The sequence below is a fragment of the Drosophila suzukii genome, chromosome 3, assembly GCF_043229965.1.
Source record: "Drosophila suzukii chromosome 3, CBGP_Dsuzu_IsoJpt1.0, whole genome shotgun sequence".
NCBI lineage: Eukaryota > Metazoa > Arthropoda > Insecta > Diptera > Drosophilidae > Drosophila > Drosophila suzukii.
In genome coordinates, this window is record NC_092082.1 from 58,508,265 (window position 1) to 58,580,353 (window position 72,089).

The window sequence follows — 72,089 nt, forward strand, 5'->3', positions numbered from 1 at the left end:
CTATCTTTGATAGTTTCCGAGATATCCACGTTCATGTTTACGATTTTTTGAAGTTTGTGGGCGGTTTATGGGCGTTAGGGTGGGCGTGTCAAACTTTTTTTTGGGTCAATCAATAGGTATTGATGAGAACAATACATTTCAGTTACAATTTTTATTCTAGCATCAAAACTGTAGGAGCCACAGTTTTGGGCGGTTTGTGGGCGTTAGAGTGGACGTTGCACTCTACTGAAACAAACTTGCGCTGCGTAAGAAGCTCAGGAATCGGCACGCCAAATCTCAATAGCCTAGCTCCCATAGTTTCCGAGATCTCAGCGTTCATCCGGACAGACAGATGGACAGACGGACATGGCTAGATCGACTCGGCTAGTGATCCTGATCAAGAATATATATACTTTATGGGGTCGAAAACGCTTCCCTCTGCCTGTTACATACTTTCCGACGAATCTAGTATACCCTTTTACTCTACGAGTAACGGGTATAATAAGGCTGTAAAGAATGATATAAAGTAGAGAATGTGGTTTGAAAAAACTTGGCAAAAAGATCGGCTATCGCCTGATCAGTTGTTGCAATAATATTTTCAAAAGAGAACGAGGAAGGATAATTGTTGGAGTTACGCTTAGTGTTAAAAAAATTATAAAACTTTCTCGGATTCTGAGAGAATTGAACTTTACAACGACTTAAATAGTTTTTGTAACACAGAGAGTTAAGCACGGTAAAACTAGACCGAGCACTTAAGTATCTAGAATAAATAGATTGAGAACCGATATCTTTGAATTTCCTATAAAGTCTGGACATCTTATTTCTTAGGTGAGTCAACTCTTTACTGAACCCAAGTTGCTTGTTGAAACCTGACGGATAGTATAACGGAGCACAAGAATTGAAAAACGAATTTTTTGTACTATAGAAAATATTTATAGCATCATCCATAAGTACGACTTATATAAAACTACCAGGAATTAGAATTCAGTGTTATTGAATTCCTCATCACATTTCTCTTCCGACTTGAGGATAGAGTCCACGGCAATTAAGACTCCACCTCCTCGCTTGGACGGTCGATCATACCTATAAATTGTGTACTTACAAGGAAAAATGTAGGAGCTTGAGATATCCTGTTTTAGCCAGGGTCAGTGAATACAATAATGTGAGAAGCAAAAGAAAGACTATCCGAATACAATTCAGTTACCTCTGATATTCTGATTGGAAAGAGAAAAGCTAGTTTTTAGTTGTTTGAAGGAGGGGAGTCTTGTTTCTACAGGTGTTTTTCTTTTACTTGAATTACTATTCCTAGTTTTGAAGTCCTTTACCTCCATAAGTGCAGGTCAGAGATCTGCAGAACATATGATTGAAAAAAACTTGTTTGTAACAGAGATCTGAACAGACGAAGTGTCTCTGAACAGACGAAGTGTCTCTGGCAAAGGTAAAATTAAATTTTTCCACGGTTATATTTTTGGCCTTCATTTTATGTTGAACATATATAGTCCAACACCTAGGAGGCCGTTTGGTCAGGGAAAAGCCGAGAAACAAATAATTGTGTGTCTCTGGCAAAGGTAAAATTAAATTTTTCCACGGTTATATTTTTGGCCTTCATTTTATGTTGTACATATATAGTCCAACACCTAGGAGGCCGTTTGGTCAGGGAAAAGCCGAGAAACAAATAATTGTTTTTTTGGCAGAACCACTGATAGGGGACTTGGTGCGGCAGATTGTGTTTCTGCAGAGCCAACTTGTGCCGGTAGAATAAGCTCAATATTAACTGACGGTGTCATGATATTAGTGAAGATGGAACTGGTGAGTCGATTGCAGACGATCACGATTGCAGTTGATCTATATCTTTTTTAGCTGCTGATCTTAGCAACATTTGTGGTCGAACGCTGTTCCGTGATGGAGCTCTGATCGTAACTTTCCGGGAGTTGTGGGGTGTTCTCCGTAGCCAAGTCATCACTAGTTCACTAGTTCACACTTGGTATGAGCCATTTTTTCACACAGCCAACACGTCAATTTTAACTGGTCAGCTCTGATTAGTTGATGCCCATTTTTCATAGAGACAAAAGGATAGTTTGTGTCATTCGGACCTCTGCACCAGAGGAATATAAAGTTCGAAAAATTTAAGCAAACAGTTAAAACTGCGGGAAGAGAACTAGCTCTGAACGCTTAAGGCTCCGATTAAGGGAATTAGGTAAAAACAATTAAGAGAGGAAGTGCGAGAGAGCGGAAACGTAATGCAGCTGACACGTATGCAAAAACAACAACAAAAACAGCACTGTAGATACGACGAACAACGTACAAAAGAAAACAATGGATATCACAGAAACAAAATTTACAGAAATAGTATGCGGAAGAGTGGGAACGTAATGCAGTTAATGTGCATGCAGATAACCACAACGCAAAATGGCACTGCAGTTTCAACGGAAAACGCACAAGGCAATAAAAAACACAAAACCAAAAAACAACGCACAAAGCAAAAGAGATCAGAAAAACAAAAAACAGAACATTAAATTAATATTAAAAATGAATTTAATAAGAATTTCACTCGGGAAGCGAACGAAATAATGATCCTGTTGCTGAAGAAAATAAATTTGGAATTTAACCGCCCTAACTTGAATGCGTTACACTGTTATTAACTGTATTCCTGTATTAAAAGACTGAAAGAGTAGACTGCTTAAACTTTACAGCCAGAATTCGAATTCTTCAACAAATTAACTATAAATTATGTTGTTGATATTTAAAAGAAAGTTGACAAGGAAAGAGGTATGTTTGAGCTTACCAAAAAATACAGTATTTAAATTTCCTCTCGACTTACTCTTGTATTGAATACGTTACTCAAGACTCAAAAAAAGGAGGTACTGTTGAACCCATCTAACTAGTGCAAATCTCGACTCCTCTGCTCTTGATCTTAAATGGATTTTATTTCTTCAGAGAATAATTCTTCTATACGTAAATTCGTCTTCTGGTCTAGTTCTGACCTATACTAGATACACAGCAGTTCATAGTAAATTTTAAAGCGTTGATTCTGAAACAAATATACCTATGGTGCCAGATGGCTGTTGAAGTGCAAATATGGTTGGGAATCATAGGGTAAACAAAATGTCTTCCTATCTATCAAGACTATTTAATAATGACTCCAGTACCTTTTATATTTAACCCGATTTTACTTGGGTGCCCATTTTATTTTAATTTACTTTATTTCAGTGGATTTCACATAAATAAACGGTAAATACTAGTACTTCACCCTACAATCGGTGGTAGATCTCAAAATTACGCGAGTCCCAAGAATGCTGATATCCTAGACAAATAGCCGATAGATTGATTAATTCGATCTGGACCCGTCAGCAAGTAAGTAATAGCCTAAGTGGGGTTCATATGCTATCTTACCGTTAGGTGAATTACTGAAGACAATATAAAGATAAAGGGCAATGAGTTTACTCACGACTAACGCCTCGAAGTCCGCAGGTCGGTTGACTGTAGTGCTAGGATGACTTGACGTGCGAACAAATTTAAAATTACGGTGGTGTCTTCAAATATGTGTGTACTGTAATTCAACGAATGAGATAGGCAACAATATGAGAAGAGGGTCAAATCGAAATTACCAAAAGAGATTACTCTAAAATCACTTAAAACTAACCGGGCGGCAGCATGTGCGGGGTTTCTTGCGGCCGTGATTGTTGAATATAACTTAATCCTACGTCGTCGAAATATGCCGAGATGGCTGTTGCACCACTGTAAAGTCCTGTCGGTTGCCACGAGGGTTGTCAATGCACGAGTGTTGTCAATGTGAGGTTAGGTGCCTTCCTTTGGCTCAGCATCTCAGATAAAACGCCGCCCCATCACGCACCGTTTTCAGGTAAAAACTTCGATTCCTTACACGTATAGGGGTTGATCCAGAAATAACTATGCAGGCTTGGCTACATATACCTTGAATTATCTGTTTCCCGAGAAAATGAACTTTTAGGCATGGCTATACTCACTTGGTCACTTGCATACACACTCTTAGCAATGTAATTTTGAACATCTTTTACCATGCTGGAAGTCGTTCCGCCATGGGATGAAGTTGGTTGATCGTGTACCGACTGAATGGCACCTGCCCTCAGTTTGCTTGGAACTAGCAATTTATATTCAGATCCATTGACTTGGGGACTTTCAGTTGCGAAACCAGTCCTATAATAAATGTAGTTGTTAACGACAGTCTCGATCATGCTTTCGTGGAGTGCAGACGCGTTTTTGCATCGCTGCGAAATTCCCTGTGAAGAGTCTATGGACAAGTCCACCTCCGTGGCAAATCCTACTTCTTTTGTGAATCCGACTTCTAAAGTCGCGGTGTCAGTGCATCTATGCTCCGTTAGTTGTGCATTGTCGCGAAAACAAAACAAGTGGAACAGAAACTAAATACTAACAGTTGTATTTGTTGTACACACAAATCACCGCTAGTTGGTTCAAATTCGAACTCGAAATATATTTGAATTCATTATTTTCTTCCAAATAAAAGAAAACATAATTTTGAATCTGCTCGCCTCTCGGTGGGTTCGAGCCGGGTACCGCCCAATTGCGGGACTTGCACCCTACCCTCTAGGCCACGACCGCCTCAAAGCAGGCTGGTCAAAGGCCTTCTGAATACTATAAGTCGGTAAAGCAGTGCACACCAGTGCCCAATAGCAAAAATGGCTGGTCTTTCAGACTCCGAAGGTGAGCTCAACATCCGTAACACTGTGGCCTTACAACAGAAGAAAATGAGTGATGAACTAAATTGCTCATTAACAAAATTTAGTCGCCTATATAATGCCACGTCTCACAACAACCCACCTGTACCAACCAATGAAGTTGATCCGGAACTAGCAGTCATAAATGCCGAGGATGAGGACTGGTGGACTCCAAGTTCGGTAAACAGCAAACGCCGTCTTGACTCCAGATCTCCGAATTCAGTCACTAAAATAATAAGAAATTCCAATAGCCCAAAAAAGAACGTCTCTGCTAACCGCTTGACAGAACTGTCGAACATGGACATAGACGTCGAAGTTTCTCAAACGGTCAGCCCCAACGACACTGAAGAAGCCAGTACTTCTACCAGCAACAACAACGTAGTCAACACTAATGTTGGCAACAATAAAACACATAGCCAACCGTCTGCCAGTCAAGGACAATTACCCTCCCACAAACCACCCCCAATTGTGGTCGATCACTGTGAGAATTTGAATGGACTTATTAGATCCACTGACAAGATCGTTGACCCGTCCAAGTACTCCCTGAAATGCCACCCGAACAACTCTGTTTCTATTCTGGCTGCAGATCCAGATGCATACAGAGCAATAACGAAGTCTCTAACCCTTAAAAAAGTGTCATTCCATTCGTGGCAGCTAAAGGAAGAGAGATCGTATCGAGTAGTCATCCGTGGTGTTCATCATTCCATCCCGGATGAAAACATTAAGGAAAGTCTTACCTTGACTGGCCACAAAGTTCGGTTTGTGAATAGACCTAGAAGCCGCTTCGACAAGACCAAGTTCGTGAATCTAGTCTTTGTAGAATTAGAAACGGCAGCAAATAACAAAGATATTCATGAAATTAAGACACTTTGTCGGCAACGGGTTCAAGTTGAACTCCCCTATAAAAAGGATGAAGTCGTCCAATGCCACCGCTGTCAAGCATTTGGACACACTAAAAATCATTGCCAAAAGCTATCCAACTGCGTCAGATGTGGCCTACAACACGGTTTGGAGGCCTGCGTAAAGGATGTTCACCCAGTCAAGTGCGTAAACTGTGGCGGAAACCATACAGCAAGCTATAAAGGCTGCGTCGTCTATCAGAAAGTTGCATATCGTCGAAAAGGTAACACATCCCATCGTAGCACTGTTCCCCAACAGTCAACTAATTCGTATGTTCGGTCAAATTTTGTGGCCCAAAATTCTCCTGCAACTGCTCAAGCATTCGCAGAGTTTTTCCCAGTCAATGTTGCACAACCATGAGTCAAATCGGCCTCAACATTGGTGTGTGGAACGCTGACGGACTTGCCAACAAAGCCCTTGAGCTTGAGCTCTTTGTAAAATGTCATAATATTGATATTATGTTGGTAAGCGAAACACACTTCTGCTCGAGGTCGTACTACAAGTTGCACGGATACGATATACATCAAGCAACCCATCCGGCTGATCGAAAACGCGGTGGCTCTGCAATTTTAATAAAATCCTGTCTTCAATGTTACCAGTTTTATAGTCTACAAAGCCCAAATGTTCAATGTGTCGCCGTCAAAGTTAAAACAGACCTTGGTGAAACATTGCGTCTATCTATTGTCCACCAAACTTTCAATGTACTGCTGACGACTTTGAAGAACTCTTCGACGATCTGGGAAACAATTTCATAATCGCAGGAGCCTGGAATGCACACCACCGTCTCTGGGGATCCCGTAACTCAAGCACCCGCGGAAGAGCGGGTACAGTCAAAGAACGCCAACCGCCATTGACTTTGCTGTCTACAGAGGGATTCGGCCCGAGAGTCTCTCCATCTCAGAAACTCTTGAACTAAGCTCTGATCACATCCCATTGATAGTGAAACTAAGAGTCGCTGCGCAAAAAACTTCCTGAAGGCCTTGCATCCTTCCTCGGAATGCGAGCCTCCCACGCTTTCAAGAAGCAGTCAACCGGCTTGTGAACCTAAGTATGGTGTTACGCTCTCCTGACGCCATCAACGACGCCGTCGAGCTATTTGTCCGGAACATCCATATCGCTGCCGAGTCCTCAACCTCAAGTTCAAACCCCTCCAGTCCACCTCAGGCTCCTTTAAAACCTGAGATTATGGACCTGGTAAGGCTGAAACGCTCCCTGCGTCGCAGATTTATGAGATCTCAAGATCCTGTCGACAAAAGTGCATATCGACGAGCGGAGGATGATCTTAAAAAGCTTCTTTATGAAACCAAACGGAAATATTTTGATGAGATGCTCCTGAATGCTGACCCCACCAGACCTTACGGCTTTAACCTCTGGAAATGCACACGGAATATGAAACGACAGCCCCTACGAAAGATCCCCATAAAGAAATCTGCTGACACATGGTGCAGGTCCGACTCGGAAATTTCTTTAGCATTTGCAGACGAACTTGAAAAACGCTTCCAGCCATTTGAACTCGCGAGCCGCGAGGATGTTGAAGAAACTCTTGCCTTCCTTGATGCCCCTTCCCCGAATGCCTTACCGATCCAACACGTAAGCCCAGAAGAAGTTTGTCTCCATATCTAAAAGCTACATCCTAGAAAAGCGCCGGGCTTTGATGGCATAGATAGCAGAATTGCCAAGGCTTTGCCTTAAAAGGGAATCCTGTTCCTTGTTCTCCTGTTCAACTCAATACTACGTATCCACCACTTTCGCTCTCAATGGAAGTGTGCTGTGATAACGATGATACCAAAACCAGGAAAACCGGAGAACCTTGTCCAGTCTTACCGACCGATAAGCTTGCTACCCACATTCTCTAAAATATTCGAAAGAATATTTCTTAGCAGAATCATGGGAGTAAGAAGCGTGCAGGATGCCATTCCCGACCACCAGTTTGGTTTTAGGCATTATCATGGAACCCCAGAGCAAGCACATCGAGTTGTCCAGCATATCTTAGATGCTTTTGAAAACAAGCAATACAGCTCTGCAATTTTCCTCGATGTTAAGGAAGCTTTCGACCGCGAGTGGCACGATGGCTTACTTTATAAGTTGAAGTCCCTACTCCCGACTAGCCATTTCCTCCTACTAAAATCATAACTGCTGGACCGAAGTTTCATGGTTGAGGTGAGAGGGGAAAGGTCAAGAATCAGAATGGTTCGAGCTGGCGTTCCTCAGGGAAGCGTTCTGGGCCCCGTTTTGTACACTCTGTTCACTTCAGATCTGCCGTGTCCTAACAAGCAGGGCACGATTCTGGCTACATACGCTGACGACACTGCCTTTATTGAGAACGCCTCTTGCCCAATCGAAGCCTCAAGGATTACCCAGGAATTCCTCGACTCTTACGGGAAGTGGACAAATAGGTGGAACATATCCATAAATGGAAGAAAGTCGCAACACTGCAATTTCACCTTGAGAGCAAAGATCCTTCCCAGAGTAGAGCTTCTCGACATCACCATCCCACAATCACCCCATGCGCAATATTTGGGTTTGATCCTGGACAAGCGGCTCACCTGGAAGCAGCACACTACCAAAACAGCAGCTACATGCAGAGCTAAGCTGAGAAAACTCAACTGGTTGCTTAAGTCAACGAGCAAGCTCAGCCTTGGCAATAAAGTTTTGCTGTTCAAAGCAATTGTGGTGCCCTCGATGACATATTGCATCCAACTATGGGGCATGGCCTCCGACTCCAACGTAATGAAAGTCCAAAGGGTCCAAAACCGTGCGCTGCGAATGATTGCAGACGCGCCGTGGTACGTCAGGAATGACGCCTTAACAACTGACCTTCATGTTCCCTCAGTCAGGGAGCAGATAAACCGGCACTCTAGTCGGTACAATGATCGCCTCACTGCACACATAAGCCACCTAGCAGCCTCCTTAGACCACCCAAGGACTAGAAGAAGACTGAAGCGAAGGCACCCCGGTGATCTCTGGACAAGAGGACGTCAGATCTCTCGAGTCCTAAGTCAATAAAATTGTTTTTGTTCAATCATTGTAAATATTGTTAATACTTTTCTGTTATGTTTCCATGTTAACTATTTTTGTTCGTACACAACGTTTTATAGCCATTAGGTTGGCTGATCAACGTTAAATAAATGAATTTGTTATACTAAAAAAATGTTAACGACAAGGAAATCTGGTTTCTGAGTTTTGCACACGGTCTTTTGAGTGGCAATACTCAGTCGAGTGAAACGAATCCGATTGCACGTCAATCTCTGGAAGGATCTCTACAGACATGAAAAAAACGCGATAACGCGTCAGGTACGACGTTTTGAGTTCCCTTGCGGTGCTCGATTTCAAAAACAAATCCTTACAAATTTATTGATGAACGGGCTAGTCTCCTGCTGAGGTCTGTTTGATTCATTAGTTCTCATAATGCTAAATGATCGGTAACGACTTTGGACTTATGACCTTCGACATGCATACGAATTTTCCTGATGGCTACAGGTTGGCAAGGCACTTCAACTCTATTACGGTATAGATGCATTGAGCATCACTACACTTTCGCGAAATGTACGCAATGGGACGCTCATTGCCTAATTCATCATCAAATGGCATCCTCCAAGTCGATTTTTTAAATGCAGGGAACTGGTGGAAGACGGCTTATCAATCTTTCTAAATTCGGTATCGGATAAGAATATTTTATCGAAACATCATTTACTTTTCTAGAATCTAGACAAAATCTAACCTTTCTGGCTTGACTATCAACACGATGTGCGATGACCATGATGGCGAAGGTGTCCTTCCATCACTCCTGTCGATTTTGCCGCAGTGAAGTTTTTCACTCGCCAGTGACAAGGGGTAATGCCTCTGCTTCATTGGCTTGGCATTGCTGGTATCGATGGAATGTTCGATTAAAGTTGTTATGCCCACACCATCTCCTTCAAATGAAGGAAAGAAATCTATTACGCTTTTTAATCTACATTTCTCCGCAGAAGATAATTCAAGATTGGGTGACTCTTTCTCCACAATCAACTCATTTGTGGTAAGTCCTAAAAAGATTTAAATTTCGAACTTTACCCAGAAATCGATTCCGCAAATATCGTTTAGGGAACATCCTACTACGCTCTTATTTGGCCCACTATCTAGTAAAGCTAAATACGGTTGGTCGAAAAAAACATCATTCGCATTATTATACATATAACTATGATACCTACATTTTGATCTTCAAACGTAGCGTACCCTTATTGCTGAGCGGCTTATTGCATCATTTTCAACATCGGAATCAAATATTTTTCTCCTAGTCTCTTTTATTCTTCTTTTTGGAAATACCCGGTACTTGAATTGATCTTTCACGGAACGTTGTGCAATCAAGGATTTTGGAATTTTCGACATCCGTGTCTGTTTTCGCTCATCCGGACTGTCGGTCATTTGGACTGACACGGGTGTCCGTTTTTGAGTATCGCGATTTTGGGGAACACTTTCGACAAAAAGTGCACCACACCCTAAGCCAAATACTCGGAGAGATTAAAAGCACATTGTTTAAGCTCAATTTCAAAAGACAATGCCCAAGAATTGCTTGTGGAAGTTATAGCTCGCAATTAAAAAGGCCACACAGTTATTATGTATTAGTTTGTATATTTCTGTAATTCCTGGTTGCCTTCAGATTATCGACTACCTTCGCGATTTAATTTCTCGTCTGTCCAATGCTTCCGCAACGTTAGCTAAAACGACGATTGCCTCTCGAATAGCCAATTGCCTGATGTGTATTAGAATTTAACATGACAATTGAAGATTTAATATAAATGAACTACTCTTCTCCTCAAACATCCTCCTTTGAAAGGATGGACTTTCAATTTCAACAGGAAGCGGTGCTATTTTATGGATTGGCCTGCGGAATACTGGTCTTCAGGTCAACGACTCGAACTCTTCCATCCTGACCAGGAATGACTGCTGTTACTCAGGGTTACAAGGCTCAGCCCGACTTGAATGTTCGGTTGGAGGGTCGCCCGTACTTGAGGAGTATGCAAGTAATCGCGCTTCCAAAGTTTCCAAAACTGCTGTTTCAGAAAATTGACCCGTTCCAAATAACGTACATTTATATGATCCTCGATAATATGCTCCAGAGCCACTACCAGGAAGTTCCGATCAATAAGTGGGCTGGGGTCAATGCTTCTCCGCCATTCGGGTCATCTGACCTCGGTGCGATGGGCCTCGAATTCAATATCGCCTCCACTTCCGTAAATATAGTTGTGAGCTCTTCAAAAGTAAGGTTTGCTTCGGCTATATTCTTCGATAATAATGTTTTGGCTGATTTCACAGAAGCCTACCACAGACCTCCAAAATGTGGGGCTCGAGGCGGTATAAAACAAAATTAGAATCCCTTTCTTGCACTCTAGCTCGAGATAATATGGAGTGAGTCTTGGTGCAGTGTTTTCCTTTTGAGTTCCTCCATTTTTGCAGCAGCTCCCGCAAAGTTAATATCGTTGTCGCAGTAGACACGCTGGCGAACCCCGCGCCGTGCAATAAACCTTTGGATACATGCAGGAAATGTATTGGTAGCTAAATCAGATACTGCTTCTAAGTGCAATGCCTTCGATGCGAAACTCAGAAGCATAACTCTTGTATGGTGATTTTCCTCGCAGTCTGTATGAGGTCATAAACGGGCCACAAAAATCGACATCCGTTACAAGGAATGGCGATCAGCAGGAATATTTCCCATTATTTGCAGCATCAGCCGTGGCTTACAGCGAAAGCATAGAGTGCATTCGTGAACAACATTCCTCGCTTATTCCCTGCATTAACGATCCACAACTTCTGTCGTACTAGCGATATTACCCTTAGGTCATGCGTGAGGATTGAAGCGGTGGAGGAATTCCATTTATAGTCGAATAAAACGGTGATTTTTCGGAAGAGTTGCCGGAAATTTCGCGTCAAAGGGTTCCCCCTGCATTTTCCAATCCTCCGCCCACTCTTATAACGTTCAAGGTAACTCTTTCAAACTTCATTTCATGCATAAAAGCTTATAGCTTCTAAAAACTAGATTTTAAAACCGTTTTTTAACCTAACAAAGCAAAATTTCATCGCTATATCGTCAGATGCCGAAATATGGACCACATCGTCTACCTCTACCTTATGATTGGGTACTAAACCTTTGAGCACTCGATACACGTAGGAGATGATGCGCAGAGAACGAATTTTTGATGGCGATCCCTTAATGACTTCCTTAATTATTGTATTTTGTTCCTTGTTATGGCAAATGACCATTGCTGCCTTCCTCACTTCTGTCAGCCGAGGGTACGTGTCTCCATTCGACGTCGCTGGAATATTTTTGCAGCTCCGATAAATGATTTGCAAGAAAACAATTCAATTGTGATGCATGCATCCCCATCCATTGCAAAACCACTTTGGAATCGCTCAAAAAGTAAATACCATTAATAAATGGTGTTAATTTATGTTGAAATTTTCGAAATGTTATATTAAACAACACCGCTGCATATAGTTCCAGCCTTGGTAAAGTTTGCACCTTTGTTGGTGACCCTCTGGCCTTTGCGATCAAGTGAATCAAACTCCTTAGCTATCGTTGAAAGTATTGATCGTCTTGCGGCTCTTAAATGAGGTAAGAATTCAAAGCGAAAAATGAATTTATCGGGTTTAGGTTTCCAAGCTAAGTCCAACGTTTTAGTTTTTCCTTGCTCGTCAAAATGCATCGGTATCTCAGTCTCTAACTCATCAACCAATTTTAAAAAGTTGCTTTTAAATTTTGTCATTTTAAGACCGGCCATCGCTAGTAAAGCAATAATCTGCGTCTTCTTTATTTCAAGTTCCTCCATATTGTCGGCTCCGGTTAGCAAGTCATCAACGTACAGATCGGAACATATCGTGTCTGCACCGATTGGGAAGTGTGTTTGAAATAGATCGGACATATAGTGTAGGCTGCGAATACCCAAAAACGGAGCAGAGGATAAGCCGTATGTCACGGTATTTAAGGCATAGGTCTGTGGTCCCACAAGAAGAATATCATTTAACAATGTGCCTGAAGTAGTTTTATCAGATGCGTTAAAGACGACACGCAGCTTAGTTGTGAGGCTCTGTGACTTTATAACACAGTGATGTGGAATATAACAAGGAAGAACACTATAGTCGAGTACCTCGACTATCAGATATCCGTTACTTAGCTAATGGGACCAAAGGGAAATGAGGATATGCAAGCAGCAAAGCGAGATTGAAATGCGCCACCTATCCGTGATCTCAATATGTGGTTATGTTGACGGTAGACAGATTTAAGCGTTAAGCGCGTTAGAGTGGGCGTGGCAACCTTTTTTTGGATCAATCGATAGGTATTGACGAGACCAATACATACGGTAGACAGATTTAAGCGTTAAGCGCGTTAGAGTGGGCGTGGCAACCTTTTTTTGGATCAATCGATAGGTATTGACGAGACCAATACATAGCATGAAAATTGTGGGCGCCGCACTCTTGGGCGGTTTGTGGGCGATAGAGTGGGAATGGCATATTTGCGTAACAAACTTGCGCTGCGTACAAGGCTATGAAATCTAAATCTGAGCTCCCATTTCTCTATATTTTATAGTTTCCGAGATATCCGCGTTCATATTTACGATTTTTTGAAGATTGTGCGCGGTTTGTGGGCGTTAAAGTGGGCGTGGCACATTTCTGAAACAAACATGCGCTGCGCAGCAATCTCAGGAATCGGCGTGCTTAATCCCAGTATTGTAGCTCTTATAGCTTCCGAGCTATCAGCGTTCATACGGACAGACGGACATGGCTAGATCGACTTGGCTAGTGATCCTGATCAAGAATATATACACTTTATGGGGTCGGAAACGCTTCCTTCTTCCTGTTACATACTTTCCGAAGAATCTAGTATACCCTTTTACTCTACGAGTAACGAGTATAAAAATGTGGAATGCTTCTATCCACGTTCCCAATAGGCAACATATACTCGTTCATAAATTCTTCGTATTCCTTTCTCAGCAAAGGGCCTCGTTCAAAGCGTTTTTTAAGCTTATAAAATCGGGCTTGAGCAATTTCGTACGATTGTCCAAGACTAGCGGTAGAACCTTTGAATGGAACTCGGACCTGTATTCGACCCTTGAGACTGGCACAGACATTTTTTACAGAATGCTCTTCACACAGGGATTCTTTTACAGTTAATGTGGGTGGAGAAACTTTATATTCTTCGATTCTCGAAAATCGCTGCACCAAGTTTTCGAGGGAAGGCCGCTTGAACCAAATTGCATTGGTAATCGTGAACCTCCTCAGCGGAGCTGGAATTGCCACGAATGATCCGGCCGAATTCCGTTTTGATCAAGCTGGGCATGCGATACCCAATTGAGCACTTGCCGACTCGGATAGTATTAAGGAAGCCTTTGGTATTAAGGAGAATGTCTCTTTTTTTTTCAACTCATGAAAATGAGGTTCAGCAAGAACTACTCCTTTGGGAAGTTTCCATAGAGCAATGTCTATGAATTCTTGAGAGTGAGTAGTACATATTGTATTTATCACCGCAAGGTTTGACGACCATTCGAAGTTAGATATGCGTGCTTTATTCGTACCGAAAACATTGAAATGAATGTGCCGGTTCACGTCTGCAACACAGCTAATAGCCTGTGCTCCGTGAGATCTATCTAACTGCAGGCGTTTTGCAGTTTCTTCGGATATTAAATTTAGTTCGGAACCGGAATCCAACAAGGCGCAAACTGGATGGTAGTCGCCGCATTTGCTTTTGATAAACACAATAGCGGTTGATAATATGCCTCTTTTTGCTGCACGAGTCAACATAATTCGTGCCTGCTCTGGCTCTTCTCCTGATTGTGTACTAGGGCTTAGGTCTGTGCTTTCATTTTAACAGTCGCTGGTCGATACCATGGCCCGTTGAGACTGACTAAAATTATGCAGAAGTGAATGATGTGTTCCATGAAAATGGTAGAGAAACTGCGAGTGGTATGAAATTGCAACCTTTGCACTTCTCTTTGTATGCGCACAGTTATCCATCCATATGCAAGAAATGTTCGAATATAATTTGAGTATGTACTCACTGTAACGAACTAATTTTTGTGTTCTGCTCGCTACGAGATTCGTGCGGCTAGCTCAAACCGGCGGTACCATGATGCTACGCCCAGGTACTGTCGGAGCTCTCTTACTGTCGATGGTGGTTCTAGTTTGGCGATGGCCGCTACCTTTTCCGAATCCGTGCCTATTTCTTCGCTAGTCACTCGATGACCAAGATACAACAGCTCTTTCTTGAAAAATTGGCACTTCTCCGGGCTTAACATCAGATTTGCCGCCTTTAGCCGTCGGAACACTTTCTTCAGTTTAGCCTTATGTTCTTCCAGCGAGCGCCCGATCACTATGATGTCATCCTGGTAAGCAAATGCGTGCGGCGACATTTCGGGACCGATCAATCGGCCCAGCACCCGTTGAAAGGTCGCAGACGCCGAATGAAGTCCGATTGGCATTACTCTCCACTGGAATAAGCTTTTCCCCGGCACTGTAAACGCCGTGTACTGCCTGCTGTCTGCTTTCAGTGGGATTTGCCAGTACCCATTCTTTAGGTACAAGCTGCTGATGTACCGTGCTTCTCTCAGTTGGTCGAGAATATAATTTATTCGGGTCATCGGGTATGCATCCTTTATCGACTTAGTGTTGATTTGTCTAAAGCTGCATCTGTTGCTGTTGTGGCGGTGTCCATTGACCTCCGCGTGGTGCTCCTGTTGCCTGCTGCCGTGGGACTCGGTTAGGTGGCGACCATTGGTCGTTTCCCCGTGTCTCCTGGATTCCTGTCTCTTCGCATATTCTGCATGATACATGCATTCGTGGTGCCGACTTGGTCTTCGAGAATTTGTTTTCTTGCGCGAACGCTTCCCGTTCCTTTTCGAGTTCTTCGTACTCATCTGCTAATATCATCAGCGTGTCCAGGTCCGACACTTTGTTCGCCTTTAGGAAGATCCTTAGACTTGGGGTGCAGCTTTCCTTGATGATCCTTAGGGTCTCTTTCGTAGAATAATTAAGTGGCCTCACCATTGTCTTCATGTCGATCATGTAGTCTCGCTGAAACCCTGCTTCCGTTGCCTGACCTGATCCGCCAGCCTGGTGAAGAAGTCTCTCGGTAGAAAGTATGTGTGGGAGCTATCTATGAATTCCGCCCAGGTTTTCCATTGTTTGTTGTTGGCAATAAACCACTTCAGAGCCCTTCCCTTAAGCAATTGAGGCATCGCTCGGGGAATCATGTCTAACTCCAAGCCGTATGTGTTGGCGGACCATTCCATCTGCTCCAGGAACTCGAACGGTTTTCCGCCCCGCCAAACCTGAACGACCATTCGCGGACCTGTTTAGCGATCCTTGCATAGTTTGACTGACTGGGTCTCGAGATCAGCGCTGTTATTTTCCTGTCTTGGCTTTATTCTCTCCTGTTTGCCTCCCTTTTGTAGGTTGCCAACGCTCAGGCTTGCCACTAAGTTCGGCGGCGGCGTTCGTTAACGTAATGCTCGGGCCGGCTTTGTCGTGGTATGTAGCTTCCAACTCGGCCCAGATTTCAACGAGTTGTGGGTCATTATCCGTCTAATGCCTTTCTCATGTCCTCTAATCTGCCGTCCAGGGTGACATTAAGCCTCTGTGCGACATTGGCGAAGTCCTCCTTTTTAAGTCGGTAGATCCACTTCTTTCCCATTCTGTTTAAGTTGCTTTCACTGCTGGGACAATCACGTTGGGCGCCAGATGTAACGAACTGATTTTTGTGGTCTGCTCGCTACGAGATTCGTGCGGCTAGCTCAGTAGATTGTGTGTTCGTCCCACCAAATTTATATTAATGTGACCGCCCAGTAGCTCAGTGGGAAAGCATAGAATTCACGGGTTCGTATTGGGTTTTATTGCGGGTATATTATTACAAGTGTCTTAGTGGCTTGGTTGGCCTTGACTCGTTGCTTGTGACCCTCGGTGCTTCCGACGGCCCTGATTGACTCGACGACCTCTCGCCTTGATGACTCGGTGCTCCAGTCCTGTAGCTCCCTGAAGATCCTCGCAGCTCCCTGAAGATGCTCGCTCGCTGCTCGCCCCTGACGCGTTGACTTGGTGACTGCTGGTAACGACTCGGACTCGCGAGGGGGATCAGCCGTACGGGCTTAGGGAAGAACAGAGGCTGCGCTCTCCAGGATCACTCCTTTGGACACACCGCCGCCTGTCCCTTGCTCTGTCGCGGATGGTCCCACTGGGGTTTCTGCTCATCCCGCGCGGACAGTCAAGGCGGAACGCTAGGAAGCTGCCTCGCGCTTTACTTTGCTTCTACGCCTAGTGTAAACGAACGCTCCACCCAAGCCTCACCCTTCTGCGTGTGGTCCGGGACTTTCCGCGTGGCTCGCTCTGTGTTGCGTGGCTGTCGTGATGTGGTGGCTGGCTTGCTGCTGATAATGTCTTGCGCGCTGCTCCTGGCGGTGCTGCTTGCACGGCTGGACGTCGCGTGGCTCTTCGTACTCGGGGTTTTGGGAGAACGCCGATCCGGGACTTTTCGGGTTGAAACCGTAGGCTCTCCTGGAAAACTCCACTCGAGATCATACCGATTGACCGCTCTCCCTTCTGGCTTGTTATACTTGGACCGACCGCCTTGACCTAGCCGTGTGATGCCCTCTGGACCTCAGCTACCTGCGTCTCAATTCGGAGATTCCTGGTATCCCAATCCCGAACGTCTCGACGTAGCAATCTTGCTCCTCGTAGGGTCCCACGGCGCTGCTTCTCCGGCGACTCGACTTGCTGTTGCTCCCTTGTAGATTATCTGGCTGCTTGATTGTTCACTTTGGTATCTTATTGATCTTGAAGGGTTGACTCCTTGTGATCGAATGATCCAGCTGCCAGCGCTCTGCGGCTTTATATAGGGCCTCCGGGAACCCTTATTTCCCTTTTGCGCACGGCCCGCAAAATCTCTCCACTCCGGGTCCAAAGTCCGTGACTCCTGGTAGACCGACTTGTCCTTCACGTATCGCTTCCAACCGATGTTCTGCCGAACGAAGAGGCGGGTTGAACGTTGAATTCCAGTGTCGATGGTATTCGCAAAAGAGATTTTAAATGTTCTGCTCCACCTTCTGCAGCAACAATTAGTAAAAATCCTGCTAACGAATATTATACAATAAACGCCGAAGAAGATTTTGTAACTGGACAATAACTTAGGTTGGACCGAAAATGTTTGAGCTCAATCTCCAGAGATAATTCCCAAGAATTGTTTGTGGAAGCTATAGCCCGCAATTACAAAGACCAAGCGGTTATTATATATTAGCTTGTTAATTTCTCTAATTCCTGGTAACCTTTAGATTATCGACTACGTCCGTGTTACAATTTCTCGTCTGTCCAATGCTTTCGCGACGTTAGCTAAGACGACGATTGCCTCTCCCATAGCAGATTGCCTGATATGTTTTAGAATTAAACATAGTATAAATGAAAGCTAACATGACAATTGAAGATTTAATATAATCGAAATTCACACATCTCGAATGTCTTGGACGTTGATGCACTATGGTCAGTACAAACAAGTGGCTCTTACGACACCAAGTAATGCTTGTTACGCGCGAAGCCCTAAACCGATTTGGGCAATTACCAAAATCTCGGACATGGAAAAATACAGTTTAAAATACATGCTCACATAGAATGGTTAGCCACATATAAATTTACAAATTATTGGAAGATAGAAAATACATAAGCTTATCGTAATTAGTTGCATTAGGGCTACCAAACAGAAAGACGTGACACAGTGCATTATAATCGTCACAAAGAACACGAAAAGGATCATGAAGATAAATTATTGGATCTACATATTGGCAGGGACAATGGACGAGAACAACGAACTGTTCTACAGGGTAAATTCCAGTTGAGGGAACTAAGAAGGAAAGGAGAGTCGACATCACCATTAATTAGCTTATGCATGATGGTACAGGGTTGGTAAGTCCAGCAGGCGCAACCTCGCATCCTGTGTCCCAGTTTAATCCTCTCAAAGCAAATAAGAGAAGTTGTTTTTGAACGGACTCTAGCATATTTTGGTAACAGCTAATTTGAGAAGTCGATATACACGAGCAATATTCCATAGACGGACGAACAAGAGATACGTTCAAAAGCTTTGTTGCAGGCGCAACCTCGCATCCTGTGTCCCAGTTTAATCCTCTCAAAGCAAATAAGAGGAATTGTTTTTGAGCGGACTCTAGCATATTTTGGTAACAGCTAATTGGAGAAGTCGATATACACGAGCAATATTCCATAGACGGACGAACAAGAGATACATTCAAAAGCTTTGTTGTGTATGGATCATCAAGCTCCCTTGACCAACGCTTCATAAACGAAAGGAGATTTTTGGCTTTGTTAGCTACAGTAGATATATGGTCTTTAAAAATAAGTTTATGATCAAAAAAACGCCAAGATCGTGAATTGAAAAAAAAGGATCAAGGGCGTTATTTCCGATAAAATAAGAATAAAGAGATGGATTACAACGATAAAAGGTCATAAAGTTATATTTTGAATAGTTACAATATAACATGTTAATAATGCACCACGTATACAAACAATCAAGATCTAATTGAAGGTCATTATATGAATTAGGTAAACATTTGGAAATTGAATTATTAAACAAGGAAGAACGCTATAGTCGAGTACCTCGACTATCAAATACCCGTTAATCAGCTAAAGGGACCAAAGGGAAATGGAGATATGCAAGCAGCAAAGCGAGATTGAAATGCTTCGCCTACCCGTGATCTCAATATATGCTTATGTGGGCGGTAGACAGATTTAAGCGTTATGCGCGTTAGAGTGAACGTGGCAAACTTTTTTTGGATCAATCGATAGGTAATGACGAGACCAACACATTTCAGTTAAAATTTAGTATCTGGCATGAACATTGTGGGTACCACAGGTTTGGTCGATTTGTGGGCGTTAGAGTGGCCCTGGCATATTCACGTGACAAACTTGCGCTGCGTACAAGGCTACGGAATCTAAATCTGAGATCCCATTTCTCTATCTCTGATAGTTTCCGAGGTATCCGCGTTCATATTTACGATTTTTTTAAGTTTTTGGGCGGTTTGTGGGCGTTAAAGTGGGCGTGGCAAACTTTTTATGGGTCAATCGATAGGTATTGATAAGAACAATACATTTCAGTTACAATATTTATTCTAGCATCAAAACTATAGGAGCCGCAGTTTTGAGCGGTTTGTGGGCGTTAGAGTGGGCTTGGCACATTGCTGAAACAAACTTGCGCTGCACAGGAATCTCAGGAATCTGCATGCCTAATCCCAGTATTGTAGCTCTTATAGTTTCCGAGATCTCAACGTTCATACGGACAGACCGACAGACGGACATGGCTAGATCGACTCGGCTAGGGATCCTGATCAAGAATATATATACTTTATGGGGTCGAAAACGCTGCTTCTGCATTTTAAATACTTTCCGACGAATCTAGTATACCCTTTTAGTCTACGAGTAAAAGTAGGTTGGGAGGAAAGCCTAAAAGAGACCATTTATAAATACGAAGCCTCTGGTTCACTGAATGTGAAGGCCGCTTCCCCGCTTCCTCCGCTTTGTCCTGGAGAACAGTACGCTCTGGTCGGGTTATGACCTGAGTGCACAGCTGCTTCAGGCTCTCTGTCAGCTCCGAGTCGGTTGACACGTAGCCAGTGAGGGTGGCCTCCTCATTCTGCAATTCGTCGTCGCTCCGGGGTTCGTATGACGCACAGGCGGCCAGGTTGTCTGCCGCTAGCTTATCTGTGTCGTAGATGCGTAGTTGCACCTTATCGAAACCGAAGTTCACCCGGTATTGTTGGGCTGCGAGGGGTTCCAAGCAGGCCTGGTTCAAGAGAATTACCATGTTCATGGTGACGCGCTCGGTTTTCTCCACCTTGACCACCTTCCAACCGTATGTTGGAAGCTTCGGGTTGAACCTGGTCAGCAGGCTGAGTATAGCCTCTGGTTTCGAGGGTTCCGACGGCCTCCACACCCTCGCTCTCGGTCGAGACGGGATGTCAGCGGCCTCGCAAACTGCGAGACGAAAAGAGTGAGTTACTCTATGCCTATCGCCTTCAATCAAACCTATTTATTTGCAACAAAGGTAATGACCCAACTTGTATCACTAGAAGTAGGAGGGAAGTCTTAGACTTTACACTATTATCTGATCACCTGACTAACCAGCTCGTATAGTGGAAAGTGGGGGTCGATATCCTATGCTCAGACCATCGTTTCATAGAATTTACAATAACTCTAGACTGTCCTCCCGCTGAGAACATAACAAGTATATTAATTATTAATTAGAGCCATTTAAATCCAGTAAATTGTCAGAGCATCATGTTTAAAAATTATTGTTAGTTGGACTGGCAAGAAGTATCCTTGTATTGCAGGCATAATTTAACATCATCTGCGTACATTAGTACTCGAGAATGAGTTATTACTGAGTGACCCTTGTGGGACACCGAAATTTACTCGTTGTGTTCTGCAATTCAGATATGTTAAGATCCATCCTAAAAGATCAACAGGGAACCCTAATAAATCGAGTTTTCTAACCAGAAGAACGTGATTTACAGAGTCAAATGCTTTACTAAAGTCTCTGTATATGACGTCTCTTTGAAGATGTTTTTTAGGTCCCTTTATCACAAATGATGTAAGTTCCAAAAGGTTAGTGGTTGTTGAACCACGTTTCATAAACCCGCGTAGACACGAATAGAACTGACCTACAGAGGTGCTGCAAATGGGAAGTAATAATATTTTCAATTTTAGGATCGCTGACATTTTAGAGAAACCAAAAAAATTGCTTGCTTTCATTTTGCTACCCTTCTTGTGGAGAGGAATAACAAACAATTCCTTCCACATATGGGAAAATTATAAAGATTCTTAAGATAAGGTAAACAATTTGAGAGGGTCTTGCATAAACTCGCACCCAGGAATTCCATCGGGACCAGGCGAATAGACGGGCTTAACACGATGAAGTTCAACAAGCAGAGAGTTTTCATTTAAGGTGGGACAGATTATTAAATTCGAATTGAATACACTGTAAAAAGAAGGCTGTAAAGAATGAGATAAAGTAGAGTATGTCGTTAGAAAAAACTGGGCAAAAAGATCGGCTATCGCCTGATCAGTTGTTGCGTTAATATTTTCAAAGGAGAACGAGGAAGGATAGTTGTTGGAGTTACGCTTAGTGTTAAAAAAATTATAAAACTTTCTCGGATTCTGAGAGAATTGAACTTAACAACGACTTAAATAGTTTTTGTAGCACAGAGAGTTAAGCACGGTAAAACTAGACCGAGCACTTAAGTATCTAGAATAAATAGATTGAGAACCGATATCTTTGAATTTCCTATAAAGTCTGGACATCTTATTTCTTAGGTGAGTCAACTCTTTACTGAACCAAAGTTGCTTGTTGAAACCTGACGGATAGTATAACGGAGCACAAGAATTGAAAAACGAATTTTTTGTACTATAGAAAATATTTATAGCATTATCCATAAGTACGACTTATATAAAACTACCAGGAACTAGAATTCAGTGTTATTGAATTCCTCATCACATTTCTCTTCCGACTTGAGGATAGAGTCCACGGCAATTAAGACTCCACTTCCTTGCCTGGACAGTCGATCATGCCTATAAATGGCGTACTTACGAGGCAAAATACTGTAGCTTAGGATATCTGGATTTAACCAGGTCTCAAAGAATACAATAATGTGAGAAGAAAAGAAAGACTATCCGAATATAATTAAGTTAGCTCTGGTATTCTGATAGTTTTTCGTTATTTGAAGAAGGTACCGCGGTAGAAGATGAAGGTGCGACATTGCTGGGGATTCTTGTTTCTTTTTCTTTTACTTGAATTACTATTCCTAGTTTTGAATTCCTTTACCCCCGTAAGTGCAGGTCAGAAATCTGCAGAACATATGATTGGAACAGAGATCTTAAAAGACGAAGTGTCTCTGGCATAGGTAAAATTAAATTTTTCCACGGTTATATTTTTGGCCTTTATTTTATGTTGTACATATATAGTCAAACACCTAGGAGGGCGTTTGGTCAGGAAAAAGCCGAGAGAGAAATAATGGTTTATTTGGCAGAACCACTGATAATGGTTTTGGTGCGGCAGATTGTGTTTCTGCAGAGCCAACTTGTGCCGGTAGAATAGACTCAGTATTAACTGACGGTGTCATGATGTTAGTTAAGGAGGAACTGGTGAGTCGATTGCAGACGATCAAGATTGGAGTTGATCTATATCTTTTTTAGCTGCTGATCCTAGCAAAATTTGCGGATTTGTTGTGGTTGACCGCTGCTCTGTGATGAAGCTTTGATCGTCACTTTCCGGGCTTGTGGGGTGTTTTCTCTAGCCAAGTCATCACTAGTTCGACCGGTATATTCGGCACCCTTGGCATGAGCCATTTTTTTTACACAGCCAACACGTCAGTTTTGACAGGTCAGCTCTGATCAGCATTTTTTAATAGAGCACACAAAAGTATCTATAGTGTGTGGTTTTCGGACCACTGTACCAGAGGAATATAAAGTTCGAAAATTTCAAGCAAACAGTTAAAAGTGCAAGAAGAGCAAAAACTCTGTAGGCTTTAGCTTTCGATTAAGGGAATCAGAAATAAAAGTTAAGAGAGGGAGTGCGAGAGAGCGGGAACGTAATGCAGTTGATGCACATGAAAAAACAACAAAAAAACCAGCACTGTAGCTACGACGGACAACGTACAAAAGAAAACAATAGAAATCACAGAAAGAAAATTTAGCACAAGGCAACAAAAAACACAAAAACAAAAAAAAAGGCATGCTGGCACATCCTATTTGAGTGATTGCTTACGAGATGACGGTAAGTTGAAATTTTGCATTGCAGAGTTAATTTGTTTGGTTAGGGGCGCAGTAATTAGGTTTTGGTAAGGTTCCAAAGCATTTGTTAAAAAGTTACTGGATCTTTGTATACCTACAGAGTGTAGTGAACGCAGTATTTACGAGTTCATATTGGATACTGTAGTGGCTGATCGTGTACTAAGTCTAGTATTCGGGAGAGTTCTGGGAACTGCGCTTGCTCGCAAGATCGAACTAGCTTCGTTTTGTGGTCTGGGAATTTCTAACTTGGCATATTGAGATACGCTTTCTGAGTTAGCGATCTGAGAAGGCAAGCACGGTTGCCGACAATTTTATCATGTTTCGTCAATGGAAAAAATTGATGGTTTCAACACATTCTGTACCTGCTCTGGAGTCATTGCATATTAATTTCAGGGCTTCGCCTGACCGGCATGTCTCGTTAATCAAAAGATACGATAGCGGAAATAATATAGTAGCTTTTAGATTTTAAAGTATATGAATAATTGGGACTTAACCTTTGTTAAATCGGCTTAAATTAAAAAGTTACATGAAGTCATTGCTTATAGTACATTACAGGGACTCCGCTGGCATTCTCGTATTAATTTCAGGGCCTCGCTTGACCGGCATGTTCTAGTTTTCGTTAATCAACAGATACGGTACGATAGCGGAAATAATACGGTACCGTTTTAATTAAAAAATATATGAATAGTTGTGACTTAACCTTTGTTAAATGGTTTAATTTAAAAAATTACATGGATCTAGATCAGTTTATTCTTCTATTGGGCTTACTGTATACAAGTTGGCGGTTTACAGAAACATAACACAAAAACTACGTTACACAAAAAAATAACACTTTGGCAGTATAAATGTGTATGTATGCATCGCATGGGAGTTCAACTGCGGCACACGTCAGTTCGAATGCCCGGGCTGGGGCTGGTCGGTGCAGCTCCAATTTCTTTTTCAACGTATTCGTTGGTTCTGTTTTACTTGCATTCAGAAATGCTTGCACTAGAAAATTGTTTTTAAATGTTTTGGCGATTCACTTCTGTTTGTAATTAACTGCAATTTATTCGGTTTTTGTTTGGTTTATTGTATTTTTTTGCACTTTGCTGCAACTGCTCTATTCAGGCTTCGATGTTACTACTTTTTCCAGGGCGTGATGTTGGTCGCGAAGTCTCTGCGCAGATCGCTTGCACATCCTAACGACTTTCAGGATGACCAGAACAAGGAGTAGTCCAACGACAAGCTTCAGCGTTTTGTTGACAATCTGAATATCGTCCTTATAATCGATGATCTCCACTGGGTTTATACCGTCGGCGGTACTGCCGGAACTGCAGTGTTGCGACTTTCTTCCATTTATGGATATGTTCCACCTATTTGTCCACTTCCCGTAGATGTTAAAAGAATATAAGAAAATTAAGTTTTATTACTTTTGGAAAAACTCGTGATTTTTTGAGAAAAGCAGCTATAAATAACTTAGCTGAAGGTCGCTCTTTAACGAAGCGTATAAGGTGAGGGCGTGCAGGTACTTCTCCTCGCCCTGAACGTTTTCATGCAAGTGCATTTCGTCAGTGATCTCCTCAAGGCTCCTGAATCCTTGATTTAGCCGTGCCAGCATGGCATCGACTCCGGAGCAAGTGCTCTGTGGCGGTGGATTCTCGATGTAAGTGACCAAGCGCGTCACTGTCCCTTTAGACGACCACGTGTTTGAGTAAGGCGTTTAAGTTCCTACTGCTCCACGGTGTGCAGATATACTTATACAGTCTGTAGATGCGGAAGTAGTCCGGCTCGAAGTATCAGACAATGAATTGGGCTGATTGGGCTAATACACAATTATTTCACAACAAGACGTCCTTTCTACTTATGTAGACTGCTCGTGGTTAGGAGTAAGAGAGAGACAGCTAGAAATTCGTGAGACCAGAGGATCTCAAGAAGGAATACCTTACATGCTCTTGAATATATACCAACCTATTATAATGAGGGTGGGCGTGGCACTCTAATCAATAATGGTATATATCACTGTGGACGGCAGTCCACGTAGTGACGAAGAGCACAAGGAGGGCCGGTCGGGACAAATGCCCACAGCTATTAACCTAGTTTTATTCTTACTGAGAATATTCGTCGAATTTGTTAAAATCCGTTGACCCGTACAAAATGAAAATTTTTGTCCCTTTGCTTGTGGGTTTGTAAGAATCCCCTTTTGGTTTTAGGGCCTTGACGACATTATGGGTGCATAAAGAAGCTAGAGATAGAAAACTTTTGTTTTACGACTTTTGGAAAAACGTTCTAGTTTGGCGGAAAAATCAAAAAAAAAGGCTAGATATAAAAGACTTATAGTTTCTAAACAACATTTAAATAAATACTCTTTCTAAAATATTTTCATTCGGCACGCTACAACAGAATATACCTTTTTATGCAAGAAGCTTAAGTATTTTTATGCAGCGGGCAGAACGAAAACATTTTAGAAAGTGTATTTATTTAGTCATTTTTCATCCCAAATTCCTTTATCAGAACTTTTGTAAGTTAAAGGTGCGATCGTCAAGACCCCTTACTCGTTAAGAGGTGTTTTTATTCGAAAACATAAGTTATATTAATTTATATATATAATATAACACGGTTGTTGAATATAATTATTAAATAAATAAACTCAAAATTTAGAGTCTTAAAAAAAATGTGATAACTCAATAACTATTTTTTATACCCGATACTCGTAGAGTAAAAGGGTATACTAGATTCGTCGGAAAGTATGTAACAGGCAGAAGGAAGCGTTTTCGACCCCATAAAGTATATATATTCTTGATCAGGATCACTAGCCGAGTCGATCTAGCCATGTCCGTCTGTCCGTCTGTCCGTCTGTCCGTATGAACGCTGAGATCTCGGAAACTATGAGAGTTACAATACTGGGAATAGGCACGCAGATTCCTGAGATTCCTGCGCAGCGCAAGTTTGTTTCAGTACAGTGCCACGCCCACTCTAACGCCCACAAACCCCCCAAAACTGTGGCTCCTACAGTTTTGATGCTAGATAGAAAATTTTAACTAAAATGTATTGTTCTCATCAATACCTATCGATTGACCCAAAAAAAAGTTTGCCACGCCCACTTTAACGCCCACAAACCGCGAAAACCTGTGACGCCCACAATTTTCATGCTAGATAAAAAAATTTAACTGAAATGTATTGGTCTCGTCAATACCTATCCATTGGTACCTATCGATTTGCCACGCCCACTCTAACGCCCATAACGCTTAAATCTGTATACCGCCGGTAGGTGGCGCATTTTAATCTCGCTTTGCTACTTGCATATCTCTATTGAGCTGAGTAACAGGTATCTGATAGTCGAGGTACTCGTTATATATATAGCGTTCTTCCTTGTTTTAAATTACTTTTGTGTCTATGTCAGTACTTACGCTCCTGAATCGCCTATTCAAGAACTTTAACCTTGCCCGTTCGCTTGACCATCACGATGTTTTTATTATCCGGTGAGTCGATTGCCACTCCTGTCGAGTCGTAGCCACGGTACTCCAATCTCTTCAAGCCCGTGACCAGCAGATCAAGCATCTCCTGGCGTGACTTGGGCGTCAGGTAATTCAGATAGGCTAAGATTCCTGTTGTTATAAAGTGCGGTGAGATCAATATTTATATTCTGTCGGCATCCGTATTTAAAATTAAATTTTCTTATAATACATATTCCTGCTATTCCCTAAACTGTTGAATTGCTGAAATGTTGAATTTTGGTCAGCTGTTAATCAGCTGTTCCATACAAAGTCAACTTTCAGAAATTTCAGCAGTTTTGTTGAATTGCTAAAAATCAGAGTTGTCGCTGTTCTCGACTAAAAGTAAGAGGGTAACTCTGATCACTTGTAAACATGGAGGAATTGCAATCGTATAAAATATGCAAATAAAGGACATCTGATAGGATGCTGCCTGTTAGGAGTTCTAATAGATTAGTTTTTTGGCTTATTCTCGGCATTTTCCGTAATTTTAAACACAATCTTTGCTAAAAACGGCCTGGCAATTTAACAATCTGACAAACAGCTGACATCTTAAAATTGAAAATTCAACAGGGAACTCTTAGGGTCGTTCCCTTAATTTCCGAAATTTTCTGTTGAATTTTCAACAATTCAGCAATTCAACAGTTTAGGGAATACCCTGACTATCAAAAACAAAATGTTTGAATTGAGTCTAAGTTTAAAAGTTTAAATATAATTTGGACATAAATTTTAAACATTTTAGAATATAGCCTTCGACTATTCCACGTCATAAATGACACAGAATTCGGGGTAAAATCTCAGACAACTTCGAAATAAAAAAAATCGAAAGAACGCAACAACCCGTAATCCATAATTTATTTAAGGGGCTTAAAACGTTGGTTGTTGTCTAAAAAATATTTAGATTTTTTTTTCACATTTGAGCCAAAATGTTGTGTCAAGCTCGACGCGGAATGTTACATATAGCAAGGCAGCCTGCCTTTACAAAATCCAAACCAGTTATAAACGGTGTTCATGTGGATAGGGGATCCAGTTTGAAGTAGGGTCTTAAAGAGAGGGATACGTGGATTTTTTGGCCTGCTAAATGATATTTTGGCCATGCGTTTGAAGTCAATAGCTTGTCGTTCATTAAAATTATTAAATGAATAAGAAGCTTTAATCGTAATCATCACTGTGGACAGCAGTCCGCGTAGTGACGAAGCGCACGTAATGCGAAGGCGACTACTTTACATACATGAAGAAATAAAAATCTACTGTAATCTTCCGATTGTTTCGAGTGATACATCAATCGAAAGGTATTGCAAAAACTAAGAGGATTGCATACCAAGACTTTTAAAAAAATAATTTGGTTTGGGAGAAAGAGCGGTGAAAGTGTAAGCGTGAAAATTTATAAAATTTGATCTGTTGGGGCGGGTGGGGATGAGTGCCCATCGCTATTAACCAACCTTTTATTCTAAATTAAAATACGCGTCGAATGACACCTCAACTGTCAAAATCGGATGCTCCGTTCAAAAGTCATACGCATAACAAGATAATGTGAGACTTCTCAAAATAAAAATTTTATTTTGTTTGACAATTTGTCCCAAAACGTTACTTTAGAGTCCTGAAAATACTAGACGATGCTAAACAGCTTAATATTAGAAACATTAGTTGTACCACTTTTGAAAAAACTAACTAGTTTGGCGAGAAAACTGCTATAAATAGCTCAAACTTGTAACTTGTTAACTACTAAAGCTACAGGCTTATGCGATATATCATAAAAAGGAGTTTCGAAATACTTTGTACGCCTTTCGGAACGACTTTTATTTCTACTCTGCGTTTAAGCAAGCGAAACATCCGCTTCCACTGTGGAAAAAACTTTGTATGTGCGCTCCACAGAATTGCAAGCGAAATCCCAACCTTTACAGCGGAATAAAATTAAAAAAACACTATTGTATTAATTTTTAATTTAAACATGACTTCTGATCATGGTATTGAGGTACACTTATGTGAAAAAAAACAGGTCTTACAAGTTTGTTTCAGGGTGCCCCGCCCACTCTAACGCCCACAAACCGCCCCAAACTGTGGCTCTTACAGTTTTGATGCTCGAATACGAACTTTAACTGATATGTAATGTTCTCATCTATACGTATCGACTTACCCACGCCCACTGTAACGCCCAAAAAAGGCCCACAAACTTAAAAAAATCGTAAATATGAACGCGGATATCTCGGAAACTATCAAGGATAGAGAATTGAGATTTCAGATTTAGATTCCGTAGCCTTGTACACAGCGCAAGTTTGTTACGCGAATATGCCATGCCCACTCGAAAGCCCACAAACCGCCCAAGCCTGTGGCACCCACAATTTTCATAATAGATTAAAAATGTTAACTGAAATGTGTTAGTCTCGTCAACACCTACCGATACCACCATTTTCATGCTATATAAAAAAATTTAACTGAAATGTATTAGTCTCGTCAATACCTACCGATTGATACAAAACCCGAAATCCCAACCCTTACAGCGGAATAAAATTAAAAAACACTTTTGTATTTCAAACGCTTTTTCGGATATTTCGTGTAAGTAAACTATTCAAGGTTTTTGAATATTTATTTTTGTGTTTTGTTGTTTTGTGTTTTGTTATTATTTTAGTTTATATATTTTTATGTACAACAGTTTTATCAAGAAAGTGTACTGATGACCGAAGCTGGAACGAGACTTTCCCAAATTTACGGACCTAAACGGTGTGCAGGATACACCACACATAAGTCGTCTGAAACAAAAAAAAGAAAATACTCTGTAATTCGTAATTAAGTTGCCGAGGTACTGACGTAGGGATTTCGTAAATTTTTGAAAATTGTCAAAATGGCGTACTTTGGGAAGAAAAAATTCGTTTTTCACATTTTTGTGTAAGATATTAAAGTGTGAAAAACAATATAAAAAAATCTTTATAAGAAACCCCTAATTTGGGAAAGTCTCGTTCCAGCTTCGGTCACCAGTACACTTTCTTGATAAAACTGTTGTACATAAAAATATATAAACTTAAATAATAAACTAACAAAATAAAAATAATAATTTTTCAAAAACCTATAATATTTTACTTACACGAAATATCCGAAAAAGCGCTTGAAAACCGACATTTACACAGGTGAAACCCCTTAAACATGACCTTTGAACATGGTATTGAGGTACACTAATGTGAAAACTAACAGGACTGTGGACGGCAGTCCACTTTGTGACGAGCCCACTGCATCACTGCTGTGATGGTCCGATCATAACTAGTGGTACAACAACCAAAAAACGTAAAAGGATTGCATACAAGGACTGTACCAATTGTCACTCGTTTGGTAAAAAGATCGGTGAAAGTGTAAAAGTAAAAACTAAGAAAATCAAAGCTATATGAAGATGAATTATGTGACTGATGTTTAAATAAAACTTCTGATATAAAAAAAAAACAACTCTTAGAGCGGTAAAAATCTCTTGACGATCGACCCTTCAGGAAACAAAAGTTCTGATATCAACTTTTGTGACGAAAATGTATAATACAATCCACTAGATAAATACAATGTCTTAATTTTTTTACATGCATCTTTGTGTGCAATTGGGATGGCTACTAAATATTTCGTAAGATCACATATTAAAGTGACTTTGTACATTTTCTGTTCATGGTAACGGATCGATTGTGTCTACTATCACTCTATCAAAAGCATTAATTGGTGTATCTCTTATGGTTAATGTACGTATTCTTTTACTGAACGAGTCATATGTCTCCAATAGTAATGCCTTTTTATTTTATTTATGGTCTTTGCTATGGCTGCCTTGCTATGGTAATGCCTTTTTATTTTATTTATGGTCTTTGCTATGGCTGCATGACCTCCTTGCATTGAGTCGTCATGATGTGTAAATCACTTCTTTATCTTTGTTATTTTCTATGATGGTCACCGGCTTGAGTAGCGCTACTCTTAATGTATTCAGTATAATATTGCCCCTGTTTTTGAAAGATTCAATTGAAATTACTTAAAGTGTCTTTTTGCTCGGTGCCAACTTGAGTTGGCTGTTCTTGTGCATACCGGCTTCTTCTTGAAGTCTTTGGAAGAACTGTCTTAAGTCGCGCGTTCCATTTTTTCCATGTTTAAAGAAATATTAATATTTCGTTATTAGCAAGGCCACTACTTTCCGTACTTCGTCATTACAAATGACTTCATATACGTTGGGCTTAGAAGCGTCAAGAGTTTGTATAGACAAATCTTCTTGTTTCTCTCCTGCGTAGGAATTTTTCTGTTTACTTTGTTGCCTGGTAGTGACTTTCAGGACTTAAATATGTAAATTTTTATTTTTTATTGTTATCCTATATAAGGCATCTGCCACAAAATTGTCTTTTCCCTTTAGATACTCGACTGTAATGTCGTATTCTTCTAGTTCTAAACTCTTACGGGTCAACTTAGAACTTGGATTGACCATTGATCTGGTCTGTTTTCATTGTAAAATGTTTTCCATAAACATATGGTAGAAAATGTGATATTGGTTTCACCTTTTGTGAATGCCCTCGATGCATATGCAATGGGAAGTTGGAGTTCATTATAGTTTTGAGTTAAAACTGCTCTTGCTTTCTTGCTTGAATCTGTGATTATACAAAGTTCTTTGCTAAAATCGGGACATTGTATTAGAGTTTGTTCCATTAGTTTTGTTTTTAGATATTGGAATGCGTTTTGGCATTCATTTTTCCATTCAAAAGGAACATTCTTTTTACATATTCTTGTTATGTGCCGGGAATAGTCGCCAAAATTTTTGATGAAACGTCTGTAATAATTGCAAAATTCAACAAAACGTCTAGCACTGTCCGCATCATGTGGGACTGGGTAATTCATAATGACATCATATTTGTTGTCATATGGGAGTATTCCTTTATCAGTGCACTTATGACCAAGGAATGCCACTTCGTGCATAAAAAATGAGCTTTTTTGTGGATGTAGTTTCAAATTATTTTTGCTACAGGGTTCAAATACAATGGTTAAGTTTTTAATTATGTGATGCTCTGAACATCCAATGACGTTTAAATCGTCCTTGAAGAGAAATGTTGGAGAAGGTTCTAAACCTGAGATTCCTATTGTCATCATTCTCTGAAATGAATTTGGTGCTATTTTTAAACCAAATGGTAGTCGCGTGAAGCAATTTCTCGTTGAAAATTACGTTATATCTCTTGAACTCTCTTCAAGTTCAATGGCATGAAAAATACTTTGCTCTTCCTAGTTGCTCCAAAATGTCATCAATTCTAGGGAGTGGACATTTGTCGGTAAGTACTTTCTAATTAATTGGACCATAGTCTATGACTTATCTCCATTTTTTCTCTTCAGGAAGTGATTTCTTAGGTACTAACAAGAGCGGACTATTATACTCAGACACAGATGGTTCAACGATATTATCGATATTATAATTAGCCAGCTTGTTTCTTTATTTCTTCTTGATGGCTATGCGGAATTCTGTAATTATACCCGTTACTTGTAGAGTAAAAGGGTATAGTAGATTCGACGGAAAGTATGTAACAGGCAGAAGGAAGCGTTTTGACCCCACAAAGTATATATATTCTTAATCAGTATCACTAGCCGAGTCGATCTAGCCATGCCCGTCTGTCCGTCTGTCCGTATAAACGCTGAGATCTCGGTAACTATAAAAGCTAGGCTATTGGGATGCACAGCGCAAGTTTGTTTCAGCAAGGTGCCACGCCCACTCTAACGCCCACAACCCGCCCAAAGCTGTGGTTCCTACAGTTTTAATGCTAGAATACAAATTTTAACTGAAATGTATTGTTCTCATCAATAACTATCTATTGACCCAAAAAAAAAGTAAACGCTTAAATCTGTGTACCGCCCACATAACCATTTATTGAGATCAGGGGTAGGTGGGGCATATCTCCATTTCCTTTTTGTCCCTTTAGCTGAGTAAAGGGTATCTGATAGTCGAGGTACTCGACTATAGCGTTCTTTCTAAAATATACACCGGTTCTTTGTCCTTAAGTCTTAATTTTTGTTTGTTAAAATTATATAATTATATAATTATAAATAAGTTAATTAGGCTTTAAATGGTGAGGGGAAATTCTTTCTTAGTTGAGCCATGATTTCATATTTTCTTGAATTGTTATTAGTTTGAATTATATCGTGATATGAAAGTATATCGTATTTTAAGTTAAGTATTCAGTAAATGGACAAACGTATTTTTGGATGTTGCTACTGTGCTTACAACGTATATACCAGATGTAATTTCCTGGTTCGGAATTAAAACACTATCTTCTGTAGAGTTTAACTTTAATTTTTGGACAACTTCGGATCTTGCTGGTAACAGTATTGAATTACTAACAGAACTGAATGTTATCGGAATATGAATTGGGTATTTTAAATTGTTTGGTCAAACTAATAACCAATAACCCCATGGTTCACAATCTAGTTTACAATTTAAATTTTTTATGAAGTCTAGACCCATTATTCCATCGCAATGTATTGCAAAGTTTGATGTTACTAGGTGAAAATTAGTATTTACTTATCTGTTTGAAGCTCAATTCTAACCAAACCATTGGACCGGATCGTACCATGTCCAATGACTTGTATGTTCACTGTTATTTCTTTTTGTATTTCTTTAAATACATCAGAATTTCATTTAAATAGGGAAATTTCTGCTCTTGTGTCGATCAAAAATGTGAGATTTGTGTTACTACATGAATTATATTTTACTAATTTAAGATGTATGAATTTATGAATTTATGCCATTACCTCTATAGTTTCCTCTATTATTGTTATAGAAACCACGGTTACTATTATTGTTATATATATTCTTGATCATTGATGATATTGATATTCTTTTGAATCAATCGATAGGTATTGACGAGACTAATACATTTCAGTTAAAATTTTTTATCTAGCCCGAAAATTGTGGGCGCCACAGGATTTGGCGGCTTGTGGGCGTGGCATATTCGCGTAACAAACTTGCGCTGCGCTCAAAGCTACGGAATCTAAGTCTAAAATCCCAATTCTCTATCTTTGATAGTTTCCGAAATACCCACGTTCATATCTACGTTTTTTTGAAGTTAAAGTGGGCGTGGCAAATTTTTTGGATCAATCGATACGTATTGACGAGACCAATACATTTTAGTTAAAAGTTTTAATCTAGCATGACAATTATGGGCGTCACAGGTTTGGGCGATTTGTGGGCGTTAAGGTAAGCGTAGCAAACTTTTTTTTGGGCCACGCCCACTCTAACGCTCATAACGTTTTAATGGGTCTACCGCCGGTAGGTGGCGCATTTTAATCTCGCCTTGCTGCTTGCATGTCTCCATTTCCCTTTGGTCCCTTTAGCTGAGTAACGGGTATCTGATAGTCGAGGTACTCGACTATTGCGTTCTTCCTTGTTTTTATTGATTTTGCTGTTGGTGCTTTGTTCTACGGGCGGTACAGGTGTGCTCGCAGTGTGGCGAGTGCAGTGGGCTTTGGAAATCCCTTAGACACTCCTTTTTTAGTGCCGGGGTGTCGTTTTTCTGAGGAGGTTTGATTTTAATTTTAGTATTGGTATTTGATATTGCAGTGTAGGTGGTAGTGTGCGCGCTTTTTTTTCTGACTTTTTTTTTATTAATAGTTTTTTTACGTGGTCAAGCTCAGCGTGGAGCTTCACCGATGTATTCCAACCAATTTGTTCACCATTTAATAATTTAAGCAACTTTGCCTTTCTGATTTTAAGGCGTTGCACCACACTGCTTCTTTTTCCACACATACCCCTCTACTCACTGCGTTTTTATGTGGTTGTTTTAATAGATTTCATGTTTTTTATCAAGTTGTCTCTGCAACGTAATAGGTTGATGATTTGATGTTGACCTCCAGTTGTCCTAGATTCATCTACAAGTCATTTCACGGTCGCCATGTAATAAGTTCGGAGCTTCCAAAGTAATAGTCCAGATTGTATTTTATAATTACTTAATTAGAGAGCGACTCTACAGGTCGCTTCTCTGGATTTTGATCGAATTAATATTAACACTATGTCTTCCTGCGCTAGGAGTCCTAAGCGCAGGCTTTTTCTGTCCTGGTGGTGCAGTTCATGCGCCGACCCAACTTTTTAATCCTCCTCCTGGACCCCACATATTTGTTTGTGGGTCGTCTTTTGTTGTTCCTCGACTCGGAGCAACCGTATTTGATCCCTTCCTTGATTGCGTGTCCGTTGTCATATCTCCCGCTTTAGATTTTCCTTCTCCTGGAGATTGTCTTACTGTGTGGAGTGGAGTTGTACCCAGCGCTGCTGGTTACACTCTTCATCAATGTTTATGCTCCTACATCATCTATTCCGTAAAGAATGCCAGATATGATGTCCGGTCCTCATACGTTACTTGTAGTCGTTGGAGCTGGCTAGCAGCTTCGATGGCTTGTTCGTAAACATGGAAGGCCTTCATTATGTCTTGTGAAGTGTCGGTCCCCGGTTGTGGTTTTTAAAGCGGAAACATGGTAGTTCTGATTACTTGTTCCGCTCATCATGTGGTTTGGACCATTCTATCAATTCATTCCCCGCAGTTCTGAGTTTATTGCCTTTTGGAGTCGTCGGATTACGTTCAGGGACTTAGGCGACATACAGGTCGTTAGCATGGAATACCCCGACACTTTTTCCCACTGCATTGCCCAGCTCATATAGCGCTTTGCCCTTACGCTGGAGTACAACACAGCGAATTCGATTCCGACCAAGCTTGGCATTATATACGTCAGCTTAGTTATGCTGCCTGTAGTATTCCCCATAGACAACTTGTCCCACGAAAATTCTACGATCTTACTACGGGTGTTATATGGCTTTTCCGCGCGTTCATGCGTTCGGCTTAGTCCCTGGGTCACCTTTTGTCGGATGAGTTTCATCTTATCTGATAGGCTTATTTGCGGATCTCCTGCCTATATTCCCCCAATTTCCGAAAGATCGGATAGGCTATTCCGTGGTTAATCATCCGCGTCTGGAACATGGCTTAATACGGTTCCAAGTCTATCGACTCGTGCAGGCCATTCATAAGGGCACACTCTATTCGACTTAGTTGGGTATCAAAAATTTGCTGATCGGTGGCAATTGTTGCTCGCAGAATTTGGAGCAAGTCAGAGTGGATGAACTCGGGGTCCCTATACTGAGGGAAAATTTGGTCTCGAGCAATTTGAGTTTAGCTACTGTATGTCTCAACGGTTGCAGCCAAACAAATTTGGAGAAGTTCTCCAGGCATATAAAAATCACCGAATTCCCAGCTTAGGTCCTCGGGTATGGTCCCATAAAGTCGATGAAGAACTTTTGGCCAGCCCGCTCTGTAACCCGCTGTTCTCCCATGGGTGGTCGGTTCTTTTTGTTGGCGGCCTTGGTGATCTTACAGACCTCGCACTCCTTTACTACTTTTTGGACACCTACAGCCATCCCTGTGCAACCCATTTGTGCAACCCCCATGCACTGCGGTTATGGCATGATGTGCTCTCCAGACTTAAACGGGGCGCAGCTCGGCGGGAACCCAAAGCTTCCATGCTCGGGATTCATCAACGGCGTCGTTTAGGCAAAATCTCATCTGGACTTTTATCTACATTTTGGTCCACTGCCTGAACTAGTTTGACGTAATCCGCCGATTTTAACGCCGTCGAGTCGAGGTTGATGTGTATGTCAAGCTCTTCCGCGCCAGCCTTGTGTAACTCGTGAGTGGGATAACATTCAGTGATCCTTTCCTGTGCTCTATGGTGAAGTCGAACGCTTGTAGTTTCTGACTCCATCGCGCTAATCTGCCAGATAAGACCTTTTGACCCATCAGCCATTTATGACTAGCGTGGTCAGTGATCACTTTGAAGGGGATTTTCTCTACGTAGGCACGGTATTAGGCAATGCTGAGAATGGCGGCATAACATTCCAATTCGGTTATGCTATAATTCCGCTGCGATTTGTTCAATTTGGCTGACATATACATATAATAGGTGTTCGCCGCCTGCGTCATCGGCTTGGAACAAAAACTCCAGCAGCGCAACCAGCGAGCAAAAAGGCCAAGACAACCAACCGCGGCACATGGTCGAGGTCCTTTGCGGAAGTGGTAAAGGATCGGAAGATCATTGGCGTCATCGATCAGAGCGATGAAGGAGGTAGGAACCTTCTGAACCAGCTTTGCTTGGAATCCCTCGCAGCGCAACAGAACCGGCTGAACTATGGGTTCGACAAGGTGCAGATTCGCATCTATGACACGGACATGTTTGCGGCAGACAACCTGGCTGCCTGCCCATCGTATGAACCCCCGAGTGATGACAAAATGGAACACGAGGAGGCCACGTACGTGTCAACTGACTCAGAGCTTACCGAAAGCCTGAAGCAGCTGTGCACTCAGGTCACGACCCGACCGGGCGCACTGTTCTCCAGGACATAGCAGAGCAAGCGGAGGGTACCCAGCCCGATCACGGTCCGAAAGATGGTGCAGTTTCTACAGATTAATCTGCACCACAGCAAGGCAGCATCCGCTGCCCTTCTCATCTGCCTGGCAACAGGCAAAATAGACGTAGTCCTCATTCAAGAGCCATGGGTTGTTGGTAACAACATCTGTGGCTTATCAACCCCCCTATACAAGCTATTTTTCACGAAGGGTAAGGGTAAAACCAGAACATGCATTCTTACCAAGACACACATTAACGCTTATCTTGTTCCACAGTTTAGCGAAGGCGACCTCACCACAGTCAGACTGGAGCTAACCACACACACACATCACACCATATCATCATTTTATATGGCTCTCGACCACGACCGGCCAATACCAAACACCATAACACAAAAACTCATACACGCACACTCATATATGGAACTCATCCTAGGAGGGGACGCTCACTCATACCACACGCAATGGGGAAGTACAAAAACAAACGAAAGGGGTCAGTTACTCTATGACTATCTCCTGCAATCAAATCTATTCATCTGCAACAAAGGTAATGACCCAACTTTCATCACTACAAATAGGAAGGATGTCTTAGACATTACAATAATATCTGATCCCCTTCTAAACCAGCTCGAAGCGTGGAAGGTGGGGGTCGAACACTCACTCTAGACTGTCCTCCCGCCGAGAACATTACTAATCTAAGATTAATCAACTGGGGATACTACAAAAATCTCCTCAAGAGATACTTACACCGACGCACGTACTCAACGGTCAAGAACTAGAAAACTTAGTTAATACTTTCACTGACATCTGCGGTGATGCCATAAAATGGGCTTGTCCAAGCAGAACAGTCAAAACATAGCACAAGCCGCCATGGTGGAACACAACCCTGGCGAACCTTAAAAGAGAGTTTATAACTTAATTCAACAATAGAGAATCTTCCTGGAACTTATACCATACATAGCTAAGGCTATACAAAAAGGAAATAAGAATATCAAAGCGAAGAGCATGGGCTAATTTCTGAAGTAGCATAGAATGTACGGCGGAGGCATCCAGACTCAGAAGAATTTTAACAAAATCTCCAGCAACCATAGGCTATCCACAAAACAATGCTGATAGCTGGACGGAAAACAGTCAGGAAACCCTTGAACTCCTGTTAGACACACATTTCCCTAAAAACATCCAAGCAGTGGAGTACCTCTACATGCAGTAGAACCTTGACGACCAGAGTATAGACAACATCTCAAACCCTGACCGCATTAAGTGGGCTTTTAACACTTTTAAGCCTTCAAATCCTCCGGCCCGGACGGGTTCTTCCCGGACCAACTACAACGGACACTAGATATATTCCTACCCTGGCTGACAGACATCTTCCACGGCTGCCTAGCACTAAACCACATTCCATCAAGGTGGTTGGACGATAAAGTAATTTTTATACAGAAAGCCGGCAAACCCTCACACACCAACCCAAAAGACTACCGCCGACAAGTCTCTCTTCCTTCTTGTTGAAGACCCTGGAAAGGCTAATTGACATTCATATCAGGCTAACTACCAACCTAAGCCTACTCTCCATCGCACAACATGCGTACCGTAAGAGCAGATCAACAGATACCGCCCTCTTTTCTCTAGTATTTAGTATAGAGAGAGGTTTCCGCAATAAGGTCCTCTCTGGCAGCGTTTCTATACATAGAAGGCGCTTTCAACAACGTCACCCCAACGGCTATAACTAGCGCCCAGACTGAACTGGACATTGAGTGGACTATAGTGGGACCCATACACACCATGCTTACCAGCAGAGTAGTTAACTCCACTGTGGGATCAGCTCACTCGACCAGGAATGTCAGCAGAGGAACCCCGCAAAGAGGTGTAATCTTACCTCTTCTATGGGTTATACATAGTGGTCAACAAACTACTATCACTTCTAGAGGAAGTGGTAGCCTACGCGGATGACGTGGTTATCCTACTGCAAGGCGAATTCCCGCAAACTCTTTGCAATCTGATGGAGACAGCCCTACCCACCCTCTCAAGGTGGACAGCGGATTATGGACTGGGAGTTAACCCAGAAAAGATCGAACTAGTTTTATTCACAAGGAAGTATATGATACCAAGTCGAACTCTCCCAAAAATACACCAAACGCGCCTAGCCCTTAGCATCCAAGAAAAGTACTTAGGTGTCAACCTTGACAAAAAGCTCCACTGGACAGACAACATCTTAGACCGTACACGCAAAGCGGCCATAGCACTCTTCGCTTGTAAAAAAGCTATAGGGAGGAAGTGGGTTTTTTCTCCCGTTATAGTTAACTGGCTATACACTGCAATAGTCAGGCCCATCCTTCTCTACGGAAACATCGTGTGGTAGCCTTCCCTAGAAAAGAATTTTAGCCTAATATCCTGCACAAGATCCAAATAAGCGCAAAACTCTGCATCAGTGGGGCGCACCGCACCACCGCCACTGAAGCACTAAACACAATCGTCGACCTTCTACCCCTGTACCTACTTGCCAAAAGCTGGGCATCTGCAACAGCGCTGAGGCTCCGCGAAACAGCGGCCTGGACAACAGGCTCAACGGTTCACTCCAATATACTAACAAATCAGATATCCATACCAAGCATTACAGACTACGTTCCACCCATAGTCAACTTCGAAAAGACGTAGAAGATCTTCATAACTACCCATACAGACTGGGACAACCTCCCAGTCGAAAACGCTGTCAACATATACTCAGACGGCTCTCAGCTTAACTCCCAAGACGGTGGGGGAGTTTTCTCTTCCGAACTCAGTGGGTGAGTTTTCTCATTTCGCCTACCAGACCACTGTAGTGTTTTCCAACCGGAAGTCATGGCAATTCAGGAAGCCATGTCCCACCTGGACACCCTCTCCAACAACCGATGGAACACAATCTCAACGTGTCACAATTTCGGACTCACCTGGCCAAATTACAACCCGAAAAGAACCAAAATTCTCCTACAATGCAATAGGGAAGACAACTCCGCTCTCCTTAATGCCCTCACGGGCCATTGTCTTCTAGGCCGCAGCTGTAGGCAGATAGACGAAGAGGAGAACAACTCCTAAGCTTTTGCCCAGCGCATAACCTAAAGCGCTTTCAAACCGTAGGGAGCTACACACATCCGAACCTTGCGGCCATTCAGGGCGTAAGCATTCCCAAACGCCTATGTTTCCTAAAAAGAACAAATTGTTTAGTGAAAACCAATAACCCATGAGCTAGGGAAAAGGATCTGCACAGAGATTACGTGGTATCAGAAATGACCCAGTGTGGCCAAAGTGGGTGGATTAGTCATCTAATCTAATCCAATTCCACCTACCTAACCTAAACTAAGCTGGTCTTCCCTTATCCTTTTTCCAGAGAGGATGGACATGTCTCTATCACTTTCCGCAGCTTCGAATGTTGTTCTGGTGTAAGGTGATGTGAGGTATAGGCGGTTTCGAGCTTGGGCTTATCGTTCATATCTAGGCAACCGGTCATAAGGTCTATATCCGGTGTCTCTTTAATGGCGGCAACCTTGGCAAACATTACCGAGAAACGTTAGGCCAAACGTATCCCAGAAATTAAATCCGAAATACAATCGTTGTATCAGACCTGGCGCTATCAGAAACTTGGGTCTCACCACCACTGGCAGTGGGTACATATTCTTCACTTACCCTCCTTATCGGCCGCGTCCGGTTTTTTAAGAAAGCGTTCGCGTCTGCTGCCAATACAGTTCGCACTGGCGCCTGTGTCCAGTAACGCTAGTATTTCTTATCCATCGACCTTAGTTTTGGCAAAGAAACGGTTGTCGTTTTGTACGCTCACCACCGTATCCACCAGCTTTTGCTTGAGCCTGCGATAGTCCGCTCGGGCATCATATAACTTCAGTATCTTCCGTGCGGTCCGTGTCTTGCTACCTGCATCTTCCGAGCAGGTGAAGATACGTTCTCAAGCGAGTTTGTACACCTTCTATCGTTGTTCTAAGCTCTTGGGGGGGGGGTGTTTTTTTGCTTGGGCTTGGCTGTTTTTACCGGAAAGGGCTTGTCCTTGTCCAGCCGGCTATCCCGGTCTTGCCGTACGGACTCCGCGGAAAAGCCGCTGGGTTAGCGTACGCATCCGTGCCTATTTTCTCGCACAACCGGCAGGTGGCATTGTAGCGGGCCTCGGCATCCATGTCCTTCTTCATAACGCCCTCGTGTTTCATTCCGCTGCCGGTTAAATTCCTCCACCGTGACCGCGTCCGGAAAGTCTGGAATTCCTCTATCTTGTTGAGGGGCAGGATGCGCATATTCTTTCCAGTGTTCTTTAACCAGAGATCAAATCGGAGACCCTCTCTTTTAGGCTCCGCTAACAGGGTTATTAGGAACGATAACAGCAACCCACTCATCTGGGAGTTCATGTTGTCCTTTAAAAGCTCAAATTCATGTTCAGCGATTTTATTTTTCAGCTTCAAAAGCAAATTGTGCATATCGGAAACGTAGTCGCTAAAGGTTTCGTGCGTCCTTGACCTTCATTAGGTGAGTCCCGGTAGTGGAAAACGCCCGTCTCATTTCCTGCGTCAATGAGTAGTAGTCAAAGTCACAGTCTTCAGCCTTGTCCTCCTTTAGCTGCCAATACCATTTAGTGGCTACAAATGCCAGCAGAATATGGAACTAGCGAAAGACTTGTTGGCGGCTTAGGCTATAGGTTAGGTTAGGTAGGAGTGGTTGGAAACTAGATATTAATCCCCTCACTTAGGCCACAATGGGCCCCTTGTGATACCACATGATCTCTGAAAGATCCGTTTCCCTAGCTCATGGGTTATCTGCTTTCGCGAAGTATTCTGTTCTTCTCAAGAAACATAATAGTTTTTGAATGCTTACGTCCTGAATGGCCGCAAGGTTCGGAAGTGTGTAGCTACCTAGGGTTTGAAAGCGCTTTAGGTTATGCGCTGGGCAGAAGCATAGGAGGTGTTCGATGCTCTCCTCTTCGTCTATCTGTTTGCAGTTGCGGCAAAAATCGTGGTAACTCAGACCCAGCCTTAGCGCATGAGTCCCTATAAGACAGTGGCCCGTGAGGGCATTTAGGAGAGTGGAGATGTCCTCCCTGCTACGTTGTAGGAGAGTTTTTGTTCTTTTCGAGTTGTAGTTTTGCTATGTGAGTCTAGAATTGTGGCATGTTGAGATCGAGTTCCAACGGTTGTTGGAAAGTGTATACAATCTCTGCCTGAGATGGAGCTTGCAGGTAGCCATGGGCATACCTACCGTGTCCTTATCACGAAGGATATCGGCGGTTGTCCCCTGTCTTGCTAGCTCGTCTGCTATGCAGTTGCCCTCAATATTGCGGTGTCCAGGCACCCAGATGAGGTTGATTCTCAGATGAGTGGCCATCTCGTTAAGAGATTTGCGGCATTCAGAGATTGTTTTTGAGTTCGTTGTGTAGGAGTCGAGGGCCCTGAGGGCTGCTTGACTATCCGAGAAGATGAAGATATCTATGTCTTGATGTACAGACGTGTTCAGGTGGGTAATGGCTTCCTGAATTGCCATCACTTCCGCTTGGAAAACACTACAATGGTCTGGTAGGCAGAATGAGACTTTTATGTCTATTTCGGGGGAAAAGACTCCCCCACCTGTTTGGGAGTTAAGCTTGGAGCCGTCCGTGTATATGTTGACGGCGTTTTCGAATTGGTGTGGGAAGTTGTCCCAGTCTGTACGGGTGGGTATGAAGATCTCGTATCTTCTTTCGAAGTTGACTATGGGTGGAACGTAATCTGTGATATGTGGTATGGATAGATGGTTTGTTAGGATACTGGAGTGACCCGTAGAGCCTGTTGGCCATGCCGCTGCTTCGCGGAGCCTCAGCGCTGTTGCAGATGCCCAGCTTTTGGCAAGTAGGTCCAGGGGTTGGAGATCGACGCGAAGCGCTCCACTGATGCAGAGCTCTGCGCTTCTTTGGATCTTGTGAAGGATCCGGAGGTTGCAGTTCTTATCTAGAGAAGGCCACCAAACGATGTTTCCGTAGAGGAGAATGGGCCTGACTATTGCAGTATAAAGCCAGTGAACTATCATGGGGGAGAAACCCCACTTCCTCCCTATGGCTTTTTTACAAGCGAAGAGGGCTATGGCCGCTTTGCGTGTGCGATCTAGGATGTTATCTGACCAGAGGAGCTTTTTGTCAAGGATGACACCTAGGTACTTTGCTTGGTTGCTAAAGGTTAGGCGCGTTTGGTGTAGTTTTTGGGGAACTAGAATTGGTACCTTATACTTCCTTGTAAAGAGAACTAGTTCGGTCTTTTCTGGGTTAACTCCCAGTCCACAGACAGCCGTCCACCGGGAAAGGGTGGATAGGGCTGTCTCCATTAGATTGCAATGGGTTTGCGGGAATTTGCCCTGCAGTAGGATAACCACGTCATCCGCGTAGGCTACCACTTTTGTGCCGGCCTCTTCTAGAAGTGATAGCAGTTTGTTGATCACTAAAACCCATAGAAGAGGTGAGAGTACGCCCCCTTGTGGGGTTCCTCTGCTGACGTTCCTGGTCGACTGGGCCGATCCCATAGTGGAGTACACTACTCTACTGGTTAGCATGGTGTTTGAGTCCCACTATGGACCGCTCAATGCCCACATTAGTCAGAGCACCAGTAATCGCCGTTGGGGTGACGTTGTTAAAGGCGCCTTCTATGTCTAGAAACGCTGCAAGAGAGTATTCCTTATTGCGGAAACCCCTCTCTATACTGTACACTAGAGAGTGGAGGGCGGTATCTGTTGATCTACCCTTACGGTACGCATGCTGTGCGTCAGAGAGTAGGCTACGGTCGATGGTTAGTCTGATATGGGTGTCAATTAGCCTTTCCAGGGTCTTCAACAAGAAGGATTAGTCTCTCTAATCGGGCGGAAGTCCTTTGGGTTGGTGTGGGAGGGCTTGCCGGCTTTCGGTATAAAAATTACCTTAACGTCCAGCCACCTTGTTGGAATATGGCTTAGAGCAAGGCAGCCGTGGAAGATGGCTGTCAGCCAGGGTAGGGACATATCTAGTGTCCGTTGTAGCTGGGCCGGGAAGAACCCATCCGGGCCAGGTGATTTGAAGGGCTTAAAAGAGTTGACAGCCCACTGAATGCGGCCAGGGTTTGAAATGTTGTTAATACACTGGTCGTCTAAGTTCTCCTCTATGTAAAGGTCCTCCACTACATGGGTATTCTTAGGGAAGTGGGTGTCTAACAGTAGTTCAAGGGTTTCCTGACTGTTTTCCGTCCAGCTGTCAGCATTGGTTTTAAGATAGCCAATGGTTGCTGGAGCTTTTGCTAGAATTCTTCTGAGTCTGTATGCCTCCGCAGTAGATTCTATGCTGCTGCAGAAGTTAGCCCAAGCTCTTCGTTTTGATGTTCTAATTTCCTTTTTGTATAGGCTTAGTTTTGTATGATATAAGTTCCAGGAGGATTCGCTATTGTTGTATTTAGCTCTATTAAAGTAAGTTCTACACTCTCTTTTAAGGTTCGCTAGGGTTGCGTTCCACCAAGGGGGTTTGTGCTTTGTTTTGACTGTTCTGCTTGGGCAAGCCCTTTTTAAGGCCTCAACGCAGATATCAGTAAAAGTGTTAACTAGGTTATCTAATTCTTGACGGTTGCGTATGTGTCGGAGGAGCGTGTAGGTTCCTGTTGAGGAGATTCTTGTAGTAACCCCAGTTGGTTAATCTTAGATTAGTGATGTTCTCGGCGGGAGGACAGTCTAGACTTATTGTAAATTCTATGTATCGGTGGTCTGAGAATGAGTGTTCGATCCCCATCTTCCACGCTTCTAGCTGGTTAGGTAGGGGATCAGATATTAGTGTAATGTCTAGTACTTCCCTCTTATTTCTAGTGATGAAAGTTGGTTCATTACCCTTGTTGCAGATGAATAGATTTGATTGGAGGAGATAGTCTTAGAGTAACTCACCCCTTTCGTTGGTGTTTGTACTTCCCTATTGTGTGTGGTGTGAGTTAGTGTCTCCACCCAGGAGGAGTTCCTTAGATGAGTGAGTGCGTATGAGTTGTTGTGTAGTGGTGTTTAGTAGTGGCCCTTCGTAGTCGTTAGCCAGATAGAATGATGCTATGGTGTGATGAGTGTGTTCGTTTAGCTCCAGTCTGACCGTGGTGAGGTCGCCTTCGCTAAACTGTGGAATAAGAAATGTATTAAAGTGTGCCTTTGTAAGAATGCAGGTTCTGGTTTTACCTGCATTAGGCTTAGGCTATACAACTCTTGCAATCGGTCGACGCGGAACAGGAAAATCTTAGCTGCTATGCCGCCACCGTCTGATTTTTTGCTAGATTCCACGGCTCTCTTTCAAGCCTTGGAGCGTTCGCACTCCGGGGTCGGTGATTCTCTCCGCGCGTTGTTGAGCGGGTCATTCTTCCGGTGCTGGGTTGGAATAGATTCTTTTCCTGGGGCCCCTTCATTTATGTAGTGGGACCCTCTTTGTAGGCCTCCCCTTTCTTTAATAGTTTTGTCGCTTTGTGCTGATTAATACAGACACGCAATTTTTATACTTTTTTTTTATGCTTAGTATAAATGTGGTAGCTTTCAAAACGCCAGGTCTGCGACGTAAACGCTGAAGAAGTGACAATAAATGTTTATATATTGGCGGCCTCTCCTTGATCAAGAACCGTCCGATATGTAAGCCCCAAAAAAAAACGAATATCCCTAACTAGGGGTGTTAGCCACTTCTACAAAACTTCTACACAACCGCTAAGCTAACATGCCCCTACTTTCATCTCAAGTGTTCCAAACGGAAACTGGCTGTGTTTAGAAAAGGAATATGCACAAAAACCCCCTCCCACCAGTCGTCGGAAACCAGGTTGTTTGACCGAACATTCTCGGCTTCCACAACAGTTTCCTATTTCTCTGGACTCGAACCAATCAAACGACCTGACAAACCAGCCTAGTACGTCGTGGGGCGTCGACCAGGGAAACTTAAAATCGCCCACCGCCCAAATATGTCAAGGAAGACCGCACCGGATGCTAGGGTCAGCGGGAATTCAGCTGGCGATACCCGATCCGGCCCATGCTAGCGCTGCGTGCTTAAGTTACGAGGCCCTGCGTTAACAGATATTCGGCCAGCAACAGAGTTGCAGAGTTAGTAGCGGCTGCCCGAAATGTGCGGGATCAGCATCTTAGCCGTACAAAGGAGCCGCAGTCTTCATTCCAGAATCAATTGTACTTACGGTTCAGTTTCTAAACAGAGGTCGACCAGCCCAAACGGGCACTCAATAAATATTAATTATAATTATCCCCTAAATAAAAATTACAAATATTAAGCTGACCTAACAGAGTTTTAATTAACTAGCACATCTAAATTGTACTTACGTTAATTTCAACAAATAGTCGGTATACTTGCTTATTTTAAAACAAAACAGAGAATTTATACGATTGTGAAAGACAAAAAAATGTAAACGCTTTAAAGTCAAGCCTCTATTCTGAGAAAAGGTTCTGATTGTGTGGCCGCTCAGCACTGACGGCCACAGAAGTTGGGGACTTTAAAGTTACTAGTTTAAAAACTAAAACGTATAAGTATCTGCATGCTTTAAACTTTTTAAGCTCCCTGCTCTATAAAATAGTCAAATTACTCATAGTAAATAAAGATGTTACGCACGCCCTCCACTTAGAAAGATTCACATAGAGAAACAACGACGAATCTGTAGACAGGGGGAGGGGTGCATGTGACTAACCAGACTCATACTGGTAAAGGCAGAAGAAAATGCAATTCGGCAATTCTCGGGTGTCGCGTGGCCAGAACAACGGCCACGGTCGATCTACTGGTAGCCATACTCCGGTAGCTGGCAAAGGCCAACAGCCGGCCGTTGACTCCCAAGATAGCAGATAACAAGAAACAGTAATCCTAGGTGGGAACACCTAGTCTATCCGATCCATACCGGCAGCCAAGTAAAAGCTCTAGTCTGGTATAAAAGACCTTAGACGAAAAGAGAAAAGGAGTGAATTAATTTGGGTGTCTCGCTGACGGAAGCCGGCAGCTCCGAGGGAAGGCGACTTTCCCTGGGTTAGTCGTCCACGGAGTCTTCTGCCACCAGGACCAGCCACCATATCCAACAGTCCTTGAGGATGAAGAATCTTATATGTCGGACAAGCGCCGCCATTGTCATCAAAGAACGTGGAGAAGATCAACAATAAGGACGACATCCGACATACTGTGATGTTTGTGGCCGCAGTACCCGTGATCTCCATGCTCCTGAAATTTGTAGGGCTGTGATCGGGCTGTGTTTCTGCCATATTTCCTCCCCTTCACATATTAGTGTGCCAAATGGAGCGTCGCGGGTCTTGCAATACGATTCCCTATTGTCAAGGTTGTCCGTCGAAAGTTATGTCATTGTTCTTGACCTACTCCACTTCTCGCGTCAGAACACCCTCCTTGTTGAAGTGATAGCACACCATGGCTTTGAATTCTTTTTCACATTATAAATTTATTGAGTAATATAGATGGATGAGTAACATAGTTTTGGCTAATGCATATAAATTTAATTTAATTGTCAATTGTTTTTATTAGCGGAGAGTATCGAATTTACCACCTATTAAGGTGCACACATCAGCAAAACGCTGACTATTCACGACTACAAACGTCGCTCAGAGGGCTCTTCCAATTGTACATACAACTACAAAGCTGAAACTCGCCGCTGAAAAAAAATGATGTTTAGTAAATCTAATTAATTATGTAGTTACGGTTCAGTTTAACTCCAGACCTCATTTAGTAAAGACGTGCAGCTACGGCGATCTAAAATCACCAACAACCAGTGCTTATCAGCAGAACTTGCAACAACAAACAAGTAAACAAAAGAGACACACAAAAAAACAAAAAAAAAATACAGCAACAAACAGTCAAATGTTACCACCAGACAAAAACAGACTTTCTTCTAAAAACTCAATAATTGAACATAAGTTTATTGTTATAAAAAGAAAACACAATTTATCCCTGGAAAACACAAATCCATTTGTTATAAAGAAATCAATCGACTACATTTGCGGAGGAGAAGTCGAAATAGTATTCACACGCCCATACATACCACCCCCTATGCAATGCAAAAAATGCCTTCGCTTCAACCACCCCCTGGCTGCAAGCAAGAAAACCCTTCATGCAAAAACTGCTCTTAAGCCACTCACACCAACGACAACAACGAATGCAAACAACAACCAAAATGCATTAACTGCAAGGGCAACCATACATATACGGACAGAAAATGCCCAATATTTCTCAAGGAACAGGAACTCATAGTCATCAGAATCACCGAAAAAGTAAACCACAAAACTGCGCGCTCCATTTACTTTACACGTCACAATCCTATCCAAGAAACGTCTTACTCCCAAACCGTAAAAAATCCACCACTAACAGAAAACCCCACCAGACCAATTGAAACACAAAAACATAATAAAAACGAAATCTTTACGAAAACAACGACACTAGACGACTTTCTCAAAGAGGTAGACAAGAAATATGAAGAGATTTCTAAGACAGTACGGACCCCCGCAGTCTACGACTCGTTCGATGAAGAAATGCGCTCACCTACCAATGACGACTCTCAAAAACCCTCGACATCAACAAACGACCGTGTAGAAAAATCCATCCTATCTAAGAACCTGAAAGCAAAAGAACAAAGATCAAACCTTTCCAGCACAAAGGTCAAAAAACAAACAAAAAACTTCCATAAACTATGTCCTTAAAAATATTAAAATGGAATATAAAGGGACATTTGAACAACTACAACCAACTAATAATACTCATCAAGACACACTCTCCACATATTATCTCACTGCAAGAAACACACACACAATATTTTCATACCCTACCGACACCAATTAACTACAATATACTAACAAACATTGCACCTAACAGATTTGGAGGAGTAGCCCTGCTAATCCACAAATCAATTCAACACACTCAAAGCACCAACAATAAAGATGTAGAAGCAATCGCACCAGAAATGAAATTAAAACAAAACTTTAAAATATACTATATTTATATTTCACCCAACAAATCCTTTTCCCGGAATAACCTGAACAACGTAATTAACATGAATAACGAAACTGTCAGGAACAGGAAACAGGAAATTTTAACAGCTGGCACCAAAACTGGGGATCCACACACTCGAACGCAAGAGGAAAAACAATAGCTAAGTACATTGAACAGTCACAACTTATCCTACTAATTGATAAGTCACCAACACACTTTTCTACACACAACACATTCACACACATTGACCTCTGCTTTTGTTCTTCCTCTCTCACACCTGGAATATAATAGATGACCTTTTCGGAAGTGACCACTTCCCAATCATCACCACCCTTTTTCCAACCGACACCACCATCAACAAAAAGACACCAAAGACAGACAAATTTTTAAATTAAGCGAGGCAAACTGGGACAACTTTGCAACCCACACACATAGCAACAACCACCTATACCCTCCCTCAACTAACATAAACAAAGAACAAAATAATTATAAAAAGCGCACACCATGCAATACCACAAACACTACCCAACCGACATTCACGCACAAAAACTTAGCAGACTTACACATAAAGAAAAAACAAACATGGAAAGCATTGAAAAGAAACACAACCCAAGAAAAGATCATTGCTTACAGAAAAGCAAACGCGTTCCTGAAAAGGGAAATTAAAATTAGGAAAAGGGAATCCACAACCACTTTCACATCAACCATCCAAGCAAACACACCAACAACAAAAATATGGAACAACATTCGCCGATTTTGCGGTAACGTGACTACGAACGACAAAAACCAAATCGCTAACCTGCTCGCACAAGACTGGTCCCATCTCTCAAAAGACGCAAACTTCAGCCAAGAATTCACCTCCCATAAATACAACACAAAAACCTTCAATCACATCCCAACCACATCTGCTTTAGAAATTGACAAACCCATAACCAATATCGAATTAACCATTGCACTTAAGAGTACAACACCAGGAATCAATAGAATGTCATACCCCATGATTAAACACAGTTCGCCATCAATAAAAAATAGAATACTTTCCCACTTCAACCACATCTTCAACCACTACATACCTCAATCAAACAAAACCAGTCTGATCATACCAATTCTGAAACCTCAAAAGGACAAAACCGACATCTCATCATTCCGACCCATATCACTTAACTGCTGCCTGAGTAAAACAATGGACAAAATAATAGCGAACAGACTATGGTGGTTCCTTAACAATGACAAACTTCTACACCCACACCGAATCGGTTTTAAGAAAGGTAAATCGACTTAAGATAATCTGCTCTATCCAGATCACATCATCACGAAGTCGCTCAATACCAGGAAACATACCTCACTCATCTCTCTTGACTTTGCAAGAGCTTTCAATCGAGTAGGTACCCACTCAATAATTGACCATCTGATAAAATGGAAATGTGGCCACAAAATAAAAAATTATATTATAAACTTCACCAAAAGCAGAAAGATAATAGTCCGAGTAGGCACACACTACTCAAATGTACACCCTTTGGAAAACGGAATCCCGCAAGGATCCCCCATATCAGTGGTACTCTTTCTAATAGCCTTCAATAAACTACCCAACATCCTGACAATATATAAACAGATAAAATTTAGCGGATATGCAGATGATTTTCTATTGCTGGTAAATCTAAAAAACAAGAAAAACATTACTGTCAACCTAAACCACCTCTTTAGGAAAATAGAAGACTGTGGAAGCTACTCAGGCGCATCCCTGTCACAAACTAAATGTGAACATCTACACATATGTAGAAAACGATCCAAACAACTCACGCAACTGCCCTCTCTGCCAATCAGTTCCAGTTAACATGGAACACATCCTAGACTCATGCCCAGCAATAACCCAGGACAAGCAACTACTTTTTAAAAATCTCAAAGCCACCGATCACCTCATGCACCCAACAGCAGAAAACATAACAACTACCATAAATTTCCTAAGAAAAACAAAGTTATATAATCTAATGTAAAACAAAAATTTTACATATTCTTAAATTAAGTTCACTCACTAAAAATTACGTAGTCGAAGGCCCCGCAGCTAGCACTATAACCCCCCTATGTTAGTTTTAGTTTTGTAAACTTTACCAACATCTTTAATAAATAAATAAATAAATATGTAGTTACGGTTATTTATTAGGTATTAATTCTTGAGCTTAACTATGAACGTATTAACATTGCCCAATAATTACGTTTGGTACAGTAGAGATAACAGTCGCATTTTCTGACTTGTTGCAATGTATAAGTGGTGAAAAATCTAGACGGAAGGTCTCAATATATAAATTCTCCAATTTGTTTATAGTTATTGGTATTAAATTCTTAAATTGAAAGGTGGATCTTAGCTAATCGTACTTTCAAATGATTGTGTGGTTACCATGATGCACGGATATATATAAAGATGTATTTTAATATGGAAACCTCGTTCCGACACACTTAACATCCTTTTAATCATGGGCGATGAGACCTCGACGCTCTGGATCCTGGGCTTTGGGAAACGTTACAGTGGGTTTGTATATACATACGTCGATACAAGTTGGCGGTTTACAGAAACAACACAACACAAAAACTACGTTACACAAAAAAAATAACACTTTGCCAGTATAAATGTGTATGTATGCATCGCATGGGAGTTCAACTGCGGCACACGTCAGTTCGAATGCCCGGGCTGGGGCTGGTCGGTGCAGCTCCAATTTCTTTTTCAACGTATTCGTTGGTTCTGTTTTACTTGCATTCAGAAATGCTTGCACTAGAAAATTGTTTTTAAATGTTTTGGCGATTCACTTCTGTTTGTAATTAACTGCAATTTATTCGGTTTTTGTTTGGTTTATTGTATTTTCTTGCACTTTGGCTTCGATGTTACTACTTTTTCCAGGGCGTGATGTTGGTCGCGAAGTCTCTGCGCAGATCGCTTGCACATCCTAACGACTTTCAGGATGACCAGAACAAGGAGTAGTCCAACGACAAGCTTCAGCGTTTTGTTGACAATCTGAATATCGTCCTTATAATCGATGATCTCCACTGGGTTTATACCGTCGGCGGTACTGCCGGCCACTTTGGATGTTTTGCTACCAATCTTGGGGTCCCTAGGGCAGAAGCGTAGTTCGTCCCTTGGAGTTTGGAGGTAATCTTAGTACAGGATGCGGTCGATCGCAGGATCGAATTTGCCTTGCTTGTCATTTGCGCCCCTACCTCTGACTCAAGCTGTTGTTTCGCTGGGTGAATGTGTATGTGGAGGACGTACGTAACATAATAGCTAACATTTTTTATTCCTAACCACTTTTTGGCTTCTCTCAAAATGTGTTCGAACGATTTCTTTTTAAATTTCAAACTATACAACCCTTGAAAAACCTCAACTTTTGATGCATAACACTTATTGTCATAAAAACTACCGTTCGAAAGATATTGAGCAATAAAAAGTGCAATCCGTTTTAGTTCAGTGTAAAAAACATTTCTTAGCTTATATTAATATAATTGTTTGTGGGGAAGACAACAAATATGCCACCCTTATATTTATAATTAATAACGCACGAATAGGTTATATTAAAATGTATAGCGTTTATTCGGAGCGGCAGACGGACTGTGAATGTGTAAAAAGCTTGGCTCCAAGATCTTCATATAGACATATGCAGGCTTACAAAGTAGTTGCTGAATAGATAAGCGACAGCTTTATGGGTATAAGAAAGAAGGCGAAAGATAAGCAGAGAGCGATGCAGGTGCCGTCGTACACCTATGCGCGCATGACTAGGCGCTGGCGATCTGCTCCGAACATACTCCCCCCGTTGGAAGAGGTAAGGTTCCAACTATCTCGGAATCGATGGGCAGAACGGCTAGCTTGGCGACGGCTCTCTTGATCAGACCCGTAGCTGTACGGACCATAGCTACTCTGATGACTCCGTCCCCGCCGGGTATGACTTCTTGGATGCACCCAAGCTGCCATCTCAAGGGTGGAACGTTGTCCTCCTTAAGCAAAACTATGCGTCCAACCTTGATGTTAGACGTTTCGACGCGCCACTTGCTCCTCTCTTGAAGTAGGGACAAATACTCGCTGCTCCACCTTTTCCAGAAATGTTGCTGCATCTGGGTAACCCGCTGCCATCTGCTGAGGCGGTCTTCGCGAAGACGAGTAATGCCAGGCTCAGGAAACGTAGTGTAGCTGGAACCCTTCAGGAAATGCGCCGGTGTTAGCACCTCAAGGCTTTCAGCATTTTCTGAAATTGGACAGAGTGGACGGGAGTTAAGGATGGCAGAAATCTCATATGCAAGAGTTCTTAATTCATCGATGGCTAAGATGGATGCACCGACGACTCTGTAGAAGTGAAATTTAGCTGACTTCACAGCGGCCTCCCATAAACCACACAAGTGCGGGGCACGCGGAGGGATGAACTTCCAATCGATCCCATCAGCTAAGCAGACGGAAGATATCGATGCTGTGTGCTGCTCGCTCAAAAAGAGCTCTTTCAGCTCGGCAAGCTCTCTCTTTGCACCGACAAAGTTTGTAGCATTGTCGCTCCAAATGGTACGCGGACTGCCTCTAAGGCTGATGAATCTCCTCAGCGCTGCGATGAAAGAATCCGTCGTGAGATCCTGGACCCCTTCCAAATGAGCAGCCTTCGTGGAAAAACAGACAAAGACGGCGATATAGCACTTGTGGGGTGCCTTATTTCTGGCCTCTGCTTTATGATAGAATGGCCCACAATAGTCCACACCTGTGGTATGAAAAGCTGAATTAGGCTGCACTCTATTTGCTGGAAGGCTACCCATGACGTGCTCCCAAGTAACAGGCTTCATTCGGAAACATCGGACGCATTTGTTGATAACGCTGGCGACGAACTTGCGGCCTCCAATCGGCCAGTACCTTTGCCGTAATGCGGCAAGCAGCGCCTGCGATCCTCCATGCAAATATTTCTCATGATAATAAACGATGATCGCCTTGGTGACAGGGTGATCCTTGGGCAACAGTATCGGATGCCTCGTGTCGTAGTCAAAGTTTGCGTTCTGAAGCCTTCCACCCACGCGAAGTAACCCATCGGAGCCGAGTATAGGTCTAAGCGAAACCAGCTTGCTTTTCTGTGGAAACGGCTTGCCCTGGCTAAGAGATCCATACTCCTTCGCCAAATTAACCTGTTGGATGCTCCTCAGAAGAAGTACAGTTCCAGAGTTGATCTCCTCGACCGAAAGTCGACCTTTTAACGGCGCAGATTTGGCTCTGCAATTTGAAATGAATCGATAAATGTATGCAAATACGCGCTGCAACTTATCGAAAGAGTTGAGGAATTTGCAGTTTGATGAACTGTCTATGCAAACGGCCCCAATTAGAGCCACAGAACGGCGCTCTGGAAGATCCTTTACTGAGTCTAGCAGGGACGGCCAATTTGACGAGCTTTGCAGAAGGAATGGAGGCCCGTTAGCCCAAAGGGAATGTTCCAACAATTCTCTTGGGGTACATCCTCGCGATACGACGTCTGCCGGGTTCAAGTTTGTAGGAACGTGATGCCAAGACATGTCTTTCGTCATCTCCTGAATTTTCGCGATTCTGTTTGATACGAAAACGTTAAACTCCCTCGGAGGTTGCCGAATCCACGCCAACACAATGGACGAGTCCGACCAGCAATGAAAGGTGCAATCGAAATCTATGGCTTCCTTGGCGTTTACGATTAGCTCAGCCAATAAAAGCGCTGCGGAAAGTTCTAATCTTGGAATTGTTAAGGCCTTCAATGGAGCTACCCTTGACTTGGCACAGAGCAGATGGACTTTAAATTCTCCCTTGGTCTCCGATCGCAAGTATAGACACGCTCCATAAGCTGACATGCTAGCATCGCAGAATCCATGCAACTCAACGGAAGCCCTTGGTTGCAGTACGAATCGTGGGAATTTTAAGTTCTGTACGACCGATAACTGTGAGGTCAACTCCCCCCATGACGAAAGAATGGGCTCTGGCAGTGCATCATCCCAATCCACGTTCGCACTCCATAGAGATTGCAGAAAAATCTTAGATTTTGTGATAATAGGAATTATTAAACCGAGTGGATCATAGAATTTGGCAATCGTCGACAATGCAACCCGCTTAGTGGGTCGTTGATTGATTGGCAGTTGAGAAAAATGAAATAGGAGCTGATCAGAAGATGGATCCCAGACTAGTCCCAATGCCTTGGCGACATCCGATCCATCGTGAAATTTGATTAACTGCTCCTTGTCGCATTCAGACTCTCCCTTCAGGGCTGCTGACTCATTCGAACACCATTTGCGAATTGGAAAGTGGCCTCGCGACAGTAATTCCTTCACCTGACGACGAATTTCTCTCACCTCCTCAACTGAGTCCCCACCAGATATTAAATCATCCACATAGAAATCTCTACGAACAATTTTTGCTCCAATAGGAAATGATTCCTGCTCATCGTAAGAGAGTTGATGCATGGCCCTTGTAGCCAAGAAGGCAGCTGGCTTGGTTCCGTAAGTCACCGTGTTCAATTTAAAAACACTCAATTCTTTCCTGGAGCTCTCTCTCCAAACGATGCACTGCAAGAAATCATCCGGGTACGAAACACGCACGCAACGGTACATCTTGCAGATATCTCCACAAAGGGCAACTTTAAAAAATCGAAAGCGAAGCAGTATATTGAAGATTTTTTGTTGAATTGTTGGTCCTGCCAGAAGTAAGTCGTTCAGAGAGCTACCAGAAGTTGTTTTGGCAGATCCATCAAAAACGACACGAAGCTTCGTACTCGTGCTTTCCTGCTTATGTACGCAATGATGGGGCAAAAAGAATTGTGTTTCTGGCGGTTCCTTAGTTACAAGAGACATGTGACCTAGGTCGATATACTCCCTCAAAAATGCTGAATACTGAGCTTTCAGGGCTGGGTTTCTATCTAATTTAGCTTCCAAACTCTTGAAACGACGACGAGCCAAGCAATAAGAATCACCTAAAGATTCGAATCCGGAAGTGGTCAAGAGACGAACAGAGTATTGGCCGTTTCCAAGTCGAATGCAATTTTCAGTAAAAAGTTGCTCACATCGCAAGTCTTCCGGCAATAAAGATGGCTTAGACGAAGTAAAGTCCTCAATTTCCCAAAATCGCTTTACAATGGCGAAAAGTGTGTCATCGGAATAATCAGCTGGGTCCTTGATGCTGGCTTGTAAAACCGACTTATGAGTTGGCATGTTCGATGATAACCCTCCAGAGACTATCCAACCAAGCTTGGTGTTCTGAAGAGTTGGCAAAGCCCTATCCAAATGAATTTGTCCCATAGAAATTATTTCGAAAAACAACCCAGCGCCGAGTAAAAGGTCAATTCGTTGTGATTGATTGAAATTAGGGTCAGCGAGTGAAATGTTTTGCGGTATCCTCCACGATGTTGCATTTATATTGAAATGGGGTTGATAATCAGTAATACTGTGAGTCACAACCGCTGTGAATGCCGCTCGATAGCTTGCATCCCGTGATTGCACAAGAATATCGACAGTCTTATCAGAGATCATGGAAGATTCTCCTATCCCAGAAATCGACGTTTGCGATCTTCTGTGATTCAAGTTTAGTTGGCTGGCTAAGCGAGAGGTTATGAAGTTTAGCTGGGAGGCCGAATCTAAAATTGCTCGGCAAGGCATAAATGCTCCAATTCTATTTCTGACGTAGATAATAGCAATTGGAAGCAACACGTAGTCGATCGGCAAAATATTTAAGGCTTTGGGTGGAGGGCTTGGTAAATGATGATCAGGATGCGATGATGTATGCGAACATGATACTAATGATGATGAAGTAGATGGTAATGGCTGAGAGCTCGAGGATGGATCGCATGATGGAGATGAAAATGAGGTTGATGTTGCGGATGGGTCATGGTTCATGTGTAATAATGAATGATGCTTCATGCGACAATACTTGCAGTGAGTCGACTTGCATTGCTGCAAACTATGCCCCTTGCGCAAACAGTTGAGGCAAAGGTGCAACTTCTTTGCTTCTCTATATCGAAGATTCGGACTCAAATTTAAAAATCGAGGACACTTTGGCAAATAATGATCCCGTGCATCGCAAAATAAGCATGTCAAATGATTTGAGTTAGTAGCAGATGCAATAAGTATATTTTGGTTATATTTGTGCAAGTTTTTTCCCACCTGTTGGCCTGGTGTTTGAGTTACCAAGGCTTGATCCAAGTTTTCCATCATCCTGCAACTCTTTTCCAAAAACGACTCCATAGCATCCCAGGTAGACAGCTCAGTGATTGACAAATCCTCTTCCCATTTTTCCCGCGTCCTCTGATCCAGTTTCCGAGTGACGATGTGAATTAAAAGTCCATCCAAAATTTGTTGCGTATTGGCCAGGGTTCGAATTGCTCGCAGATGCGAATTCATGCAATCGCTCAGCTCCCGAAGACCCTTCGAAGATCCCTCCTCGACACCCTTTAAACCGAATATTGCCTGAACATGTGCCTGAAAGTGTAAAACTTTATTATCAAATCGACTAACCAGCAAATTCATAGCCTTTTTAAAATTAGCATTCGAGGGTTCGAGCGAGCGTATGGTTTCCAGAGCCACGCCGCCCAAACTCGTACGCAAATATTGTAATTTTTCAATGTCGCTTAGCTCATCATCATTTCCGATGACCGTAGTGAAAGTCGCAAGAAAATCCGGCCACTCAGAGTAGGATCCATGAAAACGAGCAATTTCCAAATTTGGCAACTGAGGCTTTCTAGATCGAAAAGAAAGATCCGCATTATTAGTGATGTCAATAGATGTTGAATTTGCAGCGGTTGAAGCCGGCAATTGTGACTTGCGATGAGCCGCCAAGCCTCGGCTTAGTTTCGCCTTCACATCCATGAAGACTTCAGCAAATTCAATCCGATGGTCGCTCGAGATCTCTGCAAAGTCCAGTCTTTCCAACGATGTCTGCGCAGAATCAAATGCCTGGTTTAAGGAATTGATCCATTCCATTCGCGCCAGCAAATCAGATTCGTCAAACTGATTAACCGCATCAGCGATTAAATAGCATTTCATCGAGCTCATTTGCCGCAAAATAGATTGGGCTTTGACTCGGTAGTAGTCGACGTCACTTGTGGATTCATTTTGAGCCCGAACCGAGTTTTCCGTATCAGACATTTTTCAATCACGAGAAAGAAAAAAATGAAATGAAAATGAAGTAAAGTAAAATGTCCAACCGCGTTAGAGGCACAAAACACCGTATACCCTTTACCGCGAAAACGTGAAGGTTAACAAGCGTCGCCGAGATGCAACGGAACCTTTAACTTTGTTGTTGTTGTTCTTGCCGATAAATTGCCTGCCTAGCAACAGCGGATTATGTAACTGGCAAACGAATGTATGTATGGCTATATGTACATGTATATATGTAATATGCGCTATTAACAAAGATTAAATGCGATTCACTTTGCTAAGAATTATTTGCACAACACAAATTTGGTGTTTTTTCACAGCGCAAAATGTACAAAAAATCAAACGGCCGGCTGTGCACTTTTATATGCACTTATGTATGTATGTGTGTTCGTATGTTTGTGCCCGAATGCACGATAACGACAGCGAAACAAAGCGTTTATTAAACTATATTAAACAATCGCGAGACCGAGCTGCAGACTCCGATAAAAACTGCTATCACGTCGGGGTCACCAAATGTTTGTGGGGAAGACAACAAATATGCCACCCTTATATTTATAATTAATAACGCACGAATAGGTTATATTAAAATGTATAGCGTTTATTCGGAGAGGCAGACGGACTGTGAATGTGTAAAAAGCTTGGCTCCAAGATCTTCATATAGACATATGCAGGCTTACAAAGTAGTTGCTGAATAGATAAGCGACAGCTTTATGGGTATAAGAAAGAATGCGAAAGATAAGCAGAGAGCGATGCAGGTGCCGTCGTACAACTATGCGCGCATGACTAGGCGCTGGCGATCTGCTCCGAACAATAATATACCAAATTTTTGTATCATACGTTTTATTACCTATTTACAGTTTGTACAAAAAATTTACAGTATTTCTTATTTACACATTATTTTAGATATTTACATTGGGTCTATTTATACCCGTTACTCGTAGAATAAAAGGGTATACTAGATTCGTCGGAAAGTATGTAACAGGCAGAAGGAAGCGTTTCCGACCCCATAAAGTGTATATATTCTTGATCAGGATCACTAGCCGAGTCGATCTAGCCATGTCCGTCTGTCTGTCCGGATGTCCTACTGCTCCACGGTGTGCAGATATACTTATACAGTCTGTAGATGCGGAAGTAGTCCGGCTCGAAGTATCAGACAATGAATTGGGCTGATTGGGCTAATACACAATTATTTCACAACAAGACGTCCTTTCTACTTATGTTGACTGCTCGTGGTTAGGAGTAAGAGAGAGACAGCTAGAAATTCGTGAGACCAGAGGATCTCAAGAAGGAATACCTTACATGCTTTTGAATATATACCAACCTATTATAATGAGGGTGGGCGTGGCACTCTAATCAATAATGGTATATATCACTGTGGACGGCAGTCCACGTAGTGACGAAGAGCACAAGGAGGGCCGGTCGGGACAAATGCCCACAGCTATTAACCTAGTTTTATTCTTACTGAGAATATTCGTCGAATAAAACCTCATTTGTTAAAATCCGTTGACCCGTACAAAATGAAAATTTTTGTCCCTTTGCTTGTGGGTTTGTAAGAATCCCTTTTTGGTTTTAGGGCCTTGACGACATTATGGGTGCATAAAGAAGCTAGAGATAGAAAACTTTTGTTTTACGACTTTTGGAAAAACGTTCTAGTTTGGCGGAAAAATCAAAAAAAAAGGCTAGATTTAGAAGACTTATAGTTTCTAAACAACATTTAAATAAATACTCTTTCTAAAATATTTTCAATCGGCACGCTACAACAGAATATACCTTTTTATGCAAAAAGCTTAAGTATTTTTATGCAGCGGGCAGAACGAAAACAGTGTATTTATTTAGTCATTTTTCATCCCAAATTCCTTTATCAGAACTTTTGTAAGTTAAAGGTGCGATCGTCAAGACCCCTTACTCGTTAAGAGGTGTTTTTATTCAAAAACATAAGTTATATTAATTTATATATATAATATAACACGGTTGTTGAATATAATTATTAAATAAATAAACTCAAAATTTAGAGTCTTAAAAAAAATGTGATAACTCAAGAACTATTTTTTATACCCGATACTCGTAGAGTAAAAGGGTATACTAGATTCGTCGGAAAGTATGTAACAGGCAGAAGGAAGCGTTTTCGACCCCATAAAGTATATATATTCTTGATCAGGATCACTAGCCGAGTCGATCTAGCCATGTCCGTCTGTCCGTCTGTCCGTATGAACGCTGAGATCTCGGAAACTATGAGAGTTACAATACTGGGAATAGGCACGCAGATTCCTGAGATTCCTGCGCAGCGCAAGTTTGTTTCAGTACAGTGCCACGCCCACTCTAACGCCCACAAACCCCCCAAAACTGTGGCTCCTACAGTTTTGATGCTAGATAGAAAATTTTAACTAAAATGTATTGTTCTCATCAATACCTATCGATTGACCCAAAAAAAGTTTGCCACGCCCACTTTAACGCCCACTGTTCACGCCAAAAGGGCGTTTAATTTCAGGAGGCAGTGTCGAGCGGCAGTTTTATCCAGATTTCTATATCTCGCGCGCTCGCACTGCCGTCCGCTCTCCCTCTCCATCTCTCCCCTAAGTCTCCGCTCTGCTCTGGAGCGCTTAAGTTAAGTTAGGCTTAAGCAGTTCATGTTTCAAAGTGTACGAATAAACACCTACGCACGTCGCGTAAAAACCCCAAAAGTACCCGCGTATTTTTATGCGTACCACTCGATCTTGGGGCTTCAATTATTTCAACGATCAAGCCGCACCGCCCCAACACCCACAAACCGCGAAAACCTGTGACGCCCACAATTTTCATGCTAGATAAAAAAATTTAACTGATATGTATTGGTCTCGTCAATACCTATCGATTGATACCTATCGATTTGCCACGCCCACTCTAACGCCCATAACGCTTAAATCTTTTAATCTCGCTTTGCTACTTGCATATCTCTATTGAGCTGAGTAACAGGTATCTGATAGTCGAGGTACTCGACTATAGCGTTCTTCCTTGTTTTAAATTACTTTTGTGTCTATGTCAGTACTTACGCTCCTGAATCGCCTCTTCAAGAAGTTTAACCTTGCCCGTTCGCTTGACCATCACGATGTTTTTATTATCCGGTGAGTCGATTGCCACTCCTGTCGAGTCGTAGCCACGGTGCTCCAATCTCTTCAAGCCCGTGACCAGCAGATCAAGCATCTCCTGGCGTGACTTGGGCGTCAGGTAATTCAGATAGGCAAAGATTCCTGTTGTTATAAAGTGCGGTGAGATCAATATTTATATTCTGTCGGCATCCGTATTTAAAATTAAATTTTCTTATAATACATATTCTGGCTATTCCCTAAACTGTTGAATTGCTGAAATGTTGAATTTTGGTCAGCTGTTAATCAGCTGTTCCATACAAAGTCAACTTTCAGAAACTTCAGCAGTTTTGTTGAATTGCTAAAAATCAGAGTTGTCGCTGTTCTCGACTAAAAGTAAGAGGTTAACTCTGATCACTTGTAAACATGGAGGAATTGCAATCGTATAAAATATGCAAATAAAAGACATCTGATAGGATGCTGCCTGTTAGGAGTTCTAATAGATTAGTTTTTTGGCTTATTCTCGGCATTTTCCGTAATTTTAAACACAATCTTTGCTAAAAACGGCCTGGCAATTTAACAATCTGACAAACAGCTGACATCTTAAAATTGAAAATTCAACAGGGAACTCTTAGGGTCGTTCCCTTAACTTCCGAAACTTTCTGTTGAATTTTCAACAATTCAGCAATTCAAAAACAAAATGTTTGAATTGAGTCTAAGTTTAAAAGTTTAAATATAATTTGGACATAAATTTTAAACATTTTAGAATATAGCCTTCGACTATTCCACGTCATAAATGACACAGAATTCGGGATAAAATCTCAGACAAATTCGAAATAAGAAAAATCGAAAGAACGCAACAACCCGTAATCCATAATTTATTTAAGGGGCTTAAAACGTTGGACCCCGTGTGCTTGACATCTTGACCTTTACGGGTTGTTGTCTAAAAAATATTTAGATTTTTTTTTCACATTTGAGCCAAAATGTTGTGTTAAGCTTGACGTGGAATGTTACATATAGCAAGGCAGCCTGCCTTTACAAAATCCAAACCAGTTATAAACGGTGTTCATGTGGATAGGGGATCCAGTTTGAAGTAGGGTCTTAAAGAGAGGGATGCGTGGATTTTTTGGCCTGCTAAATGATATTTTGGCCATGCGTTTGAAGTCAATAGCTTGTCGTTCATTAAAATTATGAAATGAATAAGAAGCTTTAATCGTAATCGTAATCATCACTGTGGACAGCAGTCCGCGTAGTGACGAAGCGCACGTAATGCGAAGGCGACTACTTTACATACATGAAGAAATAAAAATCTACTGTAATCTTCCGATTGTTTCGAGTGATACATCAATCGAAAGGTATTGCAAAAACTAAGAGGATTGCATACCAAGACTTTTAAAAAAATAATTTGGTTTGGGAGAAAGAGCGGTGAAAGTGTAAGCGTGAAAATTTATAAAATTTGATCTGTTGGGGCGGGTGGGGATGAGTGCCCATCGCTATTAACCAACCTTTTATTCTAAATTAAAATACGCGTCGAATGACACCTCAACTGTCAAAATCGGATGCTCTGTTCAAAAGTCATACGCATAACAAGATAATGTGAGACTTCTCAAAATAAAAATTTTATTTTGTTTGACAATTTGTCCCAAAACGTTACTTTAGAGTCCTGAAAATACTAGACGATGCTAAACAGCTTAATATTAGAAACATTAGTTGTACCACTTTTGAAAAAACTAACTAGTTTGGCGAGAAAACTGCTATAAATAGCTCAAACTTGTAACTTGTTAACTACTAAAGCTACAGGCTTATGCGATATATCATAAAAAGGAGTTTCGAAATACTTTGTACGCCTTTCGGAACGACTTTTATTTCTACTCTGCGTTTAAGCAAGCGAAACATCCGCTTCCACTGTGGAAAAAACTTTGTATGTGCGCTCCACAGAATTGCAAGCGAAATCCCAACCTTTACAGCGGAATAAAATTAAAAAAACACTATTGTATTAATTTTTAATTTAAACATGACTTCTGATCATGGTATTGAGGTACACTTATGTGAAAAAAAACAGGTCTTACAAGTTTGTTTCAGGGTGCCCCGCCCACTCTAACGCCCACAAACCGCCCCAAACTGTGGCTCTTACAGTTTTGATGCTCGAATACGAACTTTAACTGATATGTAATGTTCTCATCTATACGTATCGACTTACCCACGCCCACTGTAACGCCCAAAAAAGGCCCACAAACTTCAAAAAATCGTAAATATGAACGCGGATATCTCGGAAACTATCAAGGATAGAGAATTGAGATTTCAGATTTAGATTCCGTAGCCTTGTACACAGCGCAGGTTTGTTACGCGAATATGCCATGCCCACTCGAAAGCCCACAAACCGCCCAAGCCTGTGGCGCCCACAATTTTCATAATAGATTAAAAATGTTAACTGAAATGTGTTAGTCTCGTCAATACCTACCGATACCACCATTTTCATGCTATATAAAAAAATTTAACTGAAATGTATTAGTCTCGTCAATACCTACCGATTGATACAAAACCCGAAATCCCAACCCTTACAGCGGAATAAAATTAAAAAACACTTTTGTATTTCAAACGCTTTTTCGGATATTTCGTGTAAGTAAACTATTCAAGGTTTTTGAATAATTATTTTTGTGTTTTGTTAGTTTATTGTTTAAGTTTATATATTTTTATGTACAACAGTTTTATCAAGAAAGTGTACTGATGACCGAAGCTGGAACGAGACTTTCCCAAATTTACGGACCTAAACGGTGTGCAGGATACACCACACATAAGTCGTCTGAAACAAAAAAAAGAAAATACTCCGTTATTCGTAATTAAGTTGCCGAGGTACTGACGTAAGGATTTCGTACATTTTTGAAAATTGTCAAAATGGCGTACTTTGGGAAGAAAAAATTCGTTTTTCACATTTTTGTGTAAGATATTAAAGTGTGAAAAACAATATAAAAAAATCTTTATAAGAGACCCCTAATTTGGGAAAGTCTCGTTCCAGCTTCGGTCAGCAGTACACTTTCTTGATAAAACTGTTGTACAGAAAAATATATAAACTTAAATAATAAACTAACAAAATAAAAATAATAATTTTTCAAAAACCTATAATATTTTACTTACACGAAATATCCGAAAAAGCGCTTGAAAACCGACATTCACACAGGTGAAACCCCCTAAACATGACCTCTGAACTTGGTATTGAGGTACACTAATGTGAAAACTAACAGGACTGTGGACGGCAGTCCACTTTGTGACGAGCCCACTGCATCACTGCTGTGATGGTCCGATCATAACTAGTGGTACAACAACCAAAACACGTAAAAGGATTGCATAAAAGGACTGTACCAATTGTCACTCGTTTGGTAAAAAGATCGGTGAAAGTGTAAAAGTAAAAACTAAGAAAATCAAAGCTATATGAAGATAAATTATGTGACTGATGTTTAAATAAAACTTCTGATATCAAAAAAAAAAACTCTTAGAGCGGTAAAAATCTCTTGACGATCGACCCTTTAGGAAACAAAAGTTCTGATATCGACTTTTGTGACGAAAATGTATAATACAATCCACTAGATAAATACAATGTCTTAATTTTTTTACATGCATCTTTGTGTGCAATTGGGATGGCTACTAAATATTTCGTAAGATCACATATTAAAGTGACTTTGTACGTTTTCTGTTCTTGGTAACGGATCGATTGTGTCTACTATCACTCTATCAAAAGCATTAATTGGTGTATCTCTTATGGTTAATGTACGTATTCTTTTACTGAACGAGTCATATGTCTCCAATAGTAATGCCTTTTTATTTTATTTATGGTCTTTGCTATGGCTGCCTTGCCATGGTAATGCATTTTTATTTTATTTATGGTCTTTGCTATGGCTGCATGACCTCCTTGCATTGGGTCGTCATGATGTGTAAACAGTATCACTTCTTTATCTTTGTTATTTTCTATGATGGTCACCGGCTTGAGTAGCGCTACTCTTAATGTATTCAGTATAATATTGCCCCTGTTTTTGAAAGATTCAATTGAAATTACTTAAAGTGTCTTTTTGCTCGGTGCCAACTTGAGTTGGCTGTTCTTGTGCATACCGGCTTCTTCTTGAAGTCTTTGGAAGAACTGTCTTAAGTCGCGCGTTCCATTTTTTCCATGTTTAAAGAAATATTAATATTTCGTTATTAGCAAGGCCACTACTTTCCGTACTTCGTCATTACAAATGACTTCATATACGTTGGGCTTAGAAGCGTCAAGAGTTTGTATAGACAAATCTTCTTGTTTCTCTCCTGCGTAGGAATTTTTCTGTTTACTTTGTTGCCTGGTAGTGACTTTCAGGACTTAAATATGTAAATTTGTAAGTTCAGTTATTGTTATCCTATATAAGGCATCTGCCACAAAATTGTCTTTTCCCTTTAGATACTCGATTGTAAAGTCGTACTCTTCTTGGATTGACCATTGAATACAAATACATTAAGGGTCTGTGGTCTGTTTTCATTGTAAAATGGTTTCCATAAATGTATGGTAGAAAATCTGATATTGCCCAGTGAACTGCTGATAATTCTTGCTATGTGGTGCTTTAATTGCTTTCACCTTTTGTGAATGCCCTCGATGCATATGCAATGGGAAGTTAGAGTCCGTTATAGTTTTGAGTTAAAACTGCTCCACACGCTTTCTTGCTTGAATCTGTGATTATACAAAATTCTTTGCTAAAATCGGGACATTGTAATAGAGTTGGTTCCATTAGTTTGGTTTTTCAGTATTGGAATGCGTTTTGTCATTCATTTGTCCATTCAAAAGGAACATTATTATACCCGTTACTCGTAGAGAAAAAAGGGTATACTAGATTCGTCGGAAAGTATGTAACAGGCAGAACGAAGCGTTTCCGACCCCATAAAGTGTATATATTCTTGATCAGGATCACTACCCGAGCCGATCTAGCCCGGCACGGCTAGATCTGTCCGTCTGTCCTTCTGTCCGCCTTTCCGTCCGTCCTAATGAACGCAGAGATTTCGGAAACTAGGCTATTGGGACTTAGCATGCAGATTCCTAAGCTTCTTACGTACCGCAAGTTTGTTTCAGCAGGATGCCACGCCCACTCTAACGCCCACAAACCGCCCAAAACTGTGGCGCCCACAATTTTCATGCTAGATAAAAAAAATGGAATGTATAAATCTCGTCAATACCTATCGATTGATCAAAAAAAATTGCCACGCCCCACTCTTACGCCCACAAACCGCCCAAAACTGTGGCTCCTACAGTTTTGAAGCTAGATTAAAAATTTTAACTGAAATGTATTGTTTTTATCAATACCTACCGACTGACTCAAAAAAAAGTTTGCCACGCCCACTTTAACTCCCACAAACTTGTAACGAACTGATTCTTTATGGTCTGCTCGCAATGAGATTCGTGCAGCTAGCTCAGAAGATTGTGTGTTCGCCCCACCAAATTTATATGACGCGACTGTCCCGTAGATCAGTGAGAAAACACAGGCTTCGAATGGAAACAGTGGGGCTTATTCCCGTGTTATTATTACAGCGGGTGTGTGGCTGGGCTGGCCTCGTTATCTCCTCGCTCTGGTTCCACAGGCTGCTGATGTTCCTCGTCCTGGCTTTTCGACGCGTTGTTTTGACGGCCGCTGGATCCTGTGTTTTGGGGACACGCGGGACGCGCTGCCTCGGGGTCGCTTGTCGCGCCTTGGACTCCACCCGCTCCACGATCCTGCGCTCCCCAATGAGCTCCGCGCGGCGATTGTAACGTGGCTGCCGGTAATGTCTGCTGGCATCGCTGCCGATGTCCTCAGCGCTGTTTCCGTGTGCCGTGTGATGCCGCTCCGCTGCCGAGCTGTGGCACTTCTTCTCCCGGTACAAAGTTCACGGCAGAGTCCAAAGTCCGGTGGAGTTCCGTTAACCCCTTTTGCACACACTCTTGCTCTGCCCGCATAGTCTTCACTGTCTCCGCTCCTTGGTCTACAATCTCTCTCATACTCTATCCTTGGACTCCAAACTCTCTTGTTCTTCATCCTTGATCTCCAAAATCTCTTGTTCTCCATCCTTGATCTCCAAACTCTCTTGTTATCCATCGTTGGTCTCCAAACTCTCTTGTTCTCCATCCTTGGTCTTTAACTCTCTGGTTCTCCCGGAGCGGAGTGTCCAAATCCCGAGTATAACAAGCCAGAAGGAAAAGCAATCGATCGGTTCGGTCTCGAGTGAAGTTGTCCAGAAGAGCCCTGCGGTTTCGACCCGTGAAGTCCGGGATCGGCGTACGCCCGAAGCCCCAAGTACCCCGCAAGACATTGTCAGCATCAAGCCAGGCACCACATCACGACAGCCACGCAAAACAGAGCGAGCCACGCGGAAACGTCCCGGACAATAAGCAGAAGGGTTAGGCTGGGGTGGAACGTTCGTTAACACTAGGCAAAGTAAAGCGCGAGGCAGCTTCCTGGCGTACCGCCTTGACTGTCCTGACTGAGCAGAAACCCCTGTGGGTCCATCCGGGATAGAGCAAGGGACAGGCGGCTGTGTGTCGAAAGGAGTGATCCTGAAGAGCGCAGCTTCTGTTCACCTTAGTCTGAGAACGGTGACGCTTCCCTAAGCGCGCGCCGCTGATCCCCCTCGCGAGTCCGAGTCGTCACGAGCAGTCAACGCGTCAGGGACGAGCAGCGAGCGAGCATCTTCAGGGAGCCTCAAGGATCTTCAGGGATCTACAGGACTGGAGCTCCGAGTCAACGAGGACCAACCAGGACCGTTGGAAGTACCGAGGCCACAAGTGGCGATATAAAGGCCAACCAATCTACCAATTCATTTGTTATAATATACCCGCAATAAACCCACTACGAACCCGTGAATTCTTTGCTTTCTCACTGAGCTACTGTTCGGTCACGTTTATATAAATTTGGTGGGAGGAAACACAATCTACTGAGCTAGCCGCACGAATCTCATAGCGAGCAGACCATAAAAATTAGTTCGTTACATCAGGCGCCAAACGTGATTGTCCCAGAAGTGAAAGCAACTTAAACAGAATGGGGAAGAAGTGGATCTACCGGCTTAAAAAGGAGGACTTCGTCAGTGTCACACAGAGGCTTAATGTCGCCCTGGACGGCAGATTAGATAACATGAGAAAGGCATTATCCGAGTATTACTCAGAAACGGATAATGACCCACAGCTCGTCGACATTTTGACCGAGTTGACAGCTACATACCACGACAAGGCCGGCCCGAGCATCACGTTAACGAACGCCGAAGGGTACAACCTAGTTGCAAGCCTGAGCGTGGACAATATACAAAAAGAGGCAAACAGGAGAGAGTCCAGCTAAGACAGGAAAATAACAGCGCTGATCTCGAGACCCAGTCAGTCAGACTATGCAAGGATCGCTGAACAGGTCCGCGAAAGGCCGTTCAGGTTCGACGGGGCGGAAAAACCGTTCGAGTTCCTGGAGCAGGTGGAATGGTCCGCCAACACATACGGCTTGGAGTTAGACATGATTCCGAAATTGCTTAAGGGAAGGGCTTTGAAGTGGTTTATCGCCAACAACAAACAAACAATGAAAAACCTGGGTGTAGTTCATAGATAGTTTCTACACATACTTTCTGCCGAGAGACTTATTCACCAAGCTGGCGGGTCAGGTCAGGCAACGGAAGTAGGGCTTCAAGGAGTCGTTAAAAGACATGATCAACATGCAGACAATGGTGAGGCCATTTCATTATTCTACGAAAGAGAGAGATCATCTAGGAAAGCTGCACCCCAAGTCTAAGGATCTTCCTAAGGGCGAACAAAGTGTCGGACCTGGACACGCTGATGACATTAGCAGTTGAACTCAAAAAGGAGCGGGAAGCGTTCGCGCAAGAAAACAAATTCTCGAAGGCCAAGTCGGCATCACAAACGCAGGTAACATGCAGAATATGCGAAGAGACAGGCACTCAGGAGACACGGGGAAACGACCAATGGTCGCCACCTAACCGCGTCCCACGGCAGCAGGCAACAGGAGCACCAAGCGGAGGCCGATGGACACAACCACAACAGAAACAAATGCAGCCAACAAACAATGTGTGGAGGCCACCAAGTACAACACAAAGGCCTTGTGAAACGACACACATCACAGACCCCCAGGAGGCCTGCCGAAAGTGCTGCGGAAACTGGGCGCGGGGACGTCGACACCAACGCATGTATTTCTGCTAGGTATGTGGGAGAGTAGGCGTCAGGAGCGTCGAATGCTGCCAGCAGACGGGAAATGCCCAGCGATCTCAGCCGCAGATAGGCGAGCGGGAGTCGCAAGATGCTGCCTTTCCAAATTAATGGGAAAGCTGATCGAGGAGGAGCAGCAGTTGTCCGCAGCGGTGACGATTGGTGGGGGCACGTTTAGGCCTACAATCGACACCGGGGCAACAGCAAGCTTTATAAGCAAAGAACTGACGGACAGCCTGGCTGCCCTCGGGAAGGTTACGAGGATACGACGGCAAGTTAGGTTGGCAGACGGATGATGTGGCGGATTCGATGAACAGCTGGAGGTGGAAATTGGGTTCGGAAACAAGCGATTTAGCATGAGCCTGCTGATACTAACAGGGGTAATGGATTCATTGGTGTTGGCATGGAACTATCTAACACAAGACGGTACTGAAATTAAGTGTGCTGGCCACGAAGTGATAATACAGGCCAGGAATCGTCGCAATGGACGACTCGTACAACAGGCAAGCGAAGATGACTACACGACAAAATTCCTGGAGGCAGAGCTATCAAATTTCAACAACATGACGGGAACATCGAACATGACAAAGCATTATATCACGATGAAAGACGACAAACCAATAAATCAACGATACGGATACTAAGAATCCGAAAGTTCAAGGGGAGATCAATGCGAAGGTGGACGAGCTTCTCCAAATGGGATACATAGAACACTCAACAAGTCAGCTTATTCCAGTGGAGAGTGATGCCATTCGGACTTCATTCGGCATCTGCGACCTTTCAACGGGTGCTGGACCGTGTGACCGGTCCCGAAATGTCGCCGCGCGCATTTGCTTACCAGGATGACATCACAGTGATCGGGCGCTCGCTGGAAGAACACAAGGCTAACCTGAAGGAAGTGTTCCGACAGCTAAAGGAGGCAAATCTGAAGTTAAGCCCGGAAAAGTGTCAATTATTCAGGAAAGAGCTGTTGTATCTTGGTCATCGAGTGACTAGCGAGGGAATAGGCACGGATCCGGAAAAGTTAGCAGCCGTGGCCGAACTAGAACCACCATCAACAGTAAGAGAGCTCCGACAGTACCTGGGAGTAGCATGATTGTACCGCCGGTTTTTACCTGACATCGCAAAAATAGTCAAACCTCTAAACGACCTGCTTCGCAAGGGCAATAATCGGGTGTGGACACAGGAACATCAGACGGCGTTCGAAGAGGTGAAGGCAAGACTCGTTGCAGACCCCGTACTGGCGTGCCAGGATTTCGACAAACCATTTATCTTGCAAGCTGACGCGAGCGACTACGGCATCGGGGCAATCTTGACCCAGGAAACTGAACGAGGCGAAAAGGTAATCTCTTACTCAAGCCGAACGCTCAACGGCACTGAGAAGAATTACTTAACGATCGAGAAGGAGTGCTTGGCAATCGTCTGGGCGATCCGAAAGCTCAAACCGTATCTGGCAGGTTACCACTTTAAAGTAGCAACCGGCCACATGGCGCTGAGGTGGCTCAACAGCATAGAATGTCCTTAAGGGAGGATCGCCAAATGGCCCTTGGAGTAGCAGCAGTACGACTTCGAAATAGCTTACAGGAAAGGGCAACTCAACGTGGTGTCAGACGCTTTGTCAAGGCAGCCACTGCCGGAAACGCTTCGAGGGATCAAGGAGACGTCGGCGGCGGAAGCTTCTGCAGCAGGCAGCTGGATTCTGGAAATGCGCGAAAAGATAAGGACCCAGCCGCAAAAGTATCCAGACTACGTGATGGAGGGTAACACCCTGTACAGGAATATACCTCATAGAGCGGGCAGCGAGGATGTCGCAACATGGAAGATGTGCGTCCCGAAAGCTCTACGGGAAACGGTGCTGAAGGAGAACTACGACTCGTCGGACCCCTGCCGCGGCAACCTAATGCTGCTGGTACTGATATACCGGTTCTCCAAGTGGACTGAGTTGGTGCCACTACGAAGCGCAACGGCCGAATCCCTAAAGAAAGCTTTCAGAGAACGCATAATTGCGAATTATGGAGTCCTGAAGGTAGTCATAACGGACAACGGAGTACAGTTTGCCAGAAAAATTTTCAGGAGCTTCCTGGCCGAAATGGGATCAAAGCAACCGCGCAGAAGAACACGACTGTGAGAGCTAATATGACGGTGAAGACAATGATAGAAACTGGGACGAAAAATGGCTGGAAATAATTCTGGCAGTAAACACGAGCGTTTCGGAATCCACAGGTTACACACCGTCGTTCTTACCCAAGGCAGAGAACCAAGACTACCGAGCGCCCTAAACGACAGAGAGACCGTAGGGACCGGGCGACCGATTGAGACCCCGGAGGAGAAGGCCAACAAACTCAGGGAAATCTTCGAGATTGTAAGGCGGAATCTGGAGAGAGCATCCCAGGATCAGGCTAGGCATTATAACCTAAGGAGAAGGCAATGGATGCCGACGGTGGGTGACGTCGTGTGGGCCAAGGGACACCATTTAGCAAAAGCGGCCGAGGGGTTCGCAGCAAAATTGGCCCCA

General features: G+C 42.6%; 1 pseudogene; it reads right to left on the bottom strand.

The window, feature by feature from the left end:
- Positions 1 to 26,797: 26,797 nt before the first annotated feature.
- Positions 26,798 to 35,146, bottom strand: LOC139352856 (glutamine--fructose-6-phosphate aminotransferase [isomerizing] 2 pseudogene; annotated as a pseudogene).
- Between the last annotated feature and the right edge of the window lie 36,943 nt (positions 35,147 to 72,089).